Genomic DNA, 72,089 nt, shown 5'->3' with positions numbered 1-72,089 from the left:
GTCACATTTAATTAACCATTCCTCCAATAAAAGTTTTGATACAAATATTTCAAATATTTATATTGAATATTCTAATACTATATTTTGAACTTAATAATATTTTGAATTTAAATAAGAATTTAAAATGATAAAATAATCCTTTTTTAAAATGACAGATATTATTAATATATAAAAAAATAATAATAATAAAAAGAAGTGAGTTCGATGTACTCACTGTTTTTCGCCCAAGAAGTAGTAACTTGCTGGTCTCTTCCTCTAGGTTCCCTCTGGTCCAAAGTGGAGATGTGTGTGTGTGTGTGAGTGCCCTTTGGGAAGGCAAGGGCCGCTATTTATAGACTTTCAGGAGGGACCGGAACAACCCTTTCTGAATCCGGAAAGGCCTGTTTCGAGGTCGCAATTTTACTCACAACGACCATATTTGGAACGACTTGTTCCAGTTTCGGAACGGCCCGTTTTGAAATAGGATTTATAGGTATTTTGGTAATTTGAGAATGGCCCGTTTTGGGCTAAAAATTATAGGTCTTTTTTGAAGGTTGGAACAGCCCGTTCTAGTTTGGGAACGGGTCGTTCCAGTTTGGGAACGGGCCATTCCAGTTTTTGGGAACAGCCCGTTCTAGGCTAGAATTTATAAGTCTTTTTGAAGGTTGGAACGGCCCGTTCCAGCTTGGGAACGACCCATTCCGGGCTAGAAATTTTAGATCTTTTTGGAATGTTGGAAAGGTTATTTCCGGGCTAGAATTTATAGTTGTTTTTGAAAGGTTGGAACGACCCGTTTCAGTTTTGGAACATCCCGTTCCAGACTAGAAATTATAGGTCTTTTTGGAAGGTTAGAACGGTCCATTCCAGTTTGGGAACGGCCCGTTCTAGTTGTGGGAACAGCCCATTCTGAGCTATTAAAATCATATAAAAATTATTAAATTACCCTCCACAAAAGTATGAAAATTGAGGTGTTACATTTGGTTTCCATATTTTGTCTTTTTTATTCTTTCTTGTATATACCTTTTTTGCAATTTTTTTTAACAAAATTAATATTTACAAGACGAAATTGAGTTACTACACCTAGGATAATAGGGATATGGTGATAAGACTCACTTCCAAGAAGTTAGAATTGTGCAAAGAAGTAAAATCTAACATAATAGATGTAGGATTCTGATAACAATCCATACCAAGTTAGTAGGCCCAAGAGAATAATCAAGAGGCCCACATACTTTCCTCACTTTGTGTAATTGGTTATAGTCACTAAGGAAGGATAAGATACTATTATGATATTATTTGGTTGTAATTGTCACATATGCATTATTTTCATTCTACTAGATTCCTTTTCCCTAATTTGCATTGAGCCAAGGATGGCCAACAACATTTTGTATAAATAATGCATAAATGAATGAAAATGGCAGAGAATTAGCAAACTATTCCTCCTTTAGCATTAGACTAGCTATTAGTATCCTACCAACAGTGCGGCCTGCCCTTTCACCATGACTAGACACAATACCAGAAAAATCACAATCGATCGTCTTGAGGATGTTGTCCAATGACTTAAGGATCTTGGACTAGTTACTATAGATTACAATTGGTGTTGCGTTGATTATAAAGCTCTAAATGTTGATTATAAACTAATTTTGGTAATCACAATATTATTGGTATAGTCAATAATATTCTTCAAAAAATGAATGAATTTAGAAAAGAAGTTTCTTTTATCTTTTCTAATTTTCTTTTCCTATATCTTTTAATTTCTATAACTTTTGCTAAATTAAAAGGCAATCTTGAATAGTTGAAACTTTTATATTTTAATAATAATAAATAGAAAGTTTTTTTTTTAAGAGAAAATGTATTTTTTTATTAGAGAAAGTGTAAAGCGCTAGCTGTAATAAGACGTTGTTCAACCATACGAAACATATTGTCTCATAGACTAGTATTTACTCTATATCATTTATGATGTTTAACAATGAAATTATGTGTTTGAATATTTCCTTAATAGATGAAACCTTAAAAATTTCGTTTAAAGACTTAAACTTTCTGGCATGGAGTAGCCTCCTCATATTGTGAACAATATCAAAGAATAAAGACAAAAATTATGATGTGTGGTGACTTTGTCTTTGCTTCAGTTTCTTACTTTTATAAGGACTGAAGCGTGGGAGTTTATTTCATTTCAAACTATGAAGATCATTAACAAGATAAGTCAATAAATAGTAATTACTGTCACAAATATTAATTAAAATTTTTCAAAATCAAAATTAAAATAAAACCTATTAATTCACACTATATATGAATGTATTTGAATATAGTGTATTTATTTGGGAATAAATTACTCTTTTACCTGTAAAAAAATAATATATGTTTTTATTAATTTTTTTTAAAATAAAGGGTGTGTTTTTTTATTTTTTATTTTTAAATTTGAATTTAGTTTCAGCTAAACATTTTTATCCAATTATATTTTTTATGCTTTAAAATACAGGTGTTTCATTAAATATTTTTATTTTCATAAATCCTAAATTGAAAAGCTTAATAATGTAGTACTTAATTGAAAATGTTTTACACATTACATTAGTGGGAGTAGTGTTGTTATTTGTTAGCTCCCAATTGGTTATAACATTCAATTTTGAAGGTTATTTTGATACGCTTGCACAGTACAATTTAAAGATTGCCAACAGTAACAGAACAAAAACACATAGTAGATGTTGTATGATTTGGAATGCCACATGTAATTCCTATATGACAAAATAATATATTGATTTTTCTCCTAATTTATAATGATTAAAAGGAAAAATTTAATAGTATAAATATCAATTCCTATTTTTGAGACATTACTAGTTAAGTTGAATCGCTTTTGAGAAGAGGTACACCAAGGATGAGATGAGAAGACATTATTATTATTGTCACAAACATCGAAAGGTAACAAATATAAATATTATGATAGTTCTTATTTTATTATTTTTTATTTTATATATATATATATATATATATATATATATATATATATATATATATATATATATATATATATATGAGAGTATTGTTTTAAACTTATAGTCATGCCGGGACAAACGTTCCATAGACATATTATTGACTATAAGGCTTGTTATTGAAAGTAGAAATTGTTTGCATTTTCAAAAGAGATGTTTAGATAAACTTTTTCAAGAACTATAAGAGAAAAAATATATAAAAAAGAATGAAATTGCTTTTTCAATCGGAAAAAATTAATTTATGCAAAGTTAACAAGAAAATTATAAAAATTAGTATGAAAAAATTTATATAACTTAATTTATGTATGGACCAATTTTGACTCATAAAAAAACTTTTGTTCCCTTTGTATTTATGTTTTGTAAGTATTTAGAGGGAAGTTTATCTAAAGACACTTATCAATTTTCCTTAGAGAAACAGATTTTATTTAACAAATTTTTTGCTTTGCAAATAATCAACAAAGGTTCATGCATAAATTATGTGAATTTTGATACTATTATAATAATCACCATTATAAGACATTTGGTTTATATCAAGGGTCATATTGTGTTTAAATTTATAACGATTGGTTTTGAGGCTTGAATTCCTCCAAATTTGAAAAGATTCATATGTCAAGCTCCGTTCAAAATAAAATTAAAGAGAATAGCATGCAATCCTTCAGAATATATGGCAATTGCTAGAAGCTAGTATATTTGAATGACATTACTTTCTCTTTTTTACCTAAAAAATGTTTGACTTCATCCAGGTTAGCAGAATGAAGACAGTTAGGGACCTTTATTTTCCACATTTTCCATTGCATTTGCACAAAGTTGGAATTAGAAAAATTAGAAGACTGAAATTTATTCATACTTGAAACTTTTAAATATACAAAATACAATTAAAAATTGATACAAATTTTTTTCATAAATATAAAACTAAATGACAAATGTAAATACTCATAAAAGTGTTACAGTACTTATAAATTTTATAATTAAAATTCATAATAGTAGAAATTTTAATAATGCATGTGACATTTTCCTGTGCTTCTAGATCAATTGAAGTTACCCAAGGCAGAATGGTCACTGACTCGCTGGTTCACGCTTTCTGACCTGGATCTGAAAGATTTACATGTGGCCTTTCTTTTGTGGTTTTGTGAATGTAACATGAAAAGTAATTAAAAACCTTTTGTCAGGATAGACAAAAGAAAGAAGAGATGAAGTTTTAAATCGAACTATTCTAGATATGCCTTAAGTTGATGGAAGGTTGATAGTAAACTGAGGAAATATATATTGTTCTGAAAGGTTTCTGGGTAATATAATTGGTGATAAGAAAATAATTGAGTTAAAGAAAATAATTGTTAGTACCAGCAGTCACTATAACTTGTCCCACAAACCGTGTTAGCACCGGAAGTCAATTATGCATTTACCCCTTGCACAGTTTGTAAACAAAATATCAACACTAATTAAAGCATTTGATAAATATAACCTACTTTTAATTAATGGTATACGAATATCAAGAAAGCATCTTATTTGTGCGGTGCAAAAGGAAAGAGTCTTTGAAAAAACATCCAATCCAACTGCATAGGTTGTGATGTGATACCAACCACCACTACACTTTGTCTTGAAGCTGAGCGAGTAAAAGTAATGAGAGTTTAGTGAAGTCAACTATCATTACATCTAAAAAGAACCAATCAAGTTTATTGCAACCAATTTCTTACCTTTCTCATTTAACTCTTAATATCACTTGTTCTTGAGATCATGGCTGCAGCAGTCGTAGGTGGTGCGTTCCTCTCTGCCTTCCTTGATGTTCTTTTTGAAAGGCTGGCTTCACCTGAGGTTGTCCACTTTATCCGTGGAAACAAGCTTGACAACAAGTTGCTTCAACAGTTGGAGACCACTCTGAGAGTGGTTAGAGCTGTGCTTGATGATGCTGAGAAGAAACAAATCACAGACTCCAATGTCAACCACTGGCTCACTACTCTCAAAGATCTTGTCTACCAGGCTGATGACTTGCTCGATCATGTTTCTACCAAAGCTGCCACCCAAAAGAAGGTAAGAAACTTCTTTTCTCGTTTTTCCAACAGTAAGATAATTACTAAGTTGGAAGACATAGTTGTCAGATTAGAGAATGTTTTAAGACTTAAGGAGAGTCTTGATCTGAAAGAGATTGTAGTGGAGAACAGTGTACCATGGAAAGTTCCATCAACATCTCTTGAAGATGGATCTCACATATATGGTAGGGATGATGACAAGGAGGCCATAATCAAGTTGTTGTTGGAGAATAGTAGTGATGGTGAAGAAGTGTCTGTCATTCCTATTGTGGGCATGGGTGGAGTTGGAAAAACTACTTTGGCACAATTGGTGTACAATGACGACAGTTTGAAGGAAATATTTGATTTTAAAGCATGGGTTTGTGTTTCTGAAGAATTTGATATTGTAAACATCACAAAAATTATATCTGAGGCAGTTATTGCACAACCTTGTAAAATTAATGATCTAAATTTACTTCACCTTGATTTGATGGACAAACTGAAAGATAAAAAGTTCTTGATTGTTTTGGATGATGTTTGGATTCAAGATTATGTTAATTGGAGTCTTCTTAAGAAACCACTTCAACGTGGAATTAAGGGAAGTAAAATTCTTGTTACAACCCGCAATGAAAGTGTAGCAACTGTAGTCTGTACTGTTCAACCTTATCATCTAAATCGATTGTCGAATGAGGATTGCTGGTTAGTGTTTGCAAACCATGCATGTTTTACTCCAGAGCCTACTGAGAATTCAATGACTCTAGAAAAAATTGGAAGAGACATTGTTAAAAAGTGTAAGGGATTGCCTTTAGCAGTACAATCACTTGGAGGTATGTTGAGAAGAAAGCATGGCGTTAGGGATTGGAATGATGTACTGAACAGTGACATTTGGGAACTTGAGTGTAACATTATTCCAGCACTGAGAATTAGTTATCATTATCTCCCTCCACAACTAAAACGATGTTTAGTTTATTGTTCATTGTATCCTAAAGATTATGAATTTCAGAAAAATGAATTAATCTTATTGTGGATGGCTGAAGATCTTTTAAAGCCAGGAAAAACAGGAAAATCATTAGAAGAAGTTGGTTGCGAGTATTTTGATTATCTAGTTTCAAGATCATTTTTTCAACATGCAAGAATTAAGACACCGGGAAATGATTTTGTGATGCATGACCTTATGCATGATCTAGCAACATCCCTTGGACGAGAATTCTATTTGAGATCAGAAGATATCGGAAAAGAAACCAAGATTGATGTCCAGATTCGTCATTTGTCATTTACCAAATTCAGTCATGCTGTCTTGGACAACTTTGATGGAGTAAAATTTTTGAGAACTTTCTTGTCTATCATCCATTTTGAAGGTGGTCCATTCCATATTGAGAAGGCACCATGTATTATAATGTCAAAACTTTTGTACTTGAGAGTTTTATCATTCCGTGACTTCCGAAGTTTGGATGCTTTGCCTGATTCAATAGGTAAATTGACCTATTTGCGTTATTTAAATTTGTCTTTTACAAGTGTTTCTACATTGCCAGAATCGTTGTGTAATTTGTACAATCTAGAAACCTTGAAGTTGTATAATTGCTACAAGTTGACTAGCCTACCCACTGGCATGCAGAATCTTGTAAACTTGCGTCATCTTGATATACATCGTGTTCCTTTAAAAGAGATGCCTAGAGGAATGGGAAAATTAAACCACTTACAAAAATTAGATTTTTTTATTGTGGGCAAGAATATAGAGAATGGGATCAAAGAATTGGGAGGACTTTCAAACCTTCACGGTTCGCTTATGATTAGAAATTTGGAGAATGTTACCTCAAGTGATGAAGCATCGGAGGCTAAGATAATGGATAAGAAGTACATTGACAGATTATTTTTGAATTGGTCTGAATGTAACGACAATAGTAGCCAGTTCCAAATTGAAACAGATGTACTCTGTAAATTACAACCTCACCAAGAGCTGAAATATCTATCAATAAGTGGTTATCAAGGAACTAGATTTCCGGATTGGGTGGGAAATTGTTTGTTCCACTGTATAACAGATCTACGGTTATATGATTGTAAGAATTGTTGTATGCTTCCTTCGCTTGGGCAACTACCATCTCTCAAGAGCCTCTGGATTTCACGATTGAATTCGTTAAAGACTATTGATGCAGGTTTTTACAAGAATGGAAATTCTTGTTCTGTGAAATCCTTTCCCTTCCTTGAATTTCTAGAAATTAATGACATGCCTTGTTGGGAAGTGTGGAGTTCCTTTGAGTCAGATGCTTTTTCTTCACTCAGGAGGCTTTATATTCGTCATTGTCCTAAATTACGGGGAGATTTGCCAAATTACCTTCCTGCACTGGAATCTCTTTGGATTTCTAATTGCGAGCAGCTTGTCTCTACTCTTCCAATGGCTCCTATCCTGCAAGATTTAGAGATTTGTGAAAGTAATAAAGTAGCGCTGGATGTGTTTCCTCCTTCGGTGGAATCTATAGAAGTAAAAGGAAGCCCAATGGTGGAGTCCATGATCGAGGCCATCACTAACGTCCAACCAACTTCTCTCCATTCTTTAACATTAAGTGATAGTTTCTCAGCGATATCATTTCCAGGTGGTCATTTGCCTGCATCGCTCAACACTCTTGATATCAAAGATATTAAGAAATTAGAATTCCCGTCCCTACAGAAACACGAGTTGCTAGAATCACTAAATGTATACAACAGTTGTGACTCGCTCACATCTCTTCCATTGATTACCTTTCCAAATCTCAAAAGACTCACAATCGATATGTGTGAAAATATGGAAATCTCTCTTGGTTTCAGTGTCAGAGTCACCTAAGAATCTAAGTTTTTTTGAGATTCGCCATTGCCCTAACTTTGTTTCATTCCCAAGAGAAGGATTTCCTGCGCCCAATTTGACTGTTTTCAGAGTTGAGCATTGCAACAAGTTGAAGTCGTTGCCTACTCAGATGAGTGCTCTTCTTCCAAAGTTAGGTTATATTGAAATAAGCAACTGCCCGGAAATTGAGTCATTTCCTGAAGGGGGTATGCCACCTAACTTGAGTACGATTTGGATTTCCAATTGTGAGAAACTAGTGAGCGGCCTAGCATGGCCATCGATGGACATGCTTACCGATCTCATCATCCATGGTCCGTGTGATGGCATGAAGTCCTTCCCAAAGGAGGGTTTGTTGCCTCTCTCCCTTACGTCTCTCTCTCTATATCGCTTCTCAAGTCTAGAGATGTTGGACTGCAAGGGGCTTCTCCATCTCACATCCCTCCAAATCTTACAAATTGGTCTTTGTCATAAGTTGGAGAATATGGCAGGTGAAAGGTTGTCTCTCTCTCTAATAAAATTACAAATTATTGATTGTCCTTTGCTGCAAAAACTATGCCTCATGAAGCACCGTCAAATTTGGCCTAAAATTTCTCATATCCCTGGCATTAAAGTTGACGATAGATGGATTTAGTGACGAAGGATGATCATCAGGTAATTCTCCTGCTTTGTCCTTTTCTTTATGTTTAACTTAGTTATTGCATTCAACAAGTCATGGGTTACTTGTTTAATTTGAAATATGATTCGTTTTGCAAGTGTAACGATAGAAAATTCATCTGTATATTGTTTCTTTTCGATGAATATTCGTGTATCGTTAATTAAAACGTATTGCAGAAATAACTAACGGTCTTTTTCTATTTTGCAGTTTGTTTGCAACTCCGCATAGTAAGAGCCGAGATTTTGCTTAGCAATGAATACCAGGTAAATATTATCTTAGGATAGATCTCATTACACAATATAAATTTAACTCTTAAAATTATGATAAAGTTGTCTTGAAAGAAACCATGATTTTTGTTTTGGCAAATATGTGTGAGAACAATATACTTTCTATCTTTGAATATAATATGTATTCCAATTACTTAACTAATTAATTTCCTTTTGCTGTCTAAATATTAATAGCATACTCCGATATTAAAAAAAAATCCTTGTTCTTGTCAAACAGTATAACACAAGGTGATATTTTTTATTGACCGAGTGTGAAATCAAGTGTCCAATATTTGGTTTTTCTCGGAACTTCGCGTGAAAAACCAAAATGTAATTTCCATTATAACAACTTATACAAATCACAAAATACATTGATTGTGAACTTCTTTTTCTAATTTATTAACCAGCCTGTGGTTGAACTAATTAAACAATTAAGAAGTTTATCCGCTTATAATCAATAGTACACGATGATTTGCATCGAAAACACATTAAAAAATTGTCTAACCAGTCTCAACCAAAATTACATAAGGATAATCGCAATGGTTAACATGTTAGTTGTGTAAATTTGTGTTTTATATCTACTTCAGTCCTTATTATAAGACACTTTTAACATATTTATAAAGACTATTATAAGTAATTATTTAAATTGATTTTGTTAGTTTTATAAAAAATTATGGATCAATTTTACTTTTATTACTTATTATTAAATTGTTAAAGAAGAGGTTAAAATATTACTTCACATCAAAGTTTATGCACTGATACCAATAATTATTGATAAATGGTAATCAGAGTTTAAGAGATGAAAGAAAGAACATTTATTTATTAAATTCTCTTCTTATTATTCAATAATAAAAAACACATATACTCAAAATCTCTAATAAGGGGTAAAAAATGAAAATAAAATTAATATTTTATATAAATTATAAAAATGTCTTATAAAAAGGACTGTCATTTGTTCCTAAATTGTGCCTAATAATAAGTATTGGAGAAAGTCCTTTCTTTTATGAAGTTGTAATCCAAGAAAAAAAAAAAAAGATTTCGCTATTCAATTTTATACTAATATAATACTCATAATATAGCACTTGAAGTTGCATTTAATTTATTCTTTGTTAAATAACTGAAACTGAAAATAGTTATGAAATTAATCCTAGATTATTGAGATACCAAAATTCCTGGCTCACTTTTCTGGTGATATTATCCTATATATGTTGCTGAATCTAAATTGGTTCCAAAATGAAAATTGATGTACTATGTATGTTGCTGAATCTACAGAGAATCAACACACTATCAAAGGCAACTTGTGGGATTGTCTAAATCAAATTCAGGTAAGGATGTTGCTCCTGGTCCTTTAGCTTCAAAGAAGAAATAACAATACAAGTATTAACTATTAAGTAGGAAATATTGATAAATACTATTCAACGAAACAATTCCTAAAAAAATGTTACTCATCAATGTCATTATACTTTTTCTATCTCAACGTATCATTACTCATTGGTGTCCCTTTCTTCTTATTTCAATGTATTTGAAAGTGTTTAGGTATATTTTGTTTAATGTACTATTATATATTCAATTGATTGAGGTCAGAGTGAAATTCATGTTTCAGATATGGTAGATTGACTTCGAGAATCTAGACCTACCCATGGATCAGAATTCAACTTTCAACAAGTGCTAAATGGAACTTTTAATTGACATAACACTGACACTTCCTCAATAAGTGAATTTTTAATCGGAAGATATTTCACTGGATACAATAAGAGGGATACATATACAAGGCCAACTATATAGTATGATGATCTCAGACTGCCTCTTAATACTGATCTTTCAGATGCATTTACGAGGTATATATATAATTAAAAAATATTGCATGCCCTTTTACTGCTTGCCATTTCAAATTTTCTGCTACATGAGGGTTTGCTTTTTCTGATAATATTGTAAGAAATTGTAATATACTGATTGTTGAGCAAAACACTGAAAGTTGATGTGTTTATCTGTAAAGCTGATATTTCTGGACAAAAGGAGGAGGGAACGAGAGCAAGGTCTGAAGATGGCAAAATGTTCTGAATAAGAAGAGAGGGGAACAATGCAAAGATTGATCCATGTCTGCCTGGAGCAAGCACCGACAACTCCCTGAGCATATAGGCCTTATGGCCAGCTAGAATTGGTAATAACTATCTAGTCAGCTACTTATTCTATGAATAAGTTTCATATAAAATTGACCTAGATTCTCCTATTAACACCACAGATTCTTGAACCCATTTAACAATTATAACCTAGTATCTCAAGCAATGGAGTGTAAGCTTCAATTCTTCATGCTTTTAATGAACTTAATTGTGTGTTCTATTTCTTTGACTTTAGGAAAATATTGAGCATGTCACTTTCTATACTCTTGGCGTGGGAATACAACCAGTTGACTATCATTAATTCAAAAGAAAATATGTGAATTATTGAATTTGCTTTTGTTGTTATAATATTTGCTTTGACCCTGGGCCTTGTTCAAATTGACAGGATGATCCCATCCTACTTCTGTTTACAGCTCCTATTGGGCATGTCACCTAGGTATGCTGACACATAATTGAAAAATGATTTCTTGCCTTTAATTATTACTTGTTATAAATTATTTATTACTACACATTTAAAGATTTACCGTTTTCTTGAATATTTGTTGCAGGAAACAGAAAAGTTAATGGTCTCTGGCTTGGGAGACTGTAGTGTGTATACTGTATAGGCAGTGAATTCAATTACAGTACACTGTTTTCTCTCATCTTGATATCAATGCTCAAAACAAAAATGAATTGGAAGAAAGGGAATCATCAATTCACAAATCTTTTTATTCTTTAAGATCAAAGTGAAGGGAATGATTTCATCTGTAGAAACAAAAGTCAATCTTTCACAAGAGGAACTTGATTACCTTCATTTTGGCAAGTCAGTTTGGATCTAGACAAGAGACAAGGAGGTTTGAAGTATTCATCGGGAATGTCAAAATTATTGATAGTTGAGATTTTTCCACTATCATAATTAAATACTTTAGAGTTTTTTTTTACTTTTTAAGTTTGATTAAAGATTGTTTATGTAAAAAAAGCAAAATGTAGCTGTAGGAAAAAAATCTTAACTTATTAGCTTAGTCATAATTTGTTATTTGTTTTGCTCAATTAGGTCATAATTTGTTATTTGTTTTACTCAATTAGGAGTTAATTAGTTTTAGTATGTAAACACTTACTCTAACATTTTTAATGTGTACAAAATTAAGTTCATAAATCAAATATATCATATCAGTTTTTGCTCTCTTTTGTATATGTGAAGTTGCATATTTTTCATTTCAGCTTGTTATATAACTCAATCGATATTGATATTAATTTTCCTCTCAAATTATCATCTCCTTAAGCTTTTTTTTTTTTAATTGAATTTTGATAATCTAACCAAATATTTTATGTTAATGTTAAGTTTATATAACTCGATCGATATCGACATTACTTTTCTTTGTTGAAATTTATGTAAGATATACCAATAAAAATAATAGTAATACATGGACAAAACCTTGAATAATTTATTAACTAAAGTTACTTCACTATAAACTAAGAAAAAAAAGAATTCATCAAAATAAAAAAATAAAAAAAATCTTGTCAAAGTTTATGATATGTCTTACTATACTAAAGGAGATTGAGATTTGTCGTGTAGACAATTTTAGTCTAATTCTTTCTTTTTAATTACTCTTTTATAACTCCCATTTTTTATTTTTATACATGTCAATTCATAATAATTCATATTTTTCGTTAAACATTTATTATTATATAGTTTTTATTATTTGTTATTTTAAAAAGTTTTACAGAGACATATAGTACTTTTTATACGCTAATACAATGAACGAAGAAAAAAATAATAATAGAAAAATAAAAAGATAAGTATAAATCATTAAAAGGTCCAACATTGTGATTAACGATATCACGCTCTAACAAGAGTTATATTCCATCCAACTCCCACTAAAAAGGTGGTTTTATCTTATATACTCTTATAATAAACAAACGTAGAGCTGCACTTGACTCTCATAATCCTTAACCTGCACATGCTACTCAGTAATCCAGGAAATAATGAACAAAAATATGAGAATGATCTATTTTTCGAAAAAAAAATAATAACCGATGTAAATTTAACACGAGAATAAAAAGCAGGACCTTCCTTCAACACTCTAATGTACACATACAGTGAAGTTGGTTTCAAAAGGCCCAAGTTTTTCACTAGACCAAACTAAACAATAAGGTGATATAAGATCAAATAAGATATAGCCAATGTTGCACTCGCAGCATCATTTCCAAATTCCTATGTGGGTTTTATCACTGAATAATGAATACAAAGCTAAAAAAAGAGAAGAATCCATGTTTCCATTTCAGAGTTCAGACAGTGTCATCATGAAATGAAGGCTCCACATTCGAATTCGCAGAATTCAGACAAGTCTTCCTTGTCAAACTTGTCCATATCAAAATCCCAAGAATTGTGTGATGATATGTCTCCCATGTCAAAGTTGTATGCAACATCATCATCATCAGGCAATGATTTCATGCATATTAGAAGTATCCAACCTGCTACTTACGATATCCTTTTCACTTGTCTGGTCCAAATCAACATTGATTGGAGAAATGCATTGACTTCTCCCTAAACAAGTCAATTGTTCTGCAGTCTTCCCATTGCATGTCGTAATCGGAGAAATCTCGAGAGGGGATACACATGTATCATTGTGAGAGGGATTTGTTTTGCAAGGTGTATTTAAAACTGGAGAATTGGTTGGAGTAGGAAATGGAAGAGGATTGAATAAGCTTTTAACAACACTAGATCTTTGTACTTGTGATCCACCAAGTGCACAGTTCTCAGCCGATGATTGAGTTGCAGAACAAGGCGTAATAACTACTTGGTTATTGACTGCATTAGATCCTTGAGCCTGTGATCCACCAAGTGCACAGTTCCAAGCCGATGATTGAGTTGCAGAACAAGGTGTAGAAATTACTTGGTCATTGACTGTATTATTTGATGATGGCAGTATGTTTTGACCTGAGAATAGATAGAGTAAAAATGTAATTAATGACATTATGAAAGCTTAGCATATACTTGATAGATTTATCAGCTAGGGGACAAAAATACCTTGAACATTATTTTTTCTACCAGGTGGTCTACCACGACGCTTTGAAACTGTAGGAACATCCATTGCTTGACTATCTCTTCTCTTTCTGTCAGATGCACTAATCATGGGTGCAGAGAAGTTTCCTGCTTCCACATTGGTATTCATACGCATAGGCAGTGACTGTATATGAGACATGTTTTGCGGAGGTAGAGGAGTAGTAATAACAGGAGCAACACCTAAGAAAGCAAAGCAATGTCAACACATCATTAAGACAACCTAAAAAGTTGAACACCATTCAATTTAATTGAAACTTATTTCCAAATTGTGACTTAAATACATTAGGATTAACTCAACCATTAATTGATAAACTTAGCTTACACATCCAAAAATACAACAGTAAACAATGACTAAGGAAACACAATTTAACGATTACACTCCTAACTTTATCAATCAGAATTCCCAAATATAGGACTTCTCTTGGGAAAATTCAAACATTCAAGTGAGTCATTCAATTCTATTAGCAAAACAGAATATTAGGCAAAGACTGATTTATTGAAACTACGCAAAAATCAACACTAGAAACATAGATTATATCTAACTATACAGATTTCAAACATGAAGCATCCAACTCTTTTCGCATAGTATTGAAAATTCCAAATCAACTAATCAAAATAATTTAAGGTGAACAAGCCTTACCTTACAAAACTTGTAAGGGGAGATTGCTCTCTACTTTTTTAAATTAACAATACTTATAAGGTGAGGATTAATCATTTACGAATAACACATAACAAAAACCCCACATCGTACCTAATCTGTGTCCTTAAAATAGGCAAAATATTTATTTCATCAAACTTGTAAATGTTTTAAATTGCGGTTTGAAACTACAACTACATGGCAGGAACCCTTTCATGCAATTATCACCGTCTTAAATGATGACAATGCATTCACAATCTAATACCACAACTCAAACTCAATTTGAATTAATCGCGCCACAACTTGAAAAGCTTTAAATAGCTGTTGCAGTTTTAATAATCAAAATCAACAAATAAGGCTGCCTACCACATTGAGAAAAAAAAATTTTCAAGCATAAGAGGAAGAACATGTACCCGAAGGAGAAACTCTGGATTGAGGAAGCATTGCAGGATTTGCGTTCATCTCTGCAACATTGGGTGGGGGTGGCCTCCGGAAAGTATTGAATGTGTTGACAGCATTTTGCATGTCTCGCAACAGCATCTGAATCCTGATTTTCTCTTGATTCAGCGAAACCCTTTCTTGATGCAGCGACGCCTTCTCTCCCTTCAAGCATATATACTCATCCAGCATATTTTCCAAACTCAGCAAACTCTTTGACACCTAAAAAAATAGTAAAATTAAAATTAAAATTTGAATATTGCTGATAGTTCTTTTTTGTTGATTGATAAGAATTAGAATGAGGAAAGCATTGAAGCAATTCTAATAAGAAAAAATGAAAAAGAAGGTAGCATACCTCTTGGTTGGCAATAAGAGAGGAAGCCTCGTTAAGAAAGGTGGAACGCGTGAGGGAAAAGTTGTTATCGAGGAGAAAACGATCAACGATGATAGAGACTAGATTGAGGCTCATCTTTCTCTTTTGCAATGAGAAATAAAGGGTTTTGTTCACTAGTGTCTTCATCCTGAACAATATTTTTTTAAGAAATAATAAATGTTTTATTAACTTTTTTAAAATAAAGGGTTTTGTTCTTAATTTTAAAATTTTAAATTTGAATTTCGTTTCAGCTAAAATCTATTAATTCATTGTTACCGCCACAAGTATTAATTAAAATTTTTAAAATCAAAATCAAAATAAAATCTGCTAATTCACACTATGAATATAGTATATTTATTTCGGAATAGATTATTCTTTTATCCGTAAAAAATAATATTTTTTAAGAAATAAAAAATGTTTTATTAATTTTTTTAAAATAAAGGGTTTTGTTTTTAATTTTTAATTTTTAAATTTGAATTTCGTTTCAGCAAAACAGTTTTATCTAGATATATTTTTTATGTTTTAAAATACAGGTGTTTAATTAAATATTTTTATTTTCATAAACTAATTTTAGTAATCACAATTATTATAAGTATAGTCAATAATATTCTTCAAATAATGAATGAATTCAGAAAAATAATAAAATTTTAAATTAACCTAATTATAAAATTGTGATGAATGATTTTTTAGTTGTTCAAAGACTTGAAAAATCACTCTATTAACTTTATTTTTTATTTTTCAAAGAAAACTTTTCAATGGTAAGTTAATGGCAAGTTAATTGATCTTCCTTTGTATCGTGTAATTTTCCATTTTTCTACACCTTTTTTCTTCTCTTCTAGGATCGTGTGACACCTTCTATCCCAACATAGATATACAATAATTATAAAAACATATTCTTGGGTTAAATAAAATCTTTAGAATTAAAACAATGGTTTCATTAACATAAGAGTAGAGAATTCACATTCGTAAACTTAAAGCATGGTCAAATGCGGAATTTATAGAAAAATGAAACATGAATTTTTTTCTAAAACAAAATAACAATAATGAAATCCTAAACTAAACTTAGCTATGCCCAATGTCGCGTATCCTATTAGAGCATGCCCAACTGAAGCCTAAGCCTCATCACCAACATCCTCATGTTGATGATCACCTGCAACACAATTTAAACACATACAAAGAACAAGGGATTGAGAAACATCTCATTCGGTTTCAGGTGTACAAATAACAGTTAGGCAACACACACAAATCATAACAAGCACATCCATAGCTACACATTAATCAGGTGCAAAATTCAAATTATACATACAACGGTAACACATGCATGGTCATTCATCATGCACGGTCATTCAGCATGCAATGATGTCATGGACTCGACTCATAAATGCATGCATGTGGCGACAATCACGTGTCTCATAATCACATATCACGTGGTATGCTACCAAAGCAACATACCTAGAGTAGTCGATGAGTACATGCCGGCTCAATCGTGCACTCTCAACTAGAAAGATGTACTGCTAGGGTCTCATCGAGGATGGCAAAGTCGCACAAGATACGTCTCATGCACACAAACGGGCAGAACTGGGCCTTCCAAACCACACTATCCCCTAGGACTCCTCCAAGATGTTTCACACTTGGAGGGTTTTCCGTAACGATGTACTCCATATCATACCTCGTTTTATAAATGCATATAAATCATGATGCATGTCATGCATTCACAAACTCATAGACTCATCACTTTACTTGTAACAGAATTTCAGGTCTTATCTCATTTCATCGCATTTCACATTCTCATAGTCGTAGTGTTCACAATAGCAAAGATTGATCCATGGTTTCCTGAAGCAAGCACCGACAACTCCTTAAGCATATAGGCCTTATGGCTAGCTAGAATTGGTAATAACTATCTAGTCAACTACTTATTCTATGAATAAGATTCATATAAAATTGAAACTAGTACAAAAGAGACATTTTATGTCTGTTATTTTGGACTTTTTACATTAGAAAAAGTCCGACGTCAATGCAAGAGACGTAAATTTACGTTGGATGTTTTTATAACCGATGAGAAATGGTTGACAGACCAAAACAAAATAACCTTGTCAATCCGTGAACACGTCCAAAAAATACCCAAATGCTTCAATCCAATCGGAGAGATAGGTCCAAAATAAAGAATGGGTCTTGCTGTCGTGCATTGTGAATGGAAAAATGTCCAAAGGTCTCGCACCGTTGTCGCCGAAAATCGCTGGAGAGAAAAGCATTGTCAAGGCACTCGTGTGCAGGAATAAAACAACACTTTTACACAGAAAGATCAATACACACATGAAAACACTAACTTCAATCCATGAAAACGCCTAAATGATTCAACCCAATTGGAAAGATAGGTTCAGAATAAAAAATGGGCTTCGCTGTCGTTGTCGTCGCCGCTCACCGTTGTTGTCACTGCTCACTGTGAGCGAAAAACACCCAAAGACCTGACAAAAATCGCACCACCATTGCCAGAAATCGCTAGAGAAAAACCCTAGAGGAAAATAATGGAAAAACACTTACGTGCACGAAAAAGATGAAGGTGCTAGGGGAATAAAACAACTTTTTTACATCAGGCCAAAAGGGGTCCGATGTAAAATTGAAATCTACGTCGGACTATACTTCATATCCGACATAGATTTTAGTTTTTACGTCGGACCCCCTTTGGTCCGACATAAAAAAGTTTAGATTAATTTAAAAAATGCCACCGTATATTTTTTACGTTGGGTATTTTTATAACTAATGAGAAAACGCTGACGTAAACGACTGATTTTCCACTAGTGTGACCTAGATTCTACTATTGACACCATAGATTCTTGAACCAATTTAACAATTATAACCTAGTATCTCAAGCAATGGAGTGTAAGCTTCAATTCTTTATGCTTTTGTTTACGGGGGAAATCGTTTGTGGGTTCTTTATATTCGAACTAGCACGTGATTCGTTTCAATTTAGGTATTAGAATTTTACGAAGAATAAGAGATGGAGTAGAAAGATTTAATAATTACTTGTTTCCAGATATTCATCAATAATTAACAAGCAATAATGTTCATGCATATAAATTCTCAAATAAACTGAATGAACGATATAAATATTTGTAATACAAATCATGTTCACAGCACTTTATAGAGTTACAATTTCAATTGTAAAGCTATCTGACTACGTGATTAAAAGAAGAAAAGACAACTAGACTACTCCTAATCCTAAAAAGAGAAAATAAAAGTTGCCGAGAAATGGTCATACCCAAAAATGATTCTTTGCATGAAAGCCATATGCACAGGCAGAGAGTGCTCGAGAAAGGGTTTCAAGTATGAAGTTTCTGACCTCTTAAAGGTACATATTTCTCTGTATTTATAGAACCGGAATGAAGGCAGTTAATTTGATGCAGGTGCGTTATAGGATGCGTTATGGGAAGATAACCGTCATCCACTATGCTTAATGGGTGGTTTTAGAATGTAACCTCTGGTAACCGCTCGTCCCATTTTCCTTTTTTCTCGACCCAGCTTTTTTAATAACCAACTTGGTATGCTTTAACCGTTATGTCCTTCTAGTAATAACTTTTTACATTTTCGAGTTACTATCGAGAATGTGTCTCTTTAGAAATTTCTGATGTTCTTCCTAGAGAGATGATTTGTCAATCCATACATTCAAGCGACCCACTATTTTCGAGCTATACAATTTTCGAGTGATCCTAACAAATGCCCCCCTAGGAATTCAGTCTCGATAGATCTACCGAGATGGAAAGCTGAATTCCTATCGAAAGTATTTCTCGTTTACTTCTTGAAATTTTCCTTCGATGAAAACCTACTCATGAGGATTTATTTAATATGATAGATGTTATGATCGTTTGATGGGACATTAATTATCTTTACGGCGCGTGCCTGCGTTTCCCAAGTCTTATCAATGCATAATTTTTGGCGGTCGTTTTTATCACCTATATTTAAAATTTGAATTAATTCATGGGCTTATTTCACCTAAGGCCCGTTAAAACTCATTTTTCCCTAAAGTGAAATCCGCTTTTACCATTCACTTCCTTCGCGCCCAAGTTTCTTTGCTCCGGTTCTTGGTTTTTCTTTCGGCGATCTCTCATTCATTCTGGCGTTCTTTGCTTTTATTCATCAATGGCTTCTTCTGCTACATCCACCTCCGCTGCCGTGGCGTTAATAACTTCTCCTGTCTTGGCCTCTGCATCCTCTCCAACCATGACTGCTGCATCCTCCCCAACTATGGCTTCTGTAGCATCTCCTACGGCAGCCACTGCAACTTCTTCTCAAACTACGCCCTTGTTAATGGCTAATGCTCAAGTATGCACTGTTAAAGATGGGAATGACACCTTCGTTCCTATTCCGGGCATGGAAGAAGCAAGCTTAAAAATCTTCCAATCTCAGGTACTGCTTCCCTTCTCTCTTGAGAATGGTAATATGCATGCTTTCTTAGGGCCTTTTGCTGGTCAAAACAAGAAAACATTTGGGAATACACTATTGCCTGAATATTCTTCTACCTTACCCTTCATTCATTCGTCCAAAATAGATCTTTCTTTACTTAGAGATACTACTAAGATTTTTAGGGTTATTCCCCTATCAAAGATAGGCATTTACAATGGTTACTTCGTGTAGAGAATGCAATGAGTTCTTCCTGGGTCGAAACTGGTATATTTGAATTTATTCAACTTGCAAAATTTGATTTGCATTTGTTCGACCCCCAAATGCTCATTTCTGCAATTTTCTTTTGGAATAGAGAGACGCGAGCCTTTGAGTTCCCTTGTGGATTCGTTTGTCCTACCCTGTTGGATATTGCAGCAATAACCGGCTTATCCCCTCTAGGAGATAGGTTTTATCCTGATATTTTCGAGGAAGAAATTTCGATCAAGGAGCTTTCCATCACCTGGGACAAAAAAACCTATCTAGCTTTCATTACCGCTTATGTGGGGCAAACTGGGACTCCTGTTTCGACTTCTGAACATATTGCTTTTTTAATGTACTGGTTATCTGCTTGCGTTTTTTGTACCCCCTCTCTTCAAGTGCCAAAATATTATTATACTCTAGCCCAGGCCTTACATTTAAAAAATAAAATATGTTTAAGCAAGCTTTTGTTGGCCTCTTTATATACCTGTCTCGATGAAGCTTTAGAAAGCCTATTTCGCGAATCTGGACCTCGGAATCTTTCTGGCCCACTATGTTTACTTCAACTATGGCTCAATGCCATCTTCGAGAAGAAGCTTTCTCTTGTTTCGACCTTTACTCCGTCTTGTGAACTTGAGGGTGCCCGTTTGACAACCTTGACCCCTTGAAAGCGCTCTATCGATAATTTTGCAACATATATTGACGCTATTCTCAGCTTTACAGACTTTAATGAGGATTTGGCTCCTTTCATTCGACCCACTTTAGTAGGCCCATCCTGGCTTCGACAAATTAACCAAGTTGGAAATATCACTTCAGATTCGACTGAAATCTGGTTTGGGTTTCTATCTTGGGATGTAATCATCTCAGGTATGAGACAAAAAGATGTCAGGATCTACCCTTACCAGCCTCAACTGTTTGCCCGCCAATTTGGTCTCTGTCAAATGAAGCCTCTTCCCCTTCGACGAAAAGAGAGTATTTACGCTGACATCTATGTCGAAACGGGGAATTATGAAGAGGTTTTGGAGTTTATTCTGCGACCTGACAAAGAACTTAAACTCACCCCGTGTCAATTCTCTCCTTCTTTCTTAGTTTCCAAATGCTATCTTCGATGGTGGTATCAGTATTATGTAGATAAACTTCTTACCTTCGATGATTTTTTGAAGAAGCTGATCAATTCTCCTCTTTCTTCTTCGCAGGGTCCCAAACAATCAGGTACTTTCAAGAACCGAATTCTTATTTATCAATTCGAGTAGTTTTTTAAAGTTTGTTATCGGCCCGATAATATTGGTCGAACCATCTTCGACGCATCTATGTCTTTATCTAAAATGGTACAAAGGAACATCCGCTCGAAAAAGGTAATTAACCCTCGAGGAAAAATTGATTTCAAAAAATTTTGTCCTAAAAATATACCCCCTCTTCCAAATGCTCTTTTTGTCTTAGCTAAATATTTTTCTTACCCTCCTTGGGTAAAAACACTTGACCCACTTTACCTCGAGCGTAAAGCGGTCCCTGTAAAGAATCGAGTTACTTACGCGAAATGTTCCCTGTACGATTTTCCTCGAAGAAGATGGTGGCCACTATGTTGGGTCGATAACACTAATCTTCCCCCTGGTAAATGACTATAACCAAGAAAATTTCTCGAATTCTTCATTGTACTTATCTCATCTCCTTTCAATGATATGTTATACAGATGCCATTCCTCAGCATGTTCCACAACACGTTGAACAAACTCCCGATTGGGAGAGTGATGATGGTGACGATGCGAAAGGATCATCACTTAAAGGTCGAAAAAGAAAGACCGCTTCCGACAAGGTTTCTTTACGCACCAAGGTACACTTCTTTTCGAGCTAACCTTTCAAACATATTTCTCGATTTGTTTATTTCACTTTATCTTTTCTGGTTCTTATATTTCAGAGTATTGAAACCTCTAAAAAAAAAAAAGTGGACTCGGGCAGCACCAAAACTGTAAGTACATTGTTTGCCTTAATATACCTTGTTACTCTCTATTTCGAGTCTTGACTAAAAAGATTATTCTTCCAACTTTAGGTCTCGACCACGAAAAAACCTGATAAAGGGAAGGGGAAGTTGGTGGTTTCTCTTCCCAAGAAAACCCAGAAACCTCCTACTGAGAAGCTTCTTAAAGATGCCATGAAATCAGTGCCCAAGGTATTCTTGTTTTTAATTTTGATTAAATTTTCTCATTGCTTTGACTCTTCTAAGATATTTGCTCATCATAGGATGTCGAAGATTGACTCTTCTCGGGAAATGTCGAGAGATATTCCTCCCATTACCGGGGTATCTCAACAGGTCTGCTCTTTTTCACACCTTTCTTTTAGTCTTTCTTTATAATTGTAGACCCCTAAAATTGTCCGGGTCGGAAATAAGACTCAAAGACTCTTGTTGAGATTTCCGTTGAAGTACTTTTTATTATAATTATAGATTAGGTTACTTCCCTCAACGGACTCAAACACGGCAAGTGTACCGGCCGTACAAGTAGTAAAAATATCGTATCCACAGGGATTAGAAGGTAAACTAAGCATTCATTGGCTACTTGTGACTTGAGAACAATCCCAATAAATATGAATATGAATTTAAGAACAAAACTACTGGAATTGTTAAAACACAAATGAATGAATTAGAAATGAAATGGGGTGAGAAATGGTAAAATGGACACTTGAAGTTGTGGGGGTTTGATTTCACCAAAGAAACACTAGTGAATCCTATGTCTCTTGTTACATTCATTGTTCAGTCAACCATAAATTTACTCAGACCTAATTCCTTAGAGAAAGAGCCTAGGTGCAAAATATTGAATATCAATCCCTTGAGTACTCAATACCTCCACCTGCATTACCGGTTAGGGTTTTAAGACTACTAATGGGTCAAGCCCTATCCCTAGGTACAATTCCCACTAGGCATATATTCAGAACTAGTTTCAAGGATATTTCCCAATACTCAATGAAACCTTAAATCATGCAAAGGGTGATCAAGCCAAAGCAAGCATTAAGCATAGAATCATACACAACAAGGAATGAAACAACACATATATAACATTAAACACAAAGGGATTACAATAGAGTTTGTTGGTTACATCAAAACCCCAATACAACGGATAGAACCTCTCAAAACAAAGAGGGGAAAACTAAAATAGAGATGGAAGAGGAAAGGAAGAACCGAAGGAATGATCCACCATGGCCGTTCCCAAGCTCTGGGAATCCCTTCCGCAGCTCCTGGAGGCGCCCCTGCGTGAATGAGGGAGAAAACCCTCGAAATTTTCCTTTTATGCAGCCTGAGGAGACAAATTAGGGTTATTGCGCCCGGCGCGTTACACTTCGCGCCCGGCGCGGGCTTCCCCTGATTCTCAATGTGCTCGCGGCCTTGAATTGCGCCCAGCGCAATTCTAAATTGCGCCCGGCGCGAGGTTTCCAAAGGCTGAGAGTACTCTATTTTATGCCCGCCCGGCGAGATTAACACGGCGCCCGGCGCGGTTGCCTGCTCTGCTCCTTAATTCTTTTGATTTCCACTCCTTTGGCCTTTTTATCCTCAATTCTCTACTTGAATACCTGCATATACAAAAGAAACCAAAATGAGAACAATTAAAATGCAATGATACAAAGAATGGAAGAATTTGATCATTAAATCTTGTATAAAAACAAGTATAATTTAGGCTCATCAACTCTCGAAGACCGAAGGAAAGTCAGCCGGAAGGACTCCTGGAAGACCCTAGGATGATTCTTTGTAAGTCTAGGAGTCTTAGAGTAGCTTAGAATAAGGGCGTGCGAGGATTGGAGCTCAATACGCCCTCCCAGAGGTTCAGTACGGCCGTACTGAGCCATTTGAACTGCAATACGGCCGTAGTGAACTCAATACGGCCGTACTGAAGTTTTTGAACTTCAGTACGGCCGTACCAAATTCAATACGGCCGTACTGTAGTTCAAAAACCCAGTACGGGCCGTATTGACCTCCCAGGCCGTATTGCGCCTCAATCCTATAAATAGGACGTCATGGGCACGTCCTCCCACACTTTTTTACACGTTCCTCAACCCTCCTACTGAGTATTCTTGGGTTTTTGAGCTTTTCTCTGCCCTAGATATCTCTCCGGGAACCGATCCGACGAAGTTCTTGAGTCATGAGCCATTAGCTTGAGATTCGAACAAGTCGAAGGGAAATCTCTTTGATTTCCATAGTAAAAATTTGTCTTTAGGGGAAAAGATCGAGCGGACGTGTAGTGGGAAGGAGCGCCAAAAAGCCTCCTAACGTTGTTCTGATATATATAAAAGCCCGCTTCGGAGGTTTCTTTCTAAATCCTTTCTTTTACCGCTTTTATTGATTTTTGATTGTCGCATTGCATGTTTAGAGCTTTCATCATGTAAATATTTAATCTATAATCGTTTCTAATAAATAGGGGTAATTTAGTAACTTTACACTGTTATTTATGAAATAATCCGTCATAGGGAACCCGAAAGGGGCGTTGTGGGGTGCTAACACCTTCCTCGCACATAACCGACTCCCTTACCCGACTCTGGTTGTAGTGGCCAAAGTTGATTTATGAAAATCAATTGCCTTATATCTTTTTCCAATGTTTTGAGTAAAATATTGGTGGCGACTCCAAGAACCCTTCTTTTTACGAAAACCGCTAATCTATGGAGGGTCCGGTTTGGGATTAACATAGGTTGGTGAGAATCATTTAATAAATATTGTTAGTTCGATGATGTCTCAGTTTGAGAATAAGTCGCTCTAACAATCCATCATTTTTCCAAAATCTAATAAGAGTCCAACCATCGTCGCGAATGCCAAGGTCCGTTTCGGCGGGTGGCGACAGATGGCGACTCCACTGGGGAAGCCTCGAAAGTCAGTCCCATTTAGTGATGGATTATTTCTAAAATGATAGTTTAAAATTACTTCATTACCCCTCGCTTGTATGATAATATGTTTTATCTAATTGGCTTTAATAACTGTTGAATGTTTAAATTCTCGCAATTGTTTGAAATATAAACTGCACACAAACCTTTGCACACAACAGTTCCCTCTATACCCGGGGGCATGAGTGGAAAGCCATAGGGAGTGGATGTTAGTACGGCCGGTTGTCGAATGGGTCTATAGGTACCCGTAGACCGTTGTCGGAAAGCATCACTCAAGGTGATAACCATGAACTCAAGTCCGACAGTCCGTTGGAACTTTCCATCGACTTACGACGAGAGGAATTGGGTCCCTATAATGAGGGCACCTTGGGGGCCTCAGACCAGTGAGAACAGTTAGAACCTCCTTGAATATGCACTTTTCTGCAGGATACCCCTACCTCGTGATTTGCTCGTGACTGTTCGTGGATGAGTGAATTGTTTGTGCATCGTTTATGTGACATTGTTTGAGCATACATTGCATTCTTTAAACATACAACATTCCCTTTTTTTTAAAAAAAATAAATAAATAATAAATAATAAGAATAAATAGGAATAAGAATCTTCCCTTACATGGTGTTAACATCTACCTTCATCATATTCATATAGGTAGTTTCCATTTTCACCCAAAAAATAAATAAATACAAAAACAAAATACCCAAGAAAAAGAAAAAAGGGTTATTTATCCAAACCAAGCGATATCATGCATCATCTTAGGAACATCCTAAAAACATGATAATGCTTAGTTGAATAAACACAATGCATGCATATTCAACGCCATCATCTCATATCATGCATTCTTATCAAAGATCATGGAGGGATCTAGGTTTGCATTTCATACATCCCTCCTAGTAATTTATTAATAACATTAATAAAAAGAAAGGATTAATCGATGCGTATGTTCAAAAAATGGATCGCACGCCGTTTGTCATTAAGTGTAAGCCAACAACCGCGCCAAGCGAACGCACATCAACTCCGTTGTTGGTAATCAAGACGAATAAAGGGGAAGGTCCGATACCATTGAAGATCACTGCTCCAAGACCTTTTCCCTACAAATCGAATAAGGCTGTGCCATGGATATACGACATCCATTCTTCTGCCGACAGCGATATCTCTAACATCGCTGGACTTGGGGGCATGACTAGGAGTGGCAGGATCCACACTCCCGAAGTTCTTCATGATAAAGCTCCCAAGAATAAAGGAAAGGGAAAAGAAAAAGAGAAAACTGAGGAAAATAAAGAATCCGAGGAGGAGACTGACGAGCTGTTAAAGTATATCCGACAGAGCGAGTACTCCATCGTGGATCAACTTCATAGGACGCCTGCAAAGATTACTCTGTTGTTGTTGATCCTAAGCTCCGAACCGCATCGACAAGCTCTGTTGAAAGTCTTGAACGAGGCATACGTGTCGCACACTATCTCCCAAGATAAGTTTGAGGGGATTGTTAGTCACATCACGGCTAATGATCACCTCACTTTCACCGATGAAGAGATCCCCGCTGAGGGACTGAATCACAACAAGCCCTTGCACATCTCTGTAAAGTGCAAGGAATATCACATCGCTAAAGTCTTGGTGGATAACGGATCTTCCTTGAATGTAATGCCAAAAAGAACGTTCGATCAAATGGCAATCAAGGGAATCCAAATGCGCCCGAGCAACATGATCGTCCGAGCTTTCGACGGTTCTAAAAGAGAAGTGGTGGGAGAAATTAATCTTCCAATCCAAATTGGACCCACCATCTTTAATGTCGAATTTCAAGTGATGGACATTACTCCCGCGTACAGCTGTCTCCTCGGCCGACCTTGGATTCATGATGTGAAAGCTGTTCCCTCTACGCTCCACCAGAAAGTCAAATTCATAGTGGGTGACAAGCTGGTGACCGTACAAGCTGAAGATGACATACTCATCAGCAAGCCATCTGCCATACCTTACGTGGATGCAGCGGAGGAAGCTCTAGAGACCGCCTTCCAAATATTGGAGATCGCCAATGTCGAAACGTTTCCCCGAGAAATGAAGAAGGTAGCCTACATGCTCACCAAGAACGGATACTTGCCTGGACAAGGAGTTGGCAAGGATTCCCAAGGAATTCCCGAGCTACCCATTATTAAGGATAATCCGGGGAAACAAGGGTTAGGATACAACCCTAATAAAGATCAAAGGACGAAGAGGAACAAAGATCCTTCTCGACGTTCTTTAAGCCAGATCTTTAGGGAGGCCGGTTCACAAGCGTCAAGGCCGGTCGTCGTCATCAAGTGTTCTTCTTCTTCCGATAGGGGTGTATAGACCTGATGACTATTAGAGATCACTCCTCGGGGACAGCCCGACCCCCGACCCTCGATAGGGCACATGTTTCCGTTAGAATTATAATAAAATCATTCTTTATTAATTCTTACTGCTTCTCTTCTTGCTTACAATAAATTTCTAGACCACGTTATTTTTAACCCTGTTTGAATAAGCATGAATGAAGTTGAAATTGTCTTAATAACAATAAACCCGCATCATTTTAATGCGAAAGTGTGTGTGATAACTTGGAGCACCATTCCTTGGCCTCGACAAGCGCCATATCATGGATAAAAAAGGAATCCTTTAAAGAACAAAAATCATAACAACAAAAAAAAGCTCGGCAGGAAACCCAAAAAGGGGGCTGCACAAAAATAAGAGCAAAAGACCCGCTAGGAATCCCACGAAAGGGTGACCTAGGCAAAAGTTAGGATTACAAAAATAAACAAAAACAAAGGTCCGCTAAGACGCCACAAAAGGGTGTTTTAGGCAAAAATAAGGACAATCAAAAAGCGAAAATAAATCCATGATGGTACCATGAGCTGAATTCAAAAAGAAAGGTTCAAGGAAACTATCTAAGTTGTCAAATCACAACGTCAATGACAAGACTTCCTTAACTTCATAAGTGTTTAATCAAACAAGCCTAAACACATAAGCCTACCTTGGCCAGCCATTCTTACAAAAACCATTTTCGAAAAAATAATCCCCTCTAAAACACAAATTTCCGAACAAAAAATATCTTTCCCTTCTTTTCTCTTGTCCCAAACGATTTTAGAGTAATCTAGCGGAAACATGGAGATATAGTGGTCAATAGGAGGGTTGATACATCTTCTAAAGGAAGGGAAGGATCACTGGGTTGATGACACCAATCTCAATATAACACGCATCATTCCTCGGTTACAGAAATCGGCAGCGCACAGCCTGTCTAAGAGGAATGGCAAAATCCAAGCAAAGAAACGCATCGGTTAATTCTTTTTAAAAATAAATCAAATAGAATTAGGTGCATCATACCGCATACATGCATACAGATGATAGGTGTACTGGAAGATCACTTATTCTCTGTTTATTGAAAAAACAAACAAAAAACAAAAAAAACAAAAAAACAAAAAAACATATAAACTTCAGAAAAAACAATGCGCCCGTACCATGTTCAGTACGCCCGTACTAAAATTAGGGTTATGAACAAATTTTCAACTCAATACGGGCGTACTGAAATGAATACGGCAGCATTGGCCATAACGACCACACCAATATGGGCGTATTGAATTCAATACGGCCCATATTGGCCCATTCTTTTGTACATCAACAACATCTTCATTCCTCGGCATACTTTATCTGTGAGTGTGTTTGAGATCCCTCCGATTCCAAAAAAAAAAAAAAAAAAAAAAAAGCCGAAAAATCGACAAAAAAGGCAATCAATAATAGAAAAAGCCGAAAATCGACAAAAAAGGCAAAATTCAGAAAATCAAACAATCATACAGAATAACTGAGCCTGGAGAGGCTTGCCGAAATAATACTCCCCAGAGACATCTCAGCTTGCACTCTTGGGCCGAATTCCCAGTGAAAGCTATCAGAGCAGGATCAGCAAGATTCCCCGATGGAAGCATGATCATCCGAACAGAATATCCGAGTCAAAGGACTTAAACTTCCTCGGTGGAAGATAGCTTTCCAACTCGGGCGCCGAGTGAAGCTAAGCCTGAAGAGGCTTTCTAAATAATACTTTGGGATACACAAGATCCTCAATTCCTATCCGCCTACTCAGAGGCACTCCTTCAAAAAGGAAAATCAGAAAAGATCAATACGACAGAATCCCCCAGCGGATAACAGCCTACGCAGAGGCAACAAAACCAAAAAAAATCAAAAAAAAAAAAGTCACCCGAATAAAGACAACCGGGATACTCCACCAACGTCGAAAGGACATCAGCCAATCATAAGGCATCGCTCACATCAGAAGGAGCATCTTTGTGTCTACATCCCCAAGAAATCAGAATTTCCCCAGCGGGCACCAACTACGCAATGGAAAGTTGGGACACAAGAACCTATGAGTAACTGCACATCCCCTAGAAGGATCCCTGCGTTATCCAGCCCTTTGCGGCATCAAAATCAACAACAATCGTCGAAGCAGCATCGTGGACCGTGGAGACAAAATCATCTCAAATCCCTGGAGAGGGCAAACTCACGCTACTGAGGTTGTCAGAAACACCGAAGTATGCAACGAGCCTGGAGAGGCGACGACTAATACTCAGCAACCGACGTCGTCAGAAACACGGAGGTACGCAGCTGCCAACATCGTTAGAAACATGGAGGCATGCACACCCTGGAGAGGGCAAACTCACGCTACTGAGGTTGTCAGAAACACCAAGGTATGCACGAGCCTGGAGAGGCGACGACTAATACTCAGCAACCGACATCGTTAGAAACATGGAGGTACGCAGCTGCCAACATCGTCAGAAACATGGAGGCATGCACACCCTGGAGAGGGCAAACTCACGCTACTGAGGTTGTCAGAAACACCAAGGTATGCACGAGCCTGGAGAGGTGACGACTAATACTCAGCTACCCCGTCGTCAGAAACACGGAGGTACGCAGCTGCCAACATCGTCAAAAACATGGAGGCATGCACACCCTGGAGAGGGCAAACTCACGCTACTGAGGTTGTCAGAAACACCAAAGTATGCACGAGCCTGGAGAGGCGACGACTAATACTCAGCTACCCCGTCGTCAGAAACACGGAGGTATGCAGCTACCGAGGTTGTCAGAAACACCGAGGTACGCACGAGCCTGGAGAGGCGACAACTAATACTCAGCTACCCCGTCGTCAGAAACACGGAGGTACGCAGCTGCCAACATCGTTAGAAACATGGAGGCATGCACACCCTGGAGAGAGCAAACTCATGCTACCGAGGTTGTCAGAAACACCAAGGTATGCACGAGCCTGGAGAGGCGACGACTAATACTCAGCTACCCCGTCGTCAGAAACACAGAGGTATGCAGCTGCCAACATTGTCAGAAACATGGAGGCATGCAGACCCTGGAGAGGGCAAACTCACGCTACCGAGGTTGTCAGAAACACCGAGGTATGCAACGAGCCTGGAGAGGCGACGACTAATACTCAACCTGGAGAGGCTACTCAACAGTTTTCCCACCTGAAGACACTACAAGTCGGAAGGGTGGCCTGTTCCCCGGACAATTGGGTCAACTCCTTTACTTATCAACCGGTACACCAAAAAGCCGTTTGACTAAGTAAAGGGGGGGCAGCTGTAGACCCCTAAAATTGTCCGGGTCGGAAATAAGACTCAAAGACTCTCGAAGACCGAAGGAAAGTCAGCCGGAAGGACTCCTGGAAGACCCTAGGATGATTCTTTGTAAGTCTAGGAGTTTTAGAGTAGCTTAAAATAAGGGCGTGCGAGGATTGGAGCTCAATACGCCCTCCCAGAGGTTCAGTACGGCCGTACTGAGCCATTTGAACTGCAATACGGCCGTAGTGAACTCAATACGGCCGTATTGACCTCCCAGGCCGTATTGCGCCTCAATCCTATAAATAGGACGTCATTGGCACGTCCTCCCACATTTTTTTACACATTCCTCAACCCTCCTACTGAGTATTCTTGGGTTTTTGAGCTTTTCTCTGCCCTAGATATCTCTCCGGGAGCCGATCCGACGAAGTTCTTGAGTCATGAGCCATTAGCTTGAGATTCGAACAAGTCGAAGGGAAATCTCTTTGATTTCCATAGTAAAAATTTGTCTTTAGGGGAAAAGATCGAGCGGACGTGTAGTGGGAAGGAGCGCCAAAAAGCCTCCTAACGTTGTTCTGATATATATAAAAGCCCGCTTCGGAGGTTTCTTTCTAAATCCTTTCTTTTACCGCTTTTATTGATTTTTGATTGTCGCATTGCATGTTTAGAGCTTTCATCATGTAAATATTTAATCTATAATCGTTTCTAATAAATATGGGTAATTTAGTAACTTTACACTGTTATTTATGAAATAATCCGTCATAGGGAACCCGAAAGGGGCGTTGTGGGGTGCTAACACCTTCCTCGCACGTAATCGACTCCCTTACCCGACTCTGGTTGTAGTGGCCAAAGTTGATTTATGAAAATCAATTGCCTTATATCTTTTTCCAATGTTTTGAGTAAAATATTGGTGGCGACTCCAAGAACCCTTCTTTTTACGAAAACCGCTAATCTATGGAGGGTCCGGTTTGGGATTAACATAGGTTGGTGAGAATCATTTAATAAATATTGTTAGTTCGATGAGGTCTCAGTTTGAGAATAAGTCGCTCTAACAATCCATCATTTTTCCAAAATCTAATAAGAGTCCAACCATCGTCGCGAATGCCAAGGTCCGTTTCGGCGGGTGGCGACAATAATATCTTTCTAATCTCATCACTTGTTCGCAGCTGGCCACGCCTCAATTAAATGTTGCTGAGATTGCATCAGTCGTGGCCTTGATAGAGATCCCTCCTCAGGTCGAGGAGGATAAGGTTCTCCAATCTGAACCTTTGGCAAATGTGGAGACCCTCCAACAGTTTGCTCAAGGTGAAGCTTCTTTTGAGCTGCAACCTCCCTTGAGTCCAAACAAGGGTATATTTCGTTTATCTTTCAAACTTTTATTATTTCGTGAGTCTTAACGAAATATCTGTCTTACACGTTGTTTTTGTCTATAATAGGTTCGACTGAATCTCCCAGGCCTTTCACTACTTCCCCTTCGACCCAAGGTGGCGTCGAATCTTCTACACAAGGACTTTCTTCGATCCCTTCTACTAACTTGGACTTGATGAGCTTCTTCAATGAAGAGGACTAGGATATCAATAATATTTTCGATGTCCTCAACAACTGGACAAGTGGTCCATCTAGGTCAGAAAAAGAGAAAGAGAAAAGTGAACAAGTGTCTGAGACAATCCCATCCTTCCAGCCTGTGCTCGAGTCTTTCAGATTGAAGGCCTACGTAGATGACTTGGATCAAGCCCTGCTCGACCCAACCTTCCACATCAAAGTCAAACAGATGGTCGAAGACCTGCTTGCCTTCTCTGACCTTCCTCCTGCAATCCATACCGAGCTAAAAGAGTTTACCCAGTCTTTTACTCTTGTCTCAGATCTTTGATCGAAGTGGTCTACCACTTTCCAGGAAGTGGCTCAGATCGAAGTTGAGAGTGAGGGAGATCGTGCTAAACTCGAGAAGCTCCATGAAGATCTTATCTCCATTCGAAAAGCTACTGAGGAGATGATTCCTGTTTTAAAGAAGTTACAACAAGAGGAAGCAGATTGCACAACGTCCATTGAAGCTTTGTAGCAGGAGTTGAATACTCTTCGCTCGAAACAGGCCACCTTGAAGACTCAAAGTCAAGACGTTGTGCAACGTCAGAAGAGTTTAAAAGAAGAAGGCAAAGTTATCTCTTTGAGAGTAGCCAAAAATTTGGAGCACAAGAAGCATCTGGAGGGTCAGTGTGTTGCTCAGAGGCAAAGCTTGGATGACGCTTATAAGGCTTTCAAAGACTTCAAGTCCAAGTTTTGTAATAATTAGATTTTCGACACTGATTTTTCTTTTAGATTTGTCTTTGGCTTGTATCGAACAAATATTTTAATATTCTCTGCTATGAAAGGATTTTAAATATTTTCCATTTATTACCTTGCTCACTTTCGAATCCCTTTCTTTAATTACGTAAATGTTTTTGGAATATACTTGTTCAATTATAAAGGGGCCTTCCCAGTTATAAGACCACTTCCCCAAATGTCGAGATTTCTGATCTATGGGAAGGATCACTTTTAACACCACGTCTCCAACTCGAAAATGACGTGTTTTGATTCTCTTATTATACGTTTTCTCAACCCTTTGTTTTTGTTGAACAAGATTCTGCAATGCTATTAACCTTTCTTCGTCTAAAGATATTAATTCATCATACATTAAATTCCAATAATCCTCAGTAGGCAAATCATTCTATTTTTGTATGTGAATTGATTGTAAATTAATATCTATAGGAAGAACGGCGTCATGCCCATACACCAGTTTATAAGGGGTAGTCTTCGTGGCATCTCTAGGGGAATTCCTATACGCCCATAAAATTTGAACAAGTGTTTCATGCCAATTTCGAGGCTTGCTCGAAATATGCTTCTTAATCAAACTGATAATAAGCTTGTTAGCAGCTTCTACTTGTCCATTTTCTTGTGCGTAATATGGTGTTGAAGTTATTAACTTAATTCCCCGCGATTCAGCATATTGAGCAACTTTTCGACCTGTAAACACTGTGCCTTGATCAGTAGTAATTGTTTGGGGAATTCCAAACCTTGTAATGATATGATCCTCGACCTCTTTCAAAGGAATAGCTTCAACCCATTTTGTGAAATAATCAATAGCCACTACAAGAAAAATGCTGATTTCTGACGGAAACAGGTAAATTTCCGACGGATTTTTTGGTTTTCTGACGGAATTTTTCGTCGGAAATTATAATTTTTTTTAATTTTAATAAATTTATTAATGTAACAACACTCATATTTGGCCTCTTAAAGATTCTATGTCACAATATTTCACTGTTTAGCGTGTTTTATCCTTACTTGTGCAATTTCTGGGATACTTCCCAAAAGGTCACCCATCCCAGTACTACTCCAGGTCAAGCACGCTTAACTGTGAAATTCTGATGAGTAAGCTACCGAAATGTATATGTATGTTGTCAATATAATTTGTACAAATTAATTCATTTAAGTCATCCTCAAATATACAATCTCATATTTGTACTATAATAATAATATAATAATTTTATATTACGAATAATAATAATAATAATAATAATAATAATAATATATTTAATTATTCTTTTTTTTATATGTACTTACTTTTATAATTAACATCTACTTATTTCTATTTAAAATTATAATTTAAATTATTTAATTTTATAATTTCTAATGATAATATAATTTATAAAATTATAAATATTTATTTATTACATACTTATAAATTAAATTTTAATATTTTAAATAAATTATTAATTAATTTAATATATTTATTTACCTTAAATCAAACATATAAAATTCAAAAAATGTATTTATCCTTGTTTTTTTTTTAATTATCAACTATTAATAAAATACTAACTTAAAATCTTATCTAATTATATTTAATATTCTCATATCAAATTTAGGACCAGATATTAGTTATACAAAAATATTAAGATCATATAGTAAATTGTCAATAAGATTTTAGTTAAATAATTTAAAATAATTAATGTTTCAATTATATTGTTAATTAGAAAATAATTTATTCCAAAACTAATTAATTTTTTTATTTTAATTATTAGTAAAATTTAATAACTTTTAATCTAGCAATTAATTGGATCGATGAAATTCAACACACACCATGAGTTATTGAGCGGAAAACTTTACCAAAAGTTATTTTGTAAGTTATCTTAAATCAAACATATAAAATTCAAAAAATGTATTTATAACCCCCCTCATATATATATATATATATATATATATATATATATATATATATATATATCTATATATACCAGATGAGAAATCATACTTTCACTTAAAATATATGCAAATAACAAAGAAAAATAGAAATGTAACAAACTTAGAAAGAAAAACTAAATTTAAAATTATTCCTATGGTAAACTATCTTATTCGATGCATGAAAGTACTTTGAATTAGTTAAATACTTAAGATAAAATATGATAAAAATGTAAGACATCAATTTGCTCTACATATCAATAGTACAACTATGAATTTGTTAAGTATCATTTCATTTATAGATGCAAATATTTTATCCTAGTATATTGAACTTTTTTCCTAACATTAGTTTAATTTCATATTTTAAGGTATTTACATCACCTTTGTGTCGAAAAGTAGAATGCAAATATATTTTAATTAGATTGATTGACCTTGTTTCCATCCATACTTTTGGGAATAAAGACATTGAGCTGCAAAAATATTTGATAGATCGATTTTATCTAGGAAGCAAAAAATGAACAACATATAAAAAAGCAACATTCTATATCAGTTATGGCCACAATCGATATATAAGGTTCATACTTTATGTCAAGTGTGACTTCAAACGAAATAGAATCCACAAGATCTATGTATGGTGTAATCACACTTAACATAGAATGTAGGCAGTAGAGGTGTCAAAACACGACATTTGGTGTAATGCCTATTTTGTAATTTTAAACTTAGTTTTATAATATCTCTTTTATAAATTATTAATTCAATTATAAAATATAATGTATATATGTAAATATAAGAATAAAAGAAAATTATACGCACAAATATACAGTTAGGGAGATCATTAATACATCATATCATGTAGAAAAGTACATATAATGATACATGTATTAGTTTTATCATCTAAGTGAACCAGATTTACACGGTGGTAGTCCGCACAATACTAGGTATCAAGGGCACACCTGACGAATCAGGCTTACAAATCCCAGGTTTTCGCAAAATGATGCAAGAAAGTAAATTAAAAGCAAAGAAAGCATATGAAGAAAGAAAGATTTTATAACTGAAAAGCTTACAAAGAAATATCTTAGAGCTTCTCTCTCTAATCTCTCTCTCTAAGATGTTGTAAATGAAAGGGTACCTCACAACATGGTCGAGGCCTCCTTTTAAAGACTAAAAATTCACTGTTTCTACAGAACAAGTAAACTTGACTGGTACTGTTTACTACAGTGTCGGTATCCTGACTGGAACTGTTTATTTGCTACAGTGCCGGTATCTTGACTGGAACTGTTGATCTCTTCAGATTGGGTAGATATCGATATACATTGCTGGGCTGGAATGATACCGATAAATTGCTACGATGATATGCGGTGCAGGGTATTCACAAAACATAATGTGAATATTCCCACCATTAAATAAAAATATCATGATTAATAGTTAAACAAATTGATAATTGTTAAATTTCTGCTAGGTTGATACCAAAGCAATCATCTTCATTTTGATAAAACTCATCTAGAGACGCTGTAGATTCTGATGAGATGGGTAAAGAGGATTTTGAAGTTTCGCCTTCATTTTTTAGAAGAGTTAAAATGTCTTCAAGATTTTTGGCAAAACTTTCTTTTGTTTTTGCAGCCGCTAATGACGCTGTAATTCTTGCCTTTTGATTGAGAAACAATGATGTTTCTGGGTCAGCCATTTTTAAATACTTTGTATTAGAGACAAACCAGTTTTTCACTTCTTGTGGGTTTGCCTAATTACTTGCATCAAATAAATTCCACCATTTGACATAAGAATTTATTTGCAATGGATGAGGTTGTAATGGATGTTGTGCTTTTCCAAATTTGTACTTCCATGAATGTATCCATGATAGTGAGAAGCTTGAAAAGAATTGAAGATCTGCTGGGATCCATGTATTTTGGTTATCATACATGGATTTGAAGATCTTAAACCCTTCATCTGCTGGTGCTGGAAGGATTTCTTCAATTGGACCAAAGAAGTCCCACCATTGGAGAAACCAACCGGGGAACTTATATTGGACATTTCGTTTGAAATAAATTAGCCACGAATGGCGGTTGGTCTTATTTTGATACCAGAATGTTTTATTCCAGGCATCAATATAATCCCAGTAATTATACCCAATGGGGTCAAAAAGCATTGAAAATTTCTGAGTAGTACTCGGGTTTTGGCCAAACTAGCTTGGTGTTAAAACCTTTAAAATTTGGAAGGTTGTATGAGTTACATTAGAAGGATCTTTGGGATCCTTATAATGCTTGATTGCTACAGAATCTATATCAACCAGGATGAACTCATAAAACTTTCTTGTTTTGTTGAGGGCTAGAGGTTTAAAATGAAAGCCCTCAGGAAAATTTTTTTGTGAAATTTTGTTTGGGTTTTTATCCCAAAATTCAGGCTCCATTTGAGTGATAACCCAAAATTTATTCTTGGGAATATAATGAGATTGAGCTTTTTGAGATTTGGTTTGGGTTGCAATTTGATTTTGGGAGGTGGACTGGATCTGTTTTTCTGGAATTTTTCCAATAAGGAGATCCAAAGCCTTTGATTCTTTTTCATCTTCTTCTTCTGACATGATGTCAGCCCAAGTCTTATTTGGGATTGAGGTAAGACTTTGGTTTTGAAGACTCATGAGGGTTGAGATTGAAATTGGTATAGCATAGTCTAGCTTAGTTTGTTTTTGTGGTTGATTGGTGTGTTGAGTAGATGACTCGGCAACTTGGGTTGGTTGAGTCAGTGACTCTAAAATTTTGAGAATTGGTTGATTGGTATGCTGAGTAGATGACCCGGCAACTTGGTTTGGTTGAGTCAGTGACTCTAAAAGTTTGAGAACCGGAGATGATGGTTCCATAGGTTGTTCCCTCTTGGGAGAGGTTGTCTGCTTTCCTCTACCTCGACCTCTGGCTGAGGCCAAAATTTCCTTTTTAGGCATTTGTTGTACTCTGTAAATATTCATGAGTTAAATAGTCAGGTAGAGAGTTAGAAGTGCCTTTGAGATACTCAATGTCAAAATCAAAAACACTTAAAATTTCTTGCCATTTGGCAAAGATTTTTTTTTATGCAAGATTTTTAACATCTTTTTGCAAAATTTCTCTGGCTGATTTGCAATCAACCCTAATTAAAAACTTTTAATTTAAAAGATCAGATTGAAATTTTGAAACACACAAAACAATTGCTAAAACTTCCTTTTTAACGGTTGAATAATTCTGCTGTGCAGGATTCCAATGTTTGGAGGTATAGGCAACTATATGCTCTACTTCTCCTAATTTTTGCTTAAGAATTCCTCCATAACCAAGGTCAGAAGCATCTGTTTCTACTACCTTAAAGGCTTGAGGAATAGGTAGGGAAAGACAAGGAAGGTTTTTAACCAATTGTTTGACATGTTTGACTAAAGTAGTATGATCTTTACTCCAAGGAAGGGGATTTTTCTTTAATCTATCATGCAGAGGTTTGATAATATTGTTTAAATTGGGAATGAAATCTCCCACATAATTCAAACATCCTAGAAATCTTTGGAGTTGAGTTTTATCAGTAATTTTGTCAGGGAATTTATCAGCAAATTCTATGGATCTACTGATAGGAGTAATTTTTCCCTGATGGATAATGTGACCCAAAAACCGGATCTTTGTTTGGAAAAGGCTAATTTTTTAGCTTGAGACTGCCAAGCCATTTTGCCTAATAGTTCGAACAAAGATGTTTACATGTTTGAAATGTTGATCAATAGATTGGGAAAAAATTAAGACATCATCAATATAGACAATTGCAAAGCTTGTATAAGGATTAAAAATGTCATTCATAATCTTTTGAAATTCTGAAGGAGCATTTTTTAATCTGAATGGCATAACATTCCATTCATATTAACCAAAGGGAACTGTGAAGGCAGTTTTGTACCTCTCTTTTTCTTGTATCTGAATATGCCAATATCCAGATTTCATATCAAATTTTGAAAAGATTTTGGCAGAATGAAGATGGTTGAGAAGATCTTTTTTGTTTGGAATAGGATATCTAATCCATTGAAGCGCTTGGTTGAGAGGTTTGTAGTTTATGACCAATCTAGGAGTTCCTCGTTCAATTTCAGCTTTTTTATTGACATAAAAAGTTGCACAAGACCAAGGGCTTTTACTAGGTCTGATGAGGTTTTTGTTCAAGAGGTCCTTGATCTCCTGTTGACAATATTGGAGTAATTGCTCATTCATTTGAATGGGTCTGGCTTTGGTTGGGATTTGACTTTCTTTGAAATCTTTTTCATAAGGAAGACTAACGACATGTTGCTTTCTATCCCAAAAAGCATGAGGAAGGTCATAACAAATAGAGTTCTGGATTGTGAGCAAAAGATCTTTGATCTTTTCTTGGATATGAGTTTGCTCAAGTTGTCGCTCAATAATCTTAAAGGAAATTTCTTCCTTCAGATAATTGATCTGGTTGGATTTTTGTTCTATCAAATTGATAGTTTTACTAATGGGTTTCTTAATAAATCTAAAGATAATAGATTTATCACCTTTGTGAGAGGTTATACCTTCATTAGTAATCTCTAAGGGAAATAAAGCCCTAATGAAAGGAGTTCCCAGAATAACCTCATTTCTAAGGTCTTTGACCAATAAAAAGGAGGTTTCAATTTGTTCTCCTATTTTAGGTTTTTTCTTTTGCCAATTGCCTCTGAAGTTCATCATTTTGACAAATTTCCAAGGCTGTTTTTTGTATGAAGGAGATTAATTGGCCATAACTCAGATGGTCATAGGGAATAATGTTATCAAGTGTTAAAGACCTAATTTTATCCCTAACCTTGTCTCCTAAGGATCTTGGAAGACCGGCTAAAAAATTTTCTTTCCAGAATGGTTGTTGACTATCTTCTCTGGTAAAAACCCTAGTGAGGAATGTATCTTTATACCATTTAAAATCACCTAAGGTTTTACACTTGAGGTTGGATAATAGTTCAGCAGATCTATCTTTCCATAAAGATGGATCTCCTCTGAAATGTTGGGCTATAGTAAAAATTAAGGTATTGACAGCATCTGGAATGGTCTCACCATTATTGAAGATTGGCTCACCACTGTCATCAATCTTAACAGCTGAAAAAATTCCTAACTTTTGTGCCTCAGTGAGATAATGACCCCACCAACTTTTAAGTTTCCCTGTAAATCCTGAAACTATAATTTTTGCTATAGCTTCCTCAGAACTCTCATGGGCTGTTTGATAAGCAGTACACACCATGGTCATATGTTGCAACATATGCATGATGTTGTACTCAGATTTACCATCAATATTCCATTCATAAACATTTTTGGCATTAAAACTACTATTATTGAGGTCCTTATCTTCTATGGCCAAATCTAAGGCTGTAGAGGGATAGGGTTTGGTTAGACCTTTCCATTGGTTCCTGGAGGTGGTCATAATAGGATTAATCTGAATGGATTGAGGATTACTGGAATCAGAATCGTGATCTGATCCTTGGTTTAAAACACCTATAGTTCTTGCTGGCATCCTTATTTTAGGTCTAGAAGAGGCTTCTTCAGTACCTTGGGGGGATTCAGGGATAGTAGTTGCTTTAAGTAAATTATTAATTTTACTTAATAATTCACTAGCATCAGAATCCATATTGGTTTTTGCCTTAGCTTTGTGCAAATTTTGTTTAGCTCTTTGGCTAAGCTTGAATGGTTGAAATAGGGGGTTTTCTAAGTGCTTGGAACTTGAGGCTTGGTTAGCTAATGATTGGCTTGATTCAGATTTAGGGGTAGCTAATTTGTCACCTAAAACCTGGAGATACTTGTTTGTGTAATTAACTTGTTCCATAAGACTTTTAATGTCTTTAGAAGTCAAATTTTCATCCACATCCTTGGTTTTGAAGGGTGCAGCAAGCACAGGGTTGTTCTTGTCATCCCTAATTTGGGGAAGTTGGTATTGAGTTTTAGGAGGAAGTTCAGATTGGACCTTCTCTCCATCCTTGAGATGCCAAATAAAATTTGTGGAATTGTTTCCTATAAGGTCATCTTTAAAAGGATAATCTATATTTTTCTTGATGGTATAAGCATGAAACCAATCAAGAAAAGGGATATTGAATTTAACATGATTCAAGAAATTATAATAAATCTCCTGAATTTCTAATCTTTTTCGACCTTGGTAATTTCTCAAAAACCAAGATCTTTGAGGTTGATTTTCCTCCGAGGCAAAGTCTTTTCGGAGGGTCTCCTTATCAATTTGGAATTCAGATTGTATCATAATGATCGTTAAGGGAAGAATAGGTTGGGGATTGGATGGACTTTTGGTCATCCTCATCATTTGTTTGGTAAACGGCTCTTGGAATGGTTGAATTGGTTTCTATTCCTTGAAGATTTTTTTTAGGAATAATTATCCTAGGAATATTGGTTGTACTAGATTGTGATGCCACCAAGAAGGATCTTCTGGCAGAAGTGTATTCAAATCTAGTAGCTTCTGTTCTTGAGGAGAAAGAATTTCTCCTATCAAAAATAATTTCTACCTTACCAGCTTCAGACTGCCTAATTTCTTGGAATTCAGGGGCTTGTCTGGGCAGGGTAGGTGTTGCTCTTTCTAATTGCCAAGCTGTAGGAAGTTCTACTTCATCCCACTTTATGAGTTTGGGAACAGCAACATTGGCTTTTGTCATGTCTGTGACAAATAAGGTGGTTTCCCTATCATTTGTTTTAAGTAGAACCCTTGAGTTACAAGTGTGCGTGACCTTGTATTGGATCCTATATAGGAGGGCTGTAGGGATAGAACCTTCTTTCATGTTTAACCCATGCAGTCTGATATTTAAAAACAATGAATCTAAAACATTTCTGTCTAAAAGACTCACAGTTTTATTTGGAAAACAATTGAAATAAACAGGACCATGTCCTAAACTTGTTTCGACTGTTCCTATAAGGGAATCATGGAAGTCATTGTGTATAATGTCTCTAAGACACATAAGGATTGATGCATTAAGACCTTCCCTGATTAAGGGCTTAACAGCAACCTGGACACATCCTATATGAAGGTACTTGTACTTCCTAGAATGTTCTGCTACAGATTGTTTAGTAAGGAGATGAAACTCTTCACCAGCTTGGGGGTCCAATGGTATATTGTTTTCAGCAGTCTTGATAATGTAATCAGAACTACGAACATGTTTTTCATCAGGAATATATAACTCATCCTGGGGTATTTTGGGAATTTCCCAATTGTCAATGGCTTGGTTGATATCTTCAAAGCAGACTTCTTCGAAGATGTTGTTTTTAGGAGGAATTTCCTCCATGGATTGGTTTTGCTCAGTGAGCAGATTTTTGGAAGACGAAGAAGAGGAAGAAGAGGCTTTGACAGTGAGACGCCTAGAAAGGGAGCGAAGGAAATTACTCATGTTGTATAATTATCCAGTATCATTACCCTCATTTGGTTCCATAAGATACTATAAATTAATATTAAATTAATTTCTGTCCAATGAATCTGGTTTTATAAAACTTTTTTTTTAAAGTATACAAAAAGGAATCCTTCTGAATTAGATTTAGATTTTGAAGACAACATCGTCAAATATATATATATATATATATATATATATATATATATTAAATGTGACTTTTACTAAGTATTACACTGCTCAATAACTTTATATTAAATGTGAATTTGGTAAATCCAACTGTTAGATTGAAAGTTCATATCTCTTATATACAAAACTTTATATTGATCCAAGATGATTTGATACTTCATTTTTTATAAAACAAAATTGATGTAATATATTCATTTCAAAATACACTAAAATATGAACACTTTGATTACCTTCCAGTTGTTGTTCAATTTTAACAAAATTTGATATACACGTATAAAGTGATATGAACTTTCAGTTTAACGGTTGGATTTACAAAATTCACATTTAATATAAAGTTATTGAGCAACATAATACTTAGTAAAAGTTACACCGATATAATTATAACCCCATATTATATATATATATATATATATATATATATATATATACATATATATATATAGGGACAGATGCACGTTTGGAATAGTGGGGCACTTGCCCCCACTAATATTTGACATATACATAATTTTTTATCTAAAAAAATAATATATTTTAAAAATAATAATTATATTCTAATGAAATAAATATATAGATATAAAAAAATATTTATTTATTTGATATCTGTCAAATTTTTGAAAGAAATAAATTCTCATGTGATAACAAAAATTTCTTAATAATGAATTAATTTTTTTAAAAAGTTTAATTATAATATATATATATATATATGTATATATATATATGTGTGTGTATCTTAAAATTTACATATATAACGTAATATATTAAAATAAATAATTTTTTTATAAAATAAAATTTATAGCATGCATGTTTATCTTTTGTGTTTTTTATTTATTGTATACGTTGAATGAAAAAATCAAAATAGTAAAATTGTATACATTGATTAAAAAAATCAAAATAAGAAAAATCAGAAGATTTATGTTCCATTTAGAATTGTTATTATAAGATATATTTTAAAATAAATTATCATCTAAAAATATATATTAGATATTAAAAACATATTTATATCATAAATAAATTAAAATTTATTTTTATAAAATTTAACATATTTATTTTTATTTAATAGTGTTAAATTATTATAAAATAAGTCTTTATGATTGTAGTTCTACCCAAACATTTAAAAATGTCTATGATAGATAAATAAGACATACTTAAGATATATATTCTTAAAGAAAGTTAGGTTCAAACCAACTAAATTATAATAAAATATAGTGTGAGCTAATTTATTTTCATCTTTAATACTAATTGTAGATATAAAAAACTTGTAATAAATAATTATAATATATATTTATACCTTTAAAAGTTATATATAAAATTTTTAAACTACAAATATATATAAGAAATTAAAAATAATAAATTAAAAATAAGAAATTAAAATAAGAAATTAAAAATAAGAATTAAAAATAATAAAAATAAGAAATTTCTGACGGAAATACAAATCTTTCGAAAATTTTCGACGGAATACTCCGTCGAAAATATTCTGTCAGAAATTTCTGACAGATTTATTTTTCCGTCAAAAATTTCTGACAGAATTTTCCGTCAAAAAGTTTCCGTCAGAAATTTCTGACGGATTTATATTTCCGTCGAAAATTTCTGACGGATCCATATCCGTCAGAAATTTTCCGTCAAAAATTTACATTTTTGTTGTAGTGAGCAACCAATATATATTTATGATTTTTTGAGGAGGGTGGATGTATTTGCCCTATAATGTCAATGGCCCAACCTCGAAATGGCCAAGGCTTAATAATCGAATGTAATTCACTTACAGGTACCTTTTGTATTGGTCCATGTTTTTGACATTCCTCACAACTCTTTGAGAATTCGATACAATCCTTAATCATAGTTGGCCAATAAAAACCTTTTCTCGACAAAACCCATTTCATCTTTTCACCTGCTTGATGTGCTCCACAGATGCCTTCATGTATTTCTGCCATAGCTATATAACTTTCGTGACTCCCAAGACATTTGAACAAAACTCCATCGAAACCTCTTTTGTATAATTCATTATTTAGCAAGACATAATTGAGGGCTTGGAGTTTAATTTTTCTTTCGACTTTCAAATTGGGATTTTGTAAGTATTCGACCAATTTGCTTCTCCAATCTTGTTGACTCGAGGAACTAACACTTAGAGTCTCTAGATAGCCTATCACTTCATTTTCTATATGAATCAAAGACTTAAGACATTCCTTGCTCACTTTATACCCTGATGCCATCTAGGCCAATTCATTTGTGATGGTATTCGCATGTCGAGAAACATGTTGTAATTCAACCTCATTGAATGCGTTTAACAACTGTACAGCTCGAGATTTGAATTCGACTAATTTTTCATTCAAACACTTATATTCCTGAGTTAGTTGTTTAATAACGAGTTGTGAATCTCCTCGAATTACCACATTCTTAGCGCCTAACTCTTTAAGGATTTCGAGTCCTGTAATGAGTGCTTGATATTCAGTTTCTTTATTCGAGAATCCTCTATTTGTTTGGAATGATAATTTAGTAGGAATCCCTTCAGGCGAGATAATCAATAACCCTATCCCAGTACCCAATTCATGTTTCGAACCATCGAAAAATAATTCCCAAGTCTTAGTGGTTAAGTAAGTAACTTCTTTAGTTCCTTTCGAGTGGTCCGCAAGGAAATCTGCAATTACTTGTCCTTTAGTTGCTTTTAATGGTTCGAAAGTTAATGAATATTCAGTTAACGCAAGTGCCCATTTGCCAACTCGAGAATGTAAAACAGGTTTACACAACATATACTTAATCACATTACTTCGACAAAATATTACAACATCACAAGGCCTAATATAATATTTCAACTTTGTACAAGCAACATAAAGACTTAAACATAATTTCTCTAAAGGAGTATATCTAGTTTCTGCTCCTACTAACATTCGACTTAAATAATAAATGACTCTCTTGATGCCATTATCATCATCTTGCGCCAGCATGCCCGCAATAGTAGAATCGCTAGCTGAAATGTACAACTTCAGTTGCTTCCCTTTAGAGAGTGGTGCAAGCACTGGAGGATGAGCCAAATACTTTTTGATTTCCTCGAACGCCTTCTGGTGTTCTTCATTCCATTGAAATTCTTGTTCATTTTTCATACGTAAAAGAGGAGAAAACACTTTAGTTTTACCAGATAAATTTGATATAAATCTTCTCAGAAAATTTACTTTACCTAAGAGAGATTGAAGTTCTTTTTTGTTCGATGGAGGTTTAGTCTCCATGATAGCTTTAGTCTTGTTCCTATCCACTTCGATCCCTTTCTGGTGTATGACAAATCCCAGGAACTCTCTTGCTGTAACACCAAAAGCACATTTTAGTGGATTCATTTTTAAACCATGTTTTCTCATTCTCTCGAAAGATAATTTTAAATGGTATAAGTGATCCTCTTTTTGTTTCGACCCAACAATTATGTCGTCAATATAAACTTGTACAAACTTACCAATTAAATCATGGAATATTAAATTCATTGCCCTTTGATAAGTGGCACCTATGTTCTTTAATCCAAATGGCATCATCACCCATTCATAGACGCCTAACGCACATGGACATCAAAAAGCCGTTTACGATACATCATTGGCTGCAATATAAATTTGGTTATATCCCGAATAACCATCCTACTTCTGTTTATAGCTCTTATTGGGCATGTCACCTAGGTATGCTGACACAATTGAAAAACGATTTCTTGCCTTTAATTATTACTTGTTATAAATAATTTATTACTACACATTAAAAGATTTATCGTTTTCTTGAATATTTGTTGCAGGAAACAAAAAACTTAATGGTCTCTGGCTTGGGAGACTGTAGTGTGTATACTGTATAGGCAGTGAATTCAATTACAGTACACTCTTTTCTCTCATCTTGATATCAATGCTCAAAACAAAAATGAATTGGAAGAAAGGGAATCATCAATTCACAAAGCTTTTTATTCTTTTAAGATCAAAGTGGAGGGAATGATTTCATCAGTAGAAACAAAATCCAAACTTTCACAAGAGGAACTTGATTACCTTTACATTTCAGGCTTCATTTTGGCAAGTCAGTTTGGATCTAGACAAGAGACAAGGAGGTTTGAAGTATTCATCGGGAATGTCAAAACTATTGATAGTTAAGATTTTTCCACTATCATAATTAAATATTTTTGAGTTTTTACAGTTATTTGTTTTACTTATAAGTTTGATTAAAGATTGTTTATGTCAAAAAAGTAAAATGTAGTTGTAGGTAAAAAATCTTTACTTATTAGCTTAGTCATAATTTGTTATTTATTTTACTCAATTAGGAGTTAATTAGTTTTAGTATTTAAACACTTATTGTAACACTTTTAACGTGCACAAAATTAAGTTCATAAATCAAATATATCATATTAGTTTTTCTCCTTTGTGTATATGTGAAGTTGCAGATTTTTCATTTCAACTTGTTATATTTTAGCTTAGTCATACACTTCTATTTTAATGTTCTACATTCAAAAAAATCAAAGAAGAAATGAATTTTTCATATTTTACTTAGTTAGGGGTAAAGTACCAAAAAATTTTCACTACCCTTACCATTTATTAGAGTGGAATAAGTTATAAAAGCTATCTTTATCATTCTCTTCAATTTTACCATGACCTTGTTCATGGAAACAAGCTATAAAGTTGAGTATAGCTCTTAATTAGTTTCAAATCTTATACAAAATATAAGGTTTTTCTCTTTCTCTTCTCACAAAACAAGATCTCATCCTAATAATGATGGCTAACTGATAAGTGCTATAATTTCTTTTATTTTGCGGTACATTTTAAAGCACTTATCTAATTTTTCTTGACTTGAGACCTTGATTTGTCTAAGATTTAACTTAAATTTAGAGAAAGTTAACTTTAGTCTTTAACTCACATTACTAGGTAACTTACAAACTTTTTGTTGTTATTTTGTAGTTGAGAAAAAGGTTGGAAAACATTGAGAAAAACAAGTGATAATTGGTGAAGATTCAAGAGAGAAGAAACTTTTGGCTAAGTCTCAACACTCAATCTCAGTCTCGTGCTTAGCCTCAGCTTGACAGAGAATCATTTGAGAAATTTCAAGTTCCATGCTGAGCCTAGGTACTCACTCAACGTTAGCGTTCTAGAGGAGAATTTGAGTTCCTCACTTAGCGCCACAATCCTAGGGACTTTGTGTTGGTTGATCCTTATCTCACGATAAGCGTGAAAACTCACGCTTAGTGTTGGAAGTGCTGACATGTCATTATTGAGATGAGACAAAAGATTTTATGACCTATATGGAGAAAAGACATACACTAGAAGGAGAGGTTGAATTGTGTGTATAAAAAACTCGTACTTTTGTGCAATGAAGAGGAAATTTTACAAAAGAAGCACTGAAGAAAAGTCAAATGGAGCACCAAATATTTTTATACCGGTTCGTCTCAACCACTGAGACTACATCTAGTTCTCAATCAAAATAGATTAAGTTCTAGTAACTTTTACAAAGTTATAAGTATTCTTTTACCAAGCTTCTTCTAACTCAAACCTAAGTAATATTTGACTTACCTCTTTAAGTAATTATCCAAGTATTCTTTCTACAAGTCTCTCCAGGCTCAACACCAAGTAGTACTAGACTTTCTATTTTAAGTGGCAAAACCTGAGAAATCAAATTAAGTTGTTAAATAATTTCTCTTATAGGCCTGAAGTTATTTATACCTGACTTGACTACGATTGGTCTAATCTTGTGGTTTGATAGGATCTAACTACTTGAACTACTAACCTTTGTTGTAGGAGACCTCCTTAATTAATATGTCTGGTAATGCATTAATTAATTATTGATGTAGATGTTGAAAATGTGATACTAAATAATAAACTTGTTGACTTTTACAATAAATATTTTAAAAGTCATATAAATTATGATTCATAATTAGTTTGATTGTTGAAGTTTATGTAAGATATACCAATAAAAATATTAGCAATACATAGATAAAACCTTGAATAAGTTATTAACTAAAGTTACTTCACTATAAGCTAACTAAGAAGAAAAGAATTCATCAAAATAATAAATAAAAAATTCTTCTCAAAGCTTATGATATATATTACTATAATAAACCAGATTGAGATTTTTCGTGTACACAATTTTAGTCTAATTCTTTCTTTTTAATTACTCTTTTATAACTCGCATTTTTTTTATTTTTATAAATATCAATTCATAATAATTCATGTTTTTCGTTAACCATTTAATATTAAATAATTTTTATTATTTGTTATTTTAAAAAGTTTTACAGAGACATATAGTACTTTTTATACGCTAATACAATGAACGAAGAAAATAATAATAATAGAAAAATAAAAAGATACTCACTCCGTTTTTTATGAGTTTGGATCTTTTCCTATAATTTTCTCTCTCCAACCTCTCTCTCCTGCAACATTAATAGCCATGAGATATATCTAATGGCTCAAATATTATCTTATAATTAATGTAATATCTTAAATGATTAAATTTGAGTCATCAGATATATCTAATGGCTATTAATGTTGCAGGAGAGAGGTTGGAGAGAGAAAATTGCAAGAGAGAATCCAAATTCGTTTTTTTTTTCATGGACATTTTGTCAGAATTTGTCATTTTTTTTCATTGTCATTTTACTAAAATCAATCACTTATTAATTTTTTTTTCTCATTTTTACCCTTGATAATTAATGTATGTTTACTGAACAATGTGTCTATTTATTTCTAATGTCCACCTATTTTTTCTCTAACTACTTATGAAAAGTTAATGTTACATTTAAAAGAGCAATATGTTTCCAATGAAATATACTATAAAAAAATAGAGGGTAGAATAGAAAAGTAAGTAATAAATATTTTGAAAAACTAAAATATCAATCATTTTCTAATGAATACAAAGCTAAAAAAATATTATAAAAAAAAAAAGAATCCATGTTTCCATTTCAGAGTTCAGACAGTGTCATCATGAAATGAAGGCTCCACATTCGAATTCGCAGCATTCAGATAAGTCTTCCTTGTCAAACTTGTCCATATCAAAATCCCAAGAATTCTGTGATGATATGTCTCCCACGTCAAAGTTGTATGCAACATCATCATCATCAGGCAATGATTTGTCTAAGCTCTCATGCATATTAGAAGTATCCAACCTGCTACTTACGAGATCCTTCTCACTTGTCTGGTCCAAATCAACATTGATTGGAGAAATGCATTGACTTCTCCCTAAACAAGTCAATTGTTCTGCAGTCTTCCCATTGCATGTCGTAATCGGAGAAATCTCGAGAGGGGATACACATGTATCATTGTCAGAGGGATTTGTTTTGCAAGGTGTATTTAAAACTGGAGAATTGGTTGGAGTAGGAAATGGAAGAGGATTGAATAAGCTTTTAACAACACTAGATCTTTGAACTTGTGATCCACCAAGTGCACAGTTCTCAGCCGATGATTGAGTTGCAGAACAAGGCGTAATAACTACTTGGTTATTGACTGCATTAGATCCTTGAGCCTGTGATCCACCAAGTGCACAATTCCAAGCGGATGATTGAGTTGCAGAACAAGGTGTAGAAATTACTTGGTCATTGACTGTATTATTTGACGATGGCAGTATGTTTTGACCTGAGAATAGATAGAGTAAAAATGTAATTAATGACATTATGAAAGCTTAGCATATACTTGATAGATTTATCAGCTAGGGGACAAAAATACCTTGAACATTATTTTTTCTACCAGGTGGTCTACCACGACGCTTCTTTGAAACTGTAGGAACATCCATTGCTTGACTATCTCTACTCTTTCTGTCAGATGCACTAACCATGAGTGCAGAGAAGTTTCCTGCTTCCACATTGGTATTCATACGCATAGACAGTGACTGTATATGAGACATGTTTTGCGGAGGTAGAGGAGTAGTAATAACAGGAGCAACACCTAAGAAAGCAAAGCAATGTCAACACATCATTAAGACAACCTAAAAAGTTGAACACCATTCAATTTAATTGAAACTTATTTCCAAATTGTGACTTAAATACATTAGGATTAACTCAACCATTAATTGATAAACCTAGCTTACACATCCAAAAATACAACAGTAAACAGTGACTAAGGAAACACAATTTAACGATTACACTCCTAACTTCATCAATCAGAATTCCCAAATATAGGACTTCTCTTGGGAAAATTCAAACATTCAAGTGAGTCATTCAATTCTATTAGCAAAACAGAATATTAGGCAAAGACTGATTTATTGAAACTACCCAAAAATCAACACTAGAAACATAGATTATATCTAACTATACAGATTTCAAACATGAAGCATCCAACTCTTTTCGCATAGTATTGAAAATTCCAAATCAATTAATCAAAATAATTTAAGGTGAACAAGCCTTACCTTACAAAACTTGTAAGGGGAGATTGCTCTCCACTTTTTTAAATTAGCAATACTTATAAGGTGAGGATTGTTCACCTCACCACTAATCATTTACGAATAACACATAACAAAAACCCCACATCGTACCTAATCTTTGTTCTTAAAATAGGCAAAATATTTATTTCATCAAACTTGTAAATGCTTTAAATTCCGGTTTGAAACTACAACTACATGGCAAGAACCCTTTCATGCAATTATCACCGACTTAAATGATGACAATGCATGGACAAACTAATACCACAACTCAATTTGAATTAATCGTACCACAACTTGAAAAGTTTTAAATAGCTATTGCAGTTTTAATAATCAAAATCAGCAAATAAGACTGCCTACCGCATTGAAACGAAAAATTAAAAGAGAAAAGGCAGCAACGACCGATTTTTCAAGCATAAGAGGAAAAACATGTACCGGAAGGAGAAACTCTGGATTGAGGAAGCATTGCAGGATTTGCATTCATGTCTGCAACATTTGGTGGGGGTGGCCTCCGAAAAGTATTGAATGTGTTGACAGCATTTTGCATGTCTCGCAACAGCATCTGAATCCTGATTTTCTCTTGATTCAGCGAAACCCTTTCTTGATGCAGCGACGCCTTCTCTCCCTTCAAGCATATATACTCATCCAGCATATTTTCCAAACTCAGCAAACTCTTTGACACCTAAAAAAATAGTAAAATTAAAATTAAAATTTGAATATTGCTGATAGCTCTTTTTTGTTGATTGATAAGAATTAGAATGAGGAAAGCATTGAAGCAATTCTAATAAGAAAAAATGAAAAAGAAGGTAGCATACCTCTTGGTTGGCAATAAGAGAGGAAGCCTCGTTAAGAAAGGTGGAACGCGTGAGGGAAAAGTTGTTATCGAGGAGAAAACGATCAACGATGATAGAGACTAGATTGAGGCTCATCTTTCTCTTTTGCAATGACTCGGGCTGCTTTCCGCCATTCAGTAGTGTCTTCATCGTGTACAATAGCAAACAATAGAGACAGTGTGATGACTTTGCCTTCTTCACCTTCTTACGTTTATAGGGATTCAAAGGCGGGAATTTATTTCTTTTCGAGCTATCAATAATTAGTAATTACCGCCACAAATATTAATTGAAATTTTTTTAAATCAAAATCAAAATAAAATCTATTAATTCACAGTATATTTATTTGGGAATATATTACTCTTTTATCTGTAAAAAAACAATATTTTTTTAAGAAATAATAAATGTTTTATTAACTTTTTTAAAATAAAGGGTTTTGTTTTTAATTTTAAAATTTTAAATTTGAATTTCGTTTCAGCTAAAATCTATTAATTCATTGTTACCGCCACAAGTATTAATTAAACTTTTTAAAATCAAAATCAAAATATAATCTGCTAATTCACACTATGAATATAGTATATTTATTTCGGAATAGATTATTCTTTTATCCATAAAAATAATCTTTTTTAAGAAATAACAAATGTTTTATTAATTTTTTTAAAATAAAGGGTTTTGTTTTTAATTTTTAATTTTTAAATTTGAACTTCGTTTCAGCAAAACAGTTTTATCCAGATATATTTTTTATGCTTTAAAATACAGGTGTTTAATTAAATATTTTTATTTTCAAAAACTAATTTTAGTAATCACAATTATTATAAGTATAGTCAATAATATTTTTCAAATAATGAATGAATTCAGAAAAATAATAAAATTTTAAATTAACTTAATTATAAAATTGTGATGAATGATGTTGCGGGTTGCATCAATTGTCCCTGGCGAAGGCTAGGTAGGCCAAGTTACTGTCGAATCATGGCGCTTGGGCTGCTACGTTTTTAAGTAGAAAGAGTTGCGCCCTGACTATTAGTTATAGCTTTTGGCCTAGTGGTAAGCGCTCGATCCAACAAATGATTTTTTAGTTGTTCAAAGACTTGAAAAATCACTCTATTAACTTTATTTTTTATTTTTCAAAGAAAACTTTTCAATGGTAAGTTAATGGTAAGTTAATTGATCTTCCTTTGTATCGTGTAATTATCCGTTTTTCTACACCTTCTTTTTAATTCTCTTCTGGGATCGTGTGACACCTTCTATCCCAACATAGATATACAATAATTATAAAAATATATTCTTGGGTTAAATAAAATCTTTAGAATTAAAACAATGGTTCCATTAACATAAGAGTAGAGAATTCACATTCGTAAACTTAAAGCATGGTCAAATGCGGAATTTATAGAAAAATGAAACATTTTTTTCTAAAACAAAATAACAATTATGAAATCCTAAACTAAGCTTAGTTATGCCCCAATGTCACGTATCCTATTAGAGCATCAACTGAAGCCTAAGTCTCATCACCAACATCCTCACGCTGATGATCACCTGCAACACAATTTAAACACATACAAAGAACAAGGGATTGAGAAACATCTCACTCGGTTTCAGGTGTACAAATAACAGTTACGCAACACGCACACAAATCATAACAAGCACATCCATAGCTACACATTAATCAAGTGCAAAATTCAAATTATACATACAACGGTAACACATGCACGATCATTCATCATGCAATGATGTCATGGTCTCGACTCATAAATGCATGCATCTAGCGACAGTCACGTGTCTCATAATCACATATCACGTGGTATGTTACCAAAGCAACATACCTGGAGTAGTCTAGGAGTACATGTCGGCTCAATCGTGCACTCTCAACTATAAGGATGTATTACTAGGATCTCATCGAGGATAGCAAAGTCGCGCAACATACGTCCCATTCACACAAACGGGCAGAACTGGGCCTTCCAAACCACACTATCCCCTAGGACTCCTCCAAGGTGTTTCATACTTGGAGGGTTTTCCCTAACGATGTACTCCATATCATACCTCATCATATAAATGCATATAAATCATGATGCATGTCACACATTCACAAACTCATGGACTCATCACTTTACTTGTCACGGAATTTCATGTCTTATCTCATTTCATCACATTTCACATTCTGATAGTCGTAGTGTTCACAATAGCAAAGATTGATCCATGGTTGCCTAGAGAAAGCACCGACAACTCCCTGAGCATATAGGCCTTATGGCCAACTAGAATTGGTAATAACTATCTAGTTAGCTACTTATTCTATGAATAAGATTCATATAAAATTGACACTAAAAGACATTTTTTGTCTGTTATTTTGGACTTTTTACATTAGAAAAAGTCTGACATAAATGCAGGGGACGTAAATTTACGTTGGGTGTTTTTATAACCGATGAGAAATGGTTGACAAACCAAAAAAAATAACCTTGTCAATCCGTGAACATGTCCAAAAAAATACCTAAATGCTTCAATCCAATCGGAGAGATAGGTCCAAAATAAAGAATGGGTCTTGCTGTCGTGCATCGTGAACGGAAAAACGTCCAAAGGTCTCGCACTGTTGTTGCCGGAAATCGCTGGAGAGGAAAGCAGTATCAAGACACTCGTGTGCAGAAATAAAAAAACTTTTTTACAAAGAAAGATCAATACACACATGAAAACACTAACTTCAATCCATGAAAACGCCTAAATGATTCAACCCAATTGGAGAGATAGGTTCAGAATCAAAAATGGGTTTCGCTGCTGTTATCGTCGCCGCTCACCGTTGTTGTCGCTGCTCACCGTGAGCGAAAAACACCCAAAGACCCGACAAAAATCGCACCACCATTGCCAGAAATCGCTAGAGAAAAACCCTAGAGGAAAACAATGGAAAAACACTTACGTGCACGAAAAAGATGAAGGTGCTAGGGAAATAAAACAACTTTTTTACGTCAAGCCAAAAGGGGTCCGATGTAAAATTGAAATCTACGTCGGACTATACATCATATCAGACATAGATTTTAGTTTTTACGTCGGACCCCCTTTGGTCCGACGTAAAAAAGTTTAGATTAATTTAAAAAATGCCATTGTGTATTTTTTACGTTAGGTATTTTTATAACTGATGAGAAAACGCTGACGTAAACAAATGATTTTCCACTGGTGGGACCTAGATTCTACTATTGACACCATAGATTCTTGAACCCATTTAACAATTATAACCTAGTATCTCAAGCAATGGAGTATAAGCTTCAATTCTTTATGCTTCTAATGAACTTATTTATGTGTTCTATTTCTTTGACTTTAGGAAAATATTGAGCATGTCAGTTTCTAGACTCTTGGCGTGGGAATACAACAAATTGACTATCATTAATTCAAAAGAAAATATGTGAATTATTGAATTTGCTTTTGTTGTTATAATATTTGCTTTGACCTTGAGCCTTGTTCAAATTGACAGGATGATCCCATCCTACTTCTGTTTACAGCTCTTATTGGGCATGTCACCTAGGTATGCTGACACAATTGAAAAATGATTCCTTGCCTTTAATTATTACTTGTTATAAATAATTTATTACTACACATTAAAAGATTTATCGTTTTCTTGAATATTTGTTGCAGGAAACAAAAAGTTAATGGTCTCTGGCTTGGGAGACTGTAATGTGTATACTGTATAGGCAGTGAATTCAATTACAGTACACTATTTTCTCTCATTTTGATATCAATGCTCAAAACAAAAATGAATTGGAAGAAAAGGAATCATCAATTCACAAATCTTTTTATTCTTTAAGATCAAAGTGGAGGGAATGATTTCATCAGTATAAACAAAATTCAAACTTTCACAAGAGGAACTTGATTACCTTTACATTTCAGGCTTCATTTTGGCAAGTCAGTTTGGATCTAGACAAGAGACAAGGAGGTTTGAAGTATTCATCGGGAATGTCAAAACTATTGATAGTTAAGATTTTTTCACTATCATAATTAAATATTTTCGAGTTTTTACAGTTTTTTGTTTTACTTATAAGTTTGATTAAATATTGTTTATGTCAAAAAAAGAAAAATGTAGCTGTAGGTAAAAAATCTTTACTTATTAGCTTAGTCATAATTTTTTATTTATTTTACTCAATTAGGAGTTAATTAGTTTTAGTATTTAAACACTTATTGTAACACTTTTAACGTGCACAAAATTAAGTTCATAAATCAAATATATCATATCAATTTTTCTCCTTTTTGTATATGTGAAGTTGCAGATTTTTCATTTCAACTTGTTATATTTTAGCTTAGTCACACACTTCTATTTTCATGTTCTACATTCAAAAAAATCAAAGAAGAAATGAATTTTTCATATTTTACTTAGTTAGGGGTAAAGTACCAAATTTTTTCACTACCCTTACCATTTATTAGTGTGGAATAAGTTATATAAGCTATCTTTATCATTCTCTTCAATTTTACCATGACCTTGTTCATGGAAACAAGCTATAAAGTTGAGTATAGCTCTTAATTAGTTTCAAATCTTATACAAAATATAAGGTTTTTCTCTTTCTCTTCTCACAAAACAACAAAAGAGATCTCATCCTAATAATGATGGCTAACTGATAAGTGCTATAATTTCTTTTATCTTGCGGTACATTTTAAAGCACTTATCTAATTTCTTGATTTGAAACCTTGATTTGTCTAAGATTTAACTTAAATTTAGAGAAAGTTAACTTTAGTCTTTAACTCACATTACTGGGTAACTTACAAACTTTTTGTTGTTATTTTGTAGTTGAGAAAAAGGTAGGAAAACATTGAGAAAAACAAGTGATAATTGGTGAAGATTCAAGAGAGAAGAAACTTTTGGCTAAGTCTTAACACTCAATCTCAGTCTCGTGCTTAGTCTCAGCCTGACAGAGAATCATTTGAGAAATCACTAGTGCAAAAAAGGGCTACTACGTCTCCTCATTTACGTCGAAAACTGGAATAGCCGACGTTGTAAAAATGCGGTGGCAGTTCCGTAAATATAGAGGGGAAATTTACGTCGGACATATGGGGGTCCGACGTAAATTAGACAATTTACGTCGAACTATTTTGTAGCCGACGTAGATTGGCTAATTTACGTCGGACCCCCCTTGTCCGACGTAAATTTCTCCATATAACACACGATTCCAGAGCTCGTTGGGTTAGTGGTTAGGGTTTCCGGCCTCCTTCGTACTACTTCTCCCTTCGTCCCTCTCTTTACTTTTACGCTTCCCTTCTACGCTTCTTCTTGCTACCACAATTTCAGTATGTGAAGGGTTCTTTCATATTTCCTTCTTGCTTCCCTTCGTCCCTCTGCCTTCTAATTTTTTAGACTTACTTTTTTGTTTTCATTACTTTTTGTGCCTTGATAGTTGATCTAGATGCTACGTCTTCAAGAGGTGTGGTTTTTATTACGTCTTCTCATTTTTCTGTTTGTGATTTTAGATGCTGGAAATAAGGAGGAGGAAAAGCGAGAAGAAAAGCGAGAAGAAAAGCCAAGTCTGGGTTCCAGAACGGGCCGTTCTGCTTGGAGAACGGCCCGTTCTGCACGGAGAACGGGTCGTTCTCCAAATAGAACGGCTCGTTCTGCCTGCAGTCGTTTTTTTTTTTTTTTTTTTAATTTTTTGCAACTTTTTACGTCGGACCTTGTAATCTCCGACGTAAATTTACGTCTCCCGCTTCTACGTTGCATCTTTTTCCAACGTAAAACCCCCTAAAATGACCGACGTGATATGTATAATTTGTACTAGTGAATTTCAAGTCCCACTTTGAGCCTAGGTACTCACTCAACATTAGCCTTCTAGAGGAGAATTTGAGTTCCTCACTTAGCGCCACAATCCTAGGGACTTTGTGTCGGTTGATCCTTATGTCACGATAAGCGTGAAAGCTCATGCTTAGTGTTGGAAGTGCTGACATGTCATTATTGAGATGAGACAAAACGTTTTATGACCTATATGGAGAAAATACATACACTAGAAGGAGTGGTTGAATTGTGTGTATAAAAAACTCGCACTTTTGTGCAATGAAGAGGAAATTTTACAAAAGAAGCACTGAAGAAAATTCAAATGGACCACCAAATATTTTTATACCGGTTCGTCTCAACCACCGAGACTACATCTAGTTCTCAATCCAACTAGATTGAGTTCTAGTAACTTTTACAAAGTTATAAGTATTCTTTTACCAAGCTTTTTCTAACTCAAACCTAAGTAGTCTTTGACTTACCTCTTTAAGTAATTATCCAAGTATTCTTTCTACAAGTCTCTCCAGGCTCAACACCAAGTAGTACTAGACTTTCTATTTTAAGTGGCAAAACCTGAGAAATCAAATTAAGTTGTTAAATAGTTTCTCTGATAGGCCTGAAGTTATTTATATCTGACTTGACTACGATTGGTCTAATCTTGTGGTTTGATAGTATCTAAACACTTAAACTACTAACCTTTGTTGTAGGAGACCTCCTTAATTAATATATCAAGTAATGCATTAATTAATTATTGATGTGGATGTTGAAAATGTGATACTAAATAATAAATTTATTGACTTTTACAATAAATATTTTAAAAGTCATATAAATTATGATTCATAATTAGTTGATTGTGTAAAACTTTCATGAAATTGAACCATGTTATAATCTCTTATAAATTAAAATCATATTATAATCTCTTCTGAAATTAATATATATATATATATATATATATATATATATATATATATATATATTGTTTATTTTAACGAAATAAAATCAATCTCGGCTTGTCATCCCATATATTTTATGTATGCTTATATAACTCGATCGACCTTGATATTAATTTTTCTCTCAAATTGTTATCCTTTTAAGTATTTTTTTTATTAATTTGAATTTTGATAATCCAACCACACATTTTATGTTAAGTTTATATAACTCGATCAATATGACATTACTTTTCTTTGTTGAATTTTATGTAAGATATACCAATAAAAATATTAGCAATACTTGGATAAAACCTTGAATAAGTTATTAACTAAAGTTACTTCACTATAAACTAATTAAGAAGAAAAAGAATTCATCAAAATAATAAAAAAAATTCTTGTCAAAACTTAGGATATATATTACTATAATAAAGGAGATTGAGATTTTTCGTGTACACAATTTTAGTCTAATTCTTTCTTTTTAATTACTCTTTTATAACTCCCATTTTTTTTTTTTTATAAATATCAATTCATAATAATTCATATTTTTCGTTAACCATTTAATATTAAATAATTTTTATTATTTTTTATTTTAAAAAGTTTTACAGAGACATATAGTACTTTTTATACGCTAATACAATGAACGAAGAAAAAAATAATAATAGAAAAATAAAAAGATACTCACTCCATTTTTTATGAATTTGGATCTTTTGCTACAATTTTCTCTCTCCAACCTCTCTCCTGCAACATTAATAGCCATGAGATATATCTAATGACTCAAATATTATCTTATAATTAATGTAATTTCTTAAATGATTAAATTTGAGTCATCAGATATATCTAATGACTATTAATGTTGTAGGAGAGAGGTTGGAGAGAAAAAATTACAAGAGAGAATCCAAATTCGTTTTTTATTCATGGACATTTTGTCAGAATTTGTCATTTTTTTTTCATTGTCATTTTACAAAAATCAATCACTTATTAATTTTTTTTTCTCATTTTTACCTTTGATAATTAATGTATGTTTACTGAACAATGTGTTTATTTATTTCTAATGTCTACCTATTTTTTCTCTAACTACTTATGAAAAATTAATGTTACATTTAAAAGAGTAATATGTTTCCAATGAAATATACTATAAAAAATAGAGGATAAAATAGGAAAGTAAGTAATAAATATTTTTAAAAACTAAAATATCAATCATTTTTTAAAGTCCCGTACAAAACCTTAAACCACTATAAATAAAAAATTAAAAGGAAGCCTTGAACCTCCAACATTGTGATTATCGATATCACGCTCTAACCAACTGAGTTATTCCATCCAACTCCCATTAAAAAAGTGGTTTTATCTTATATACTCTTGTAATAAACAAACGTAGAGCTGCACTTGACTCTCATAATCCTTAACCTGCACATGCTACTCAGTAATCCAGGAAATAATGAACATCAAAATCCCAAGAATTGTGTGATGATATGTCTTCCATGTCAAAGTTGTATGCAACATCATCATCATCAGGCAATGATTTGTCTAAGCTCTCATGCATATTAGAAGTATCCAACCTGCTACTTACGAGATCCTTCTCACTTGTCTGGTCCAAATCAACATTGATTGGAGAAATGCATTGACTTCTCCCTAAACAAGTCAATTGTTCTGCAGTCTTCCCATTGCATGTCGTAATCGGAGAAATCTCGAGAGGGGATACACATGTATCATTGTGAGAAGGATTTGTTTTGCAAGGTGTATTTAAAACTGGAGAATTGGTTGGAGTAGGAAATGGAAGAGGATTGAATAAGCTTTTAACAACACTAGATCTTTGAACTTGTGATCCACCAAGTGCGCAGTTCTCACCCGATGATTGAGTTGCAGAACAAGGCGTAACAACTACTTGGTTATTGACTGCATTAGATCCTTGAGCCTGTGATCCACCAAGTGCACAATTCCAAGCGGATGATTGAGTTGCAGAACAAGGTGTAGAAATTACTTGGTCATTGACTGTATTATTTCACGATGGCAGTATGTTTAGACCTGAGAATAGATAGAGTAAAAATGTAATTAATGACATTATGAAAGCTTAGCATATACTTGATAGATTTATCAGCTAGGGGACAAAAATACCTTGAACATTATTTTTTCTACCAGGTGGTCTACCACGTCGCTTCTTTGAAACTGTAGGAACATCCATTGCTTGACTATCTCTTCTCTTTCTGTCAGATGCACTAATCATGGGTGCAGAGAAGTTTCCTGCTTCCACATTGGTATTCATACGCATAGGCAGTGACTGTATATGAGACATGTTTTGCGGAGGTAGAGGAGTAGTAATAACAGGAGCAACACCTAAGAAAGCAAAGCAATGTCAACACATCATTAAGACAACCTAAAAAGTTGAACACCATTCAATTTAATTGAAACTTATTTCCAAATTGTGACTTAAATACATTAGGATTAACTCAACCATTAATTGATAAACTTAGCTTACACATCCAAAAATACAACAGTAAACAATGACTAAGGAAACACAATTTAACGATTACACTCCTAACTTTATCAATCAGAATTCCCAAATATAGGACTTCTCTTGGGAAAATTCAAACATTCAAGTGAGTCATTCAATTCTATTAGCAAAACAGAATATTAGGCAAAGACTGATTTATTGAAACTACGCAAAAATCAACACTAGAAACATAGATTATATCTAACTATACAGATTTCAAACATGAAGCATCCAACTCTTTTCGCATAGTATTGAAAATTCCAAATCAACTAATCAAAATAATTTAAGGTGAACAAGCCTTACCTTACAAAACTTGTAAGGGGAGATTGCTCTCTACTTTTTTAAATTAACAATACTTATAAGGTGAGGATTAATCATTTACGAATAACACATAACAAAAACCCCACATCGTACCTAATCTATGTCCTTAAAATAGGCAAAATATTTATTTCATCAAACTTGTAAATGTTTTAAATTGCGGTTTGAAACTACAACTACATGGCAGGAACCCTTTCATGCAATTATCACCGTCTTAAATGATGACAATGCATTCACAATCTAATACCACAACTCAAACTCAATTTGAATTAATCGCGCCACAACTTGAAAAGCTTTAAATAGCTGTTGCAGTTTTAATAATCAAAATCAACAAATAAGGCTGCCTACCACATTGAGAAAAAAAAATTTTCAAGCATAAGAGGAAGAACATGTACCCGAAGGAGAAACTCTGGATTGAGGAAGCATTGCAGGATTTGCGTTCATCTCTGCAACATTGGGTGGGGGTGGCCTCCGGAAAGTATTGAATGTGTTGACAGCATTTTGCATGTCTCGCAACAGCATCTGAATCCTGATTTTCTCTTGATTCAGCGAAACCCTTTCTTGATGCAGCGACGCCTTCTCTCCCTTCAAGCATATATACTCATCCAGCATATTTTCCAAACTCAGCAAACTCTTTGACACCTAAAAAATAGTAAAATTAGAATTAAAATTTGAATATTGCTGATAGCTCTTTTTTGTTGATTGATAAGAATTAGAATGAGGAAACCATTGAAGCAATTCTAATAAGAAAAAATGAAAAAGAAGGTAGCATACCTCTTGGTTGGCAATAAGAGAGGAAGCCTCGTTAAGAAAGGTGGAACGCGTGAGGGAAAAGTTGTTATCGAGGAGAAAACGATCAACGATGATAGAGACTAGATTGAGGCTCATCTTTCTCTTTTGCAATGAGAAATAAAGGGTTTTGTTCACTAGTGTCTTCATCCTGAACAATATTTTTTTAAGAAATAATAAATGTTTTATTAACTTTTTTAAAATAAAGGGTTTTGTTCTTAATTTTAAAATTTTAAATTTGAATTTCGTTTCAGCTAAAATCTATTAATTCATTGTTACCGCCACAAGTATTAATTAAAATTTTTAAAATCAAAATCAAAATAAAATCTGCTAATTCACACTATGAATATAGTATATTTATTTCGGAATAGATTATTCTTTTATCCGTAAAAAATAATATTTTTTAAGAAATAAAAAATGTTTTATTAATTTTTTTAAAATAAAGGGTTTTGTTTTTAATTTTTAATTTTTAAATTTGAATTTCGTTTCAGCAAAACAGTTTTATCTAGATATATTTTTTATGTTTTAAAATACAGGTGTTTAATTAAATATTTTTATTTTCATAAACTAATTTTAGTAATCACAATTATTATAAGTATAGTCAATAATATTCTTCAAATAATGAATGAATTCAGAAAAATAATAAAATTTTAAATTAACCTAATTATAAAATTGTGATGAATGATTTTTTAGTTGTTCAAAGACTTGAAAAATCACTCTATTAACTTTATTTTTTATTTTTCAAAGAAAACTTTTCAATGGTAAGTTAATTGATCTTCCTTTGTATCGTGTAATTTTCCATTTTTCTACACCATTTTTCTTCTCTTCTAGGATCGTGTGACACCTTCTATCCCAACATAGATAGGTTTTATCCTGATGTTTTCGAGGAAGAAATTTCGATCAAGGAGCTTTCCATCACCTGGGACAAAAAAACCTATCTAGCTTTCATTACTGCTTATGTGGGGCAAATTGGGACTCCTGTTTCGACTTCTGAACATATTGCTTTTTTAATGTACTGGTTATCTGCTTGCGTTTTTTGTACCCCCTCTCTTCAAGTGCCAAAATATTATTATACTCTAGCCCAGGCCTTACATTTAAAAAATAAAATATGTTTAAGCAAGCTTTTGTTGGCCTCTTTATATACCTGTCTCGATGAAGCTTTAGAAAGCCTATTTCGCGAATCTGGACCTCGAAATCTTTCTGGCCCACTATGTTTACTTCAACTATGGCTCAATGCCATCTTCGAGAAGAAGCTTTCTCTTGTTTCGACCTTTACTCCGTCTTGTGAACTTGAGGGTGCCCGTTTGACAACCTTGACCCCTCGAAAGCGCTCTATCGATAATTTTGCAACATATATTGACGCTATAGCTTTACAGACTTTAATGAGGATTTGGCTCCTTTCATTCGACCCACTTTAGTAGGCCCATCCTGGCTTCGACAAATTAACCAAGTTGGAAATATCACTTCAGATTCGACTGAAATCTGGTTTAGGTTTCTATCTTGGGATGTAATCATCTCAGGTATGAGACAAAAAGATGTCAGGATCTACCCTTACCAGCCTCAACTGTTTGCCCGCCAATTTGGTCTCTGTCAAATGAAGCCTCTTCCCCTTCGATGAAAAGAGAGTATTTACGCTGACATCTATGTCGAAACGGGGAATTATGAAGAGGTTTTGGAGTTTATTCTGCGACCTGACTAAGAACTTAAACTCACCCCGTGTCAATTCTCTCCTTCTTTCTTAGTTTCCAAATGCTATCTTCGATGGTGGTATCAGTATTATGTAGATAAACTTCTTACCTTCGATGATTTTTTGAAGAAGCTGATCAATTCTTCTCTTTCTTCTTCGCAGGGTCCCAAACAATCAGGTACTTTCAAGAACCGAATTCTTATTTATCAATTCGAGTAGTTTTTTAAAGTTTGTTATCGGCCCGATAATATTGGTCGAACCATCTTCGACGCATCTATGTCTTTATCTAAAATGGTACAAAGGAACATCTGTTCGAAAAAGGTAATTAACCCTCGAGGAAAAATTGATTTCAAAATTTTTTTTCCTAAAAATATACCCCCTCTTCCAAATGCTCTTTTTGGATTAGCTAAATATTTTTCTTACCCTCCTTGGGTAAAAACACTTGACCCACTTTACCTCGAGCGTAAAGCGGTCCCTGTAAAGAATCGAGTTACTTACGCGAAATGTTCCCTGTACGATTTTCCTCGAAGAAGATGGTGGCCACTATGTTGGGTCGATAACACTAATCTTCCCCCTGGTAAATGACTATAACCAAGAAAATTTCTCGAATTCTTCATTGTACTTATCTCATCTCCTTTCAATGTTATGTTATACAGATGCCATTCCTCAGCATGTTCCACAACACGTTGAACAAACTCCCGATTGGGAGAGTGATGATGGTGACGATGCGAAAGGATCATCACTTAAAGGTCGAAAAAGAAAGACCGCTTCCGACAAGGTTTCTTTACGCACCAAGGTACACTTCTTTTCGAGCTAACCTTTCAAACATATTTCTCGATTTGTTTATTTCACTTTATCTTTTCTGGTTCTTATATTTCAGAGTATTGAAACCTCTAAAAAAAAAAAGTGGACTCGGGCAGCACCAAAACTGTAAGTACATTGTTGTTTGCCTTAATATACCTTGTTACTCTCTATTTCGAGTCTTGACTAAAAAGATTATTCTTCCAACTTTAGGTCTCGACCACGAAAAAACCTGATAAAGGGAAGGGGAAGTTGGTGGTTTCTCTTCCCAAGAAAACCCAGAAACCTCCTACTGAGAAGCTTCTTAAAGATGCCATGAAATCAGTGCCCAAGGTATTCTTGTTTTTAATTTCGATTAAATTTTCTCATTTCTTTGACTCTTCTAAGATATTTGCTCATCATAGGATGTCGAAGATTGACTCTTCTCGGGAAATGTCGAGAGATATTCCTCCCATTACCGGGGTATCTCAACAGGTCTGCTCTTTTTCACACCTTTCTTTTAGTCTTTCTTTATAATATCTTTCTAATCTCATCACTTGTTCGCAGCTGGCCACGCCTCAATTAAATGTTGCTGAGATTGCTTCAGTCATGGCCTCGATAGAGATCCCTCCTCAGGTCGAGGAGGATAAGGTTCTCCAATCTGAACCTTTGGCAAATGTGGAGACCCTCCAACAGTCTGCTCAAGGTGAAGCTTCTTTTGAGTTGCAACCTCCCTTGAGTCCAAACAAGGGTATATTTCGTTTATCTTTCAAACTTTTATTATTTCGTGAGTCTTAACGAAATATCTGTCTTATACGTTGTTTTTGTCTATAATAGGTTCGACTGAATCTCCCAGGCCTTTCACTACTTCCCCTTCGACCCAAGGTGGCGTCGAATCTTCTACACAAGGACTTTCTTCGATCCCTTCTACTAACTTGGACTTGATGAGCTTCTTCAATGAAGAGGACGAGGATATCAATAATATTTTCGATGTCCTCAACAACTGGACAAGTGGTCCATCTAGGTCAGAAAAAGAGAAAGAGAAAAGTGAACAAGTGTCTGAGACAATCCCATCCTTCCAGCCTGTGCTCGAGTCTTTCAGATTGAAGGCCTACGTAGATGACTTGGATCAAGCCCTGCTCGACCCAACCTTCCAAATCAAAGTCGAACAGATGGTCGAAGACTTGCTTGCCTTCTCTGACCTTCCTCCTGCAATCCATACCGAGCTAAAAGAGTTTACCTAGTCTTTTACTCTTGTCTCAGATCTTTGATCGAAGTGGTCTACCACTTTCCAGGAAGTGGCTCAAATCGAAGTTGAGAGCAAGGGAGATCGTGCTAAACTCGAGAAGCTCCGTGAAGATCTTATCTCCATTCGAAAAGCTACTGAGGAGATGATTCCTGTTTTAAAGAAGTTACAACAAGAGGAAGCAGATTGCACAGCGTCCATTGAAGCTTTGCAGCAGGAGTTGAATACTCTTCGCTCGAAACAGGCCACCTTGAAGACTCAAAGTCAAGACGTTGTGCAATGTCAGAAGAGTTTAAAAGAAGAAGGCAAAGTTATCTCTTTGAGAGTAGCCAAAACTTTGGAGCACAAGAAGCATCTGGAGGGTCAGTGTGTTGCTCAGAGGCAAAGCTTGGATGACGCTTATAAGGCTTTCAAAGACTTCAAGTCCAAGTTTTGTAATAATTAGATTTTCGACACTGATTTTTCTTTTAGATTTGTCTTTGGCTTGTATCGAACAAATATTTTAATATTCTCTGCTATGAAAGGATTTTAAATATTTTCCATTTATTACCTTGCTCACATTCGAATCCCTTTCTTTAATTACGTAAATGTTTTTGGAATATACTTGTTCAATTATAAAGGGGCCTTCCCAGTTATAAGACCACTTCCCCAAATGTCGAGATTTCTGATCTATGGGAAGGATCACTTTTAACACCACGTCTCCAACTCGAAAATGACGTGTTTTGATTCTCTTATTATACGTTTTCTCAACCCTTTGTTTTTGTTGAACAAGATTCTGCAATGCTATTAACCTTTCTTCGTCTAAAGATATTAATTCATCATACATTAAATTCCAATAATCCTCAGTAGGCAAATCATTCTATTTTTGTATGTGAATTGATTGTAAATTAATATCTAAAGGAAGAACGGCGTCATGCCCATACACCAGTTTATAAAGGGTAGTCTTCGTGGCATCTCTAGGGGAATTCCTATACGCCCATAAAATTTGAACAAGTGTTTCATGCCAATTTCGAGGCTTGCTCGAAATATGCTTCTTAATCAAACTGATAATAAGCTTGTTAGCAACTTCTACTTGTCCATTTTCTTGTGCGTAATATGGTGTTGAAGTTATTAACTTAATTCCCCGCGATTCAGCATATTGAGCAACTTTTCGACCTGTAAACACTGTGCCTTGATCAGTAGTAATTGTTTGGGGAATTCCAAACCTTGTAATGATATGATCCTCGACAAAATCAATTTGTCCTTTTGCTCGACCTCTTTCAAAGGAATAGCTTCAACCCATTTTGTGAAATAATCAATAGCCACTACAAGAAAAATGCTGATTTCCGACGGAAACAGGTAAATTTTCGATGAATTTTTTTGTTTTTCGACGGATTTTTTTGTTTTCTGACGGAATTTTTCGTCGGAAATTATAATTTTTTTTAATTTTAATAAATTTATTAATGTAACAACACTCATATTTGGCCTCTTAAAGATTCTATTTCACAATATTTCACTGTTTAGCGTGTTTTATCCTTACTTGTGCAATTTCTGGGATACTTCCCAAAAGGTCACCCATCCCGGTACTACTCCAGGTCAAGCACGTTTAAGTGTGAAATTTTGATGAATAAGCTACCGAAATGTATATGTATGTTGTCAATATAATTTGTACAAATTAATTCATTTAAGTCATCCTTAAATATACAATCTCATATTTGTACTATAATAATAATATATAATAATTGTATATTACGAATAATAATAATAATAATAATAATAATAATAATATATTTAATTATTCTTTTTTTTATATGTACTTACTTTTATAATTAACATCTACTTATTTCTATTTAAAATTATAATTTAAATTATTTAATTTTATAATTTCTAATGATAATATAATTTATAAAATTATAAATATTTATTTATTACATACTTATAAATTAAATTTTAATATTTTAAATAAATTATTAATTAATTTAATATATTTATTTACCTTAAATCAAACATATAAAATTCAAAAAATGTATTTATCCTTGTTCTTTTTTAATTATCAACTATTAATAAAATACTAACTTAAAATCTTATCTAATTATATATAATATTCTCATATCAAATTTAGGACCAGATATTAGTTATACAAAAATATTAAGATCATATAGTAAATTTTCAATAAGATTTTAGTTAAATAATTTAAAATAATTAATGTTTCAATTATATTGTTAATTAGAAAATAATTTATTCCAAAACTAATTAATTTTTTTATATTAATTATTAGTAAAATTTAATAACTTTTAATCTAGCAATTAATTGGATCGATGAAATTCAACACACACCATGAGTTATTGAGCGGAAAACTTTACCAAAAGTTATTTTGTAAGTTATCTTAAATCAAACATATAAAATTCAAAAAATGTATTTATAACCCCCCTCATATATATATATATATATATATATATATATATATATATCTATATATACTAGATGTCCCGAAGTGGATCTAGGGGGGTAAAGGGGAAAGAGGAAAGATGCAACAATGAACCAGATTTACACGGTGGTAGTCCGCACAATACTAGGTATCAAGGGCACACCTGACGAATCAGGCTTACAAATCCCAGGTTTTCGCAAAATGATGCAAGAAAGTAAATTAAAAGCAAAGAAAGCAGATGAAGAAAGAAAGATTTTATAACTGAAAAGCTTACAAAGAAATATCTTAGAGTTTCTCTCTCTAATCTCTCTCTCTAAGATGTTGTAAATGAAAGGGTACCTCACAACATGGTCGAGGCCTCCTTTTAAAGACTAAAAATTCACTGTTTCTACAGAACAAGTAAACTTGACTGGTACTGTTTACTACAGTGTCGGTATCTTGACTGGAACTGTTTATTTGCTACAGTGCCGATATCTTGACTGGAACTGTTGATCTCTTCAGATTGGGTAGATATCGATATACATTGCTGGGCTGGAATGATACCGATAAATTGCTACGATAATATGTGGTGCAGGGTATTCACAAAACATAATGTGAATATTCCCACCATTAAATAAAAATATCATGATTAATAGTTAAACAAATTGATAATTGTTAAATTTCTGCTAGGTTGATACCAAAGCAGTCATCTTCATTTTGATAAAACTCATCTAGAGACGCTGTAGATTCTGATGAGCTGGGTAAAGAGGATTTTGAAGTTTCGCCTTCATTTTTTAGAAGAGTTAAAATGTCTTCAAGATTTTTGGCAAAACTTTCTTCTGTTTTTGCAGCCGCTAATGACGCTGTAATTCTTGCCTTTTGATTGAGAAACAATGATGTTTCTGGGTCAGCCATTTTTAAATACTTTGTATTAGAGACAAACTAGTTTTTCACTTCTTGTGGGTTTGCCTAATTACTTGCATCAAATAAATTTCACCATTTGACATAAGAATTTATTTGCAATGGATGAGGTTGTAATGGATGTTGTGCTTTTCCAAATTTGTACTTCCATGAATGTATCCATGATAGTGAGAAGCTTGAAAAGAATTGAAGATCTGCTGGGATCCATGTATTTTGGTTATCATACATGGATTTGAAGATCTTAAACCCTTCATCTGCTGGTGCTGGAAGGATTTCTTCAATTGGACCAAAGAAGTCCCACCATTGGAGAAACCAACTGGGGAACTTATATTGGACATTTCGTTTGAAATAAATCAGCCACGAATGGCGGTTGGTCTTATTTTGATACCAGAATGTTTTATTCCAGGCATCAATATAATCCCAGTAATTATACCCAATGGGGTCAAAAAGCATTGAAAATTTCCGAGTAGTACTCGGGTTTTGGCCAAACTAGCTTGGTGTTAAAACCTTTAAAATTTGGAAGGTTGTATGAGTTACATTAGAAGGATCTTTGGGATCCTTATAATGCTTTATTGCTACAGAATCTATATCAACCAGGATGAACTCATAAAACTTTCTTGTTTTGTTGAGGGCTAGAGGTTTAAAATGAAAGCCCTCAGGAAAATTTTTTTGTGAAATTTTGTTTGGGTTTTTATCCCAAAATTCAGGCTCCATTTGAGTGATAACCCAAAATTTATTCTTGGGAATATAATGAGATTGAGCTTTTTGAGATTTGGTTTGGGTTGCAATTTGATTTTGGGAGGTGGACTAGATCTGTTTTTCTGGAATTTTTCCAATAAGGAGATCCAAAGCCTTTGATTCTTTTTCATCTTCTTCTTCTGACATGATGTCAGCCCAAGTCTTATTTGGGATTGAGGTAAGACTTTGGTTTTGAAGACTCATGAGGGTTGAGATTGAAATTGGTATAGCATAGTCTAGCTTAGTTTGTTTTTGTGGTTGATTGGTGTGTTGAGTAGATGACTCGGCAACTTGGGTTGGTTGAGTCACTGACTCTAAAATTTTGAGAATTAGTTGATTGATATGCTGAGTAGATGACTCGGCAACTTGGTTTGGTTGAGTCAGTGACTCTAAAAGTTTGAGAACCGGAGATGATGGTTCCATAGGTTGTTCCCTCTTGGGAGAGGTTGTCTGCTTTCCTCTACCTCGACCTCTGGCTGAGGCCAAAATTTCCTTTTTAGGCATTTGTTGTACTCTGTAAATATTCATGAGTTAAATAGTCAGGTAGAGAGTTAGAAGTGCCTTTGAGATACTCAATGTCAAAATCAAAAACACTTAAAATTTCTTGCCATTTGGCAAAGATTTTTTTTGATGCAAGATTTTTAACATCTTTTTGCAAAATTTCTCTGGCTGATTTGCAATCAACCCTAATTAAAAACTTTTGATTTAAAAGATCATATTGAAATTTTGAAACACACAAAACAATTGCTAAAACTTCCTTTTTAACGGTTGAATAATTCTGCTGTGCAGGATTCCAATGTTTGGAGGTATAGGCAACTATATGCTCTACTTCTCCTAATTTTTGCTTAAGAATTCCTCCATAACCAAGGTCAGAAGCATCTGTTTCTACTACCTTAAAGGCTTGAGGAATAGGTAGGGAAAGACAAGGAAGGTTTTTAACCAATTGTTTGACATGTTTGACTAAAGTAGTATGATCTTTACTCCAAGGAAGGGGATTTTTCTTTAATCTATCATGCAGAGGTTTGATAATATTGTTTAAATTAGGAATGAAATCTCCCACATAATTCAAACATCCTAGAAATCTTTGGAGTTGAGTTTTATCAGTAATTTTGTCAGGGAATTTATCAGCAAATTCTATGGATCTACTGATAGGAGTAATTTTTCCCTGATGGATAATGTGACCCAAAAACCGGATCTTTGTTTGGAAAAGGCTAATTTTTTAGCTTGAGACTGCCAAGCCATTTTGCCTAATAGTTCGAACAAAGATGTTTACATGTTTGAAATGTTGATCAATAGATTGGGAAAAAATTAAGACATCATCAATATAGACAATGGCAAAGCTTGTATAAGGATTAAAAATGTCATTCATAATCTTTTGAAATTCTGAAGGAGCATTTTTTAATCTGAATGGCATAACATTCCATTCATATTGACCAAAGGGAACTGTGAAGGCAGTTTTGTACCTCTCTTTTTCTTGTATCTGAATATGCCAATATCCAAATTTCATATCAAATTTTGAAAAGATTTTGGCAGAATGAAGATGGTTGAGAAGATCTTTTTTGTTTGGAATAGGATATCTAATCCATTGAAGCGCTTGGTTGAGAGGTTTGTAGTTTATGACCAATCTAGGAGTTCCTCGTTCAATTTCAGCTTTTTTATTGACATAAAAAGCTGCACAAGACCAAGGGCTTTTACTAGGTCTGATGAGGTTTTTGTTCAAGAGGTCCTTGATCTCCTGTTGACAATATTGGAGTAATTGCTCATTCATTTGAATGGGTCTGGCTTTGGTTGGGATTTGACTTTCTTTGAAATCTTTTTCATAAGGAAGACTAACGACATGTTGCTTTCTATCCCAAAAACCATGAGGAAGGTCATAACAAATAGAGTTCTGGATTGTGAGAAAAAGATCTTTGATCTTGTCTTGGATATGAGTTTGCTCAAGTTTTCGCTCAATAATCTTAAAGGAAATTTCTTTTTTCAGATAATTGATCTGGTTGGATTTTTGTTCTATCAATTTGATAGTTTTACTAATGGGTTTCTTAATAAATCTAAAGATAATAGATTTATCACCTTTGTGAGAGGTTATACCTTCATTAGTAATCTCTAAGGGAAATAAAGCCCTAATGAAAGGAGTTCCCAGAATAACCTCATTTCTAAGGTCTTTGACCAATAAAAAGGAGGTTTCAATTTGTTGGCCTTGGTTTTTTATGGCGGCTTTTGAAAGCTTGTATCTAATCTGTAATTTAGATCCATTAGCAGTGCTAAGCTTTTCAGAGGTTTTCTCAAAATATTTGGTTGGAATGAGCCCTTCTAAGATACAATTGGAGTCTGCTCCAGTAACAAAAAGAGCTATTGTTTCCAGAATAAAATCTTCAACAATAATCTTGATATTAATGAAGAATTTCTGAATGGTTAATCGGTTTATAAGACCTAAGAAATCACTCCAATCAACTTCATTATGCTCTAATCCTTGACCAGAAGAAGGGTTTTCTTGGTCGGAATCATCTTGTAATTGGGAAAGAATATTTTGATGAAGGACCTGCTGATCCTTAATACTCCTAATTTCCCTTTTAAGATTGTTAATCTCAGCTTGGAGGTCTTGGATAGTAACAGGTTTGGTAGAAGTTTTTTCTAACTTCTTGAGGATAGGATTTAAGTCATACTTATTGGTTATGACAGAATTTCTGGGTTTTGTTTCTAAAGTCTGCTTGAGTTTTTCCAGAAAATTTCTTTTTTCTTCAGGGTCAGGAATAGAATTGATTGCTTCACTACTATAGTTGGGCTTT

The 72,089-nt window shown here is 34.2% G+C and overlaps 4 protein-coding genes across 4 annotated transcripts; 1 reads left to right on the top strand and 3 right to left on the bottom strand.

Annotated features, from left to right (window-relative positions):
* The first annotated feature begins 4,480 nt into the window (after positions 1-4,480).
* On the top strand, positions 4,481-11,993 carry LOC109816041 (putative disease resistance RPP13-like protein 1). The gene is given in 7 exon segments (XM_083070436.1): positions 4,481-7,754; positions 7,756-8,438; positions 8,650-8,705; positions 9,981-10,033; positions 10,312-10,546; positions 10,705-11,264; positions 11,377-11,993. Coding segments are annotated over 2 exon segments (3,720 nt in total). The 5' UTR covers positions 4,481-4,697; the 3' UTR covers positions 8,419-8,438; positions 8,650-8,705; positions 9,981-10,033; positions 10,312-10,546; positions 10,705-11,264; positions 11,377-11,993.
* An 871-nt stretch (positions 11,994-12,864) lies between these two features.
* On the bottom strand, positions 12,865-15,484 carry LOC145949347 (uncharacterized). The gene is made up of 4 exons (XM_083070437.1): positions 15,305-15,484; positions 14,925-15,171; positions 13,839-14,054; positions 12,865-13,748 (listed from the first exon to the last, which is right to left on the bottom strand). Exons 1-4 carry the CDS (start codon positions 15,467-15,469, stop codon positions 13,246-13,248), a joined length of 1,131 nt encoding a protein of 376 aa, XP_082926563.1. The 5' UTR covers positions 15,470-15,484; the 3' UTR covers positions 12,865-13,245.
* A 33,255-nt stretch (positions 15,485-48,739) lies between these two features.
* Positions 48,740-51,828, bottom strand: LOC145955552 (uncharacterized). Its single transcript, XM_083070435.1, has 4 exons — positions 51,276-51,828; positions 50,896-51,142; positions 49,770-49,988; positions 48,740-49,679 (listed from the first exon to the last, which is right to left on the bottom strand). The coding sequence occupies exons 1-4, from the start codon at positions 51,441-51,443 to the stop codon at positions 49,030-49,032; spliced, it is 1,284 nt and encodes a 427-aa protein (XP_082926561.1). The 5' UTR covers positions 51,444-51,828; the 3' UTR covers positions 48,740-49,029.
* A 6,748-nt stretch (positions 51,829-58,576) lies between these two features.
* On the bottom strand, positions 58,577-62,199 carry LOC145955551 (uncharacterized). The gene is made up of 4 exons (XM_083070434.1): positions 61,531-62,199; positions 61,152-61,398; positions 60,063-60,281; positions 58,577-59,972 (listed from the first exon to the last, which is right to left on the bottom strand). Exons 1-4 carry the CDS (start codon positions 61,693-61,695, stop codon positions 59,950-59,952), a joined length of 654 nt encoding a protein of 217 aa, XP_082926560.1. The 5' UTR covers positions 61,696-62,199; the 3' UTR covers positions 58,577-59,949.
* Between the last annotated feature and the right edge of the window lie 9,890 nt (positions 62,200-72,089).

This window comes from Cajanus cajan, chromosome 3 (assembly GCF_000230855.2).
Source record: "Cajanus cajan strain Asha chromosome 3, NIPB_CcT2T_4, whole genome shotgun sequence".
NCBI lineage: Eukaryota > Viridiplantae > Streptophyta > Magnoliopsida > Fabales > Fabaceae > Cajanus > Cajanus cajan.
This window is presented reverse-complemented; position numbering and strand designations above follow the sequence as displayed.

What these genes read in the sequence shown, in the direction of transcription:
- LOC145949347 (XM_083070437.1), bottom strand. Translation starts at nt 15,469, where the DNA reads ATGAAGACACTAGTGAACAAAACCCTTTATTTCTCATTGCAAAAGAGA. An exon ending in CTCTTATTGCCAACCAAGAG is followed by an intron (nt 15,172 to 15,304) that starts GTATGCTACCTT and finishes CTATTTTTTTAG; the next exon opens with GTGTCAAAGAGTTTGCTGAG. An exon ending in TAGAAAAAATAATGTTCAAG is followed by an intron (nt 13,749 to 13,838) that starts GTATTTTTGTCC and finishes ATCTATTCTCAG; the next exon opens with GTCAAAACATACTGCCATCA.
- LOC145955552 (XM_083070435.1), bottom strand. Translation starts at nt 51,443, where the DNA reads ATGAAGACACTACTGAATGGCGGAAAGCAGCCCGAGTCATTGCAAAAG. An exon ending in CTCTTATTGCCAACCAAGAG is followed by an intron (nt 51,143 to 51,275) that starts GTATGCTACCTT and finishes CTATTTTTTTAG; the next exon opens with GTGTCAAAGAGTTTGCTGAG. An exon ending in TAGAAAAAATAATGTTCAAG is followed by an intron (nt 49,680 to 49,769) that starts GTATTTTTGTCC and finishes ATCTATTCTCAG; the next exon opens with GTCAAAACATACTGCCATCG.
- LOC145955551 (XM_083070434.1), bottom strand. Translation starts at nt 61,695, where the DNA reads ATGAAGACACTAGTGAACAAAACCCTTTATTTCTCATTGCAAAAGAGA. An exon ending in CTCTTATTGCCAACCAAGAG is followed by an intron (nt 61,399 to 61,530) that starts GTATGCTACCTT and finishes ACTATTTTTTAG; the next exon opens with GTGTCAAAGAGTTTGCTGAG. An exon ending in ATCCAGAGTTTCTCCTTCGG is followed by an intron (nt 60,282 to 61,151) that starts GTACATGTTCTT and finishes TTGCTTTCTTAG; the next exon opens with GTGTTGCTCCTGTTATTACT.